This window comes from Helianthus annuus, chromosome 4 (assembly GCF_002127325.2).
Source record: "Helianthus annuus cultivar XRQ/B chromosome 4, HanXRQr2.0-SUNRISE, whole genome shotgun sequence".
NCBI lineage: Eukaryota > Viridiplantae > Streptophyta > Magnoliopsida > Asterales > Asteraceae > Helianthus > Helianthus annuus.
In genome coordinates this window covers 6,562,455-6,634,543 of record NC_035436.2, presented here as the reverse complement: position 1 = coordinate 6,634,543, position 72,089 = coordinate 6,562,455, and the positions used below count along the sequence as shown (strand labels likewise).

General features: G+C 38.1%; 3 protein-coding genes across 3 annotated transcripts; 2 read left to right on the top strand and 1 right to left on the bottom strand.

Moving 5' to 3' along the window:
• Window positions 1–59,065: 59,065 nt before the first annotated feature.
• On the top strand, window positions 59,066–60,193 carry LOC110932847 (probable receptor-like protein kinase At5g38990). Its single transcript, XM_022176102.2, has one exon. It carries the CDS (start codon window positions 59,066–59,068, stop codon window positions 60,191–60,193), a length of 1,128 nt encoding a protein of 375 aa, XP_022031794.2.
• A 581-nt stretch (window positions 60,194–60,774) lies between these two features.
• Window positions 60,775–62,616, top strand: LOC110935673 (probable serine/threonine-protein kinase PIX13). The gene is made up of 4 exons (XM_022178044.2): window positions 60,775–60,905; window positions 60,975–61,108; window positions 61,919–62,018; window positions 62,133–62,616. Exons 1-4 carry the CDS (start codon window positions 60,785–60,787, stop codon window positions 62,462–62,464), a joined length of 687 nt encoding a protein of 228 aa, XP_022033736.1. The 5' UTR covers window positions 60,775–60,784; the 3' UTR covers window positions 62,465–62,616.
• A 671-nt stretch (window positions 62,617–63,287) lies between these two features.
• On the bottom strand, window positions 63,288–71,094 carry LOC110935671 (WD repeat-containing protein 43). Its single transcript, XM_022178042.2, has 11 exons — window positions 70,945–71,094; window positions 69,582–69,686; window positions 69,117–69,232; window positions 68,877–69,031; window positions 68,146–68,234; window positions 66,291–66,768; window positions 64,830–65,128; window positions 64,670–64,752; window positions 64,480–64,591; window positions 63,836–63,910; window positions 63,288–63,751 (listed from the first exon to the last, which is right to left on the bottom strand). The coding sequence occupies exons 1-11, from the start codon at window positions 71,032–71,034 to the stop codon at window positions 63,554–63,556; spliced, it is 1,800 nt and encodes a 599-aa protein (XP_022033734.1). The 5' UTR covers window positions 71,035–71,094; the 3' UTR covers window positions 63,288–63,553.
• Between the last annotated feature and the right edge of the window lie 995 nt (window positions 71,095–72,089).

Sequence of the window (72,089 nt, the reverse complement as noted above, 5' to 3'; positions counted from 1 at the left end):
CCGCTGTCCAAGCCTAAAAAGGACGATGATAATCATTCGTCCAATGAGAACAGTGTCCGTCAAGAAAGAGTATATACTGACGCATCTCGCGCCAGAGGCTGCACCTACAAATACTTTGTATCATGCAAGCCCCGGGACTTCAACGGGGAGAAAGGAGCGGTCGATTGCATGACATGGCTTGACGAGATGGACACCGTGGTGGACATCAGCGGCTGTGCGGAAAGAGACGTGGTAAAGTTTGTGTCTCAATCATTCAAGGGCGAGGCCCTGGCTTGGTGGAGGTCGTTGGTTCAGGCCTCGGGAAAGGCTGTTCTTTACAGCATGACATGGGAGGAATTTGTTTCTCTCAATAAGGAGAATTATTGCCCTCAACATGAGGTGGAAAAGATAGAATCTGATTTTCTATCATTAGTGATGACAAACCTTGACTGCCAAGCTTACCTGACGAGTTTCAACACGATGTCTCGGTTGGTTCCATACCTGGTAACCCCGGAGCCAAAAAGAATCGCTCGTTTCATCGGTGGGTTAGCCCCCGAAATAAAGGCAAGCGTGAAGGCCTCTCGGCCAGCGACCTTTCGATCTGTAGCAGACATATCTTTGTCCCTTACTCTGGATGCTGTCCGACAAAGATCGCTAAGGAACAAAGAAGCTGAAAAGAGAAAGCGTGAAGATGAAACTTCACGGAGGTCGAGCAAGAAACACCGTGGAAACGGTGATAAAAAGAGGGGGTCGGAGTCAAGGAAAGATGGGCAACAGGCTGGTGAGAAGCCCAAGTGTAAGACTTGCAAGAGACATCACTTTGGAAAGTGTAGGCTCGAGTCAAACTCGCAGACCCAGTCGAGGTCGTATGCTTGCGGGTTGTGCAAGTCCAAGGACCACAAAACCGTGGACTGCAAGAAAATAAAAGATGCTACCTGCTATAACTGCAATGAGAAGGGGCACATTAAAAGCAACTGCCCTAAATATACCAAGAAGCCTGAAGAGGCCAAGAAGAACAATGCTAGATTCTTCAGGATGGAGGCGAAAGAAGCAGTGTTGGATGACAACGTAATCACAGGTACTTTTCTCGTAAATGATATCTTTGCAAGAGTACTTTTTGATTCGGGCGCTGATAAGTCTTTCGTGGATCATAAATTTTGCAAATTGCTGAATATGCCTGTCAAAACCTTAAATGTGAATTACGAGGTAGAGCTAGCGGATGGAACCATTGAAACCGTCTCCACTGTGTTAGATGGATGTGTGATATCCATTAGGAACCACTCTTTTCCTCTATCTCTACTTCCCTTTAAATTGGCCGGTTTTGACCTAGTATTGGGTATGGACTGGTTATCTCACAACCAGGCCCAAATCGTCTGCAACAGAAGGCAGATTGTGATAAAGACTCCGGCTGGTGAATCGCTTACCATTCGGGGAGATACCCAGTACGGATTGCCTGAGCAAGTGACTATGCTCAAAGCTTCAAAATGTCTGAAGAAGGGTTGTGTCATCTACATGGCACAGGTGATCATTGAAGAGCCTAAACCAAAGATAGAAGACATTCCTGTCATTTCGGAGTATCCAGAAGTTTTCCCCAAAGATCTACCTGGGTTGCCACCAGATAGACAAGTGGAATTCAGGATCGATATCATCCCTGGAGCAGCACCTATTGCTAGAGCGCCTTACAGGCTAGCACCGACCGAAATGAAGGAGTTAAGGACCCAGCTGGATGAACTGCTAGCTAAAGGTTTCATCAAACCTAGTTCGTCTCCCTGGGGAGCACCTGTCCTGTTTGTGAAGAAGAAGGACGGATCGATGCGTCTGTGCATCGACTATCGCGAACTTAATAAAGTCACGATAAAGAATAGATATCCCTTGCCGAGGATCGATGATTTGTTCGATCAGTTACAAGGGGCAAGTTATTTTTCGAAGATTGACTTGAGGTCAGGCTACCATCAACTGAAAGTCAGAGATGAGGACGTACGTAAAACAACATTTAGGACTCGCTACGGTCACTACGAGTTCCTAGTGATGCCTTTTGGGCTCACTAATGCACCGGCTGCGTTCATGGATCTCATGAATCGCGTCTGCAATCCGTACTTAGATAAATTCGTCATCGTTTTCATCGACGACATTCTTATATACTCGAAGAACCAAGCTGACCATGAGAAACACCTTCGCTGTATTCTCAAGCTGCTACATCAGGAGAAACTCTATGCCAAATTCTCCAAGTGCGAATTCTGGCTACGAGCAGTCCAATTTCTAGGACACGTCGTCAGCGAGCGTGGTGTCCAGGTGGATCCCGCTAAAGTAGAGGCTGTCATGAATTGGCAAGAGCCAAAGACGCCTACTGAGATTCGTAGTTTCCTGGAGTTAGCAGGATACTACAGGCGATTCTTTGAAAATTTTTCAAGGATTGTTGCGCCCTTAACTTCCTTGACCAAGAAGAAGGAAAAATTTGTTTGGGGCCCTAAGCAGAAAGAGTCCTTTGATATTTTAAAGAAAAGCTGAGCAACGCCCCTGTGTTGACACTACCGGAAGGTACCGAGGAGTTCGTAGTTTACTGCGACGCATCACACACTGGCATGGGGTGTGTGCTCATGCAGAAAGGAAAGGTTATTGCCTATGCTTCGAGACAGTTAAAGGTGCACGAGAAGAATTACACCACCCATGACTTGGAGCTGGGTGCCGTTGTGTTCGCACTAAAACTGTGGAGGCATTACCTGTATGGTGTCAAGTTTGTGATCTACTCGGATCACAAGAGCCTGCAACATTTGTTTAATCAGAAGGAGCTAAATATGAGGCAACGCCGTTGGATGGAGACTTTAAATAATTATGATTGTGAAATCAGATATCATCCCGGCAAGGCGAATGTAGTCGCTGATGCCCTGAGTAGAAAGGAAAGGATGAAACCCATCCGAATCAATGCCAAGAGCATTGAAGTAAAGAATAATTTGATTGAAAGGGTGTTAGCTGCACAGAGAGAAGCTGTGTTGGAAGCTAACTATCCTAAGGAGAAGCTAGGAGTAACTGAGGAGCAGTTAACTCTTAGCAAGGATGGAATTTTACGATTGAATGGGCGAATATGGATTCCTATTTATGGAGGACTGCGAGATGTTATCCTCCAAGACGCCCATAGTTCCAAATATTCTGTCCATCCTGGAGCAGATAAAATGTATCAGGATCTAAAGGCAAATTATTGGTGGATAGGCTTGAAAAAGTCTATAGCCGCTTATGTAGCGAAATGCTTAACTTGTGCGCAAGTCAAGGCTGAGCATCAAAAGCCATCTGGCTTGCTACAACAGCCTGAACTTCCTGAATGGAAGTGGGAATGTGTAACTATGGATTTTATTACCAAGTTACCCAAGACGAGGAAAGGAAACGACACAATATGGGTTATCGTTGATAGGCTGACTAAATCAGCGCATTTCTTACCCATCAAGGAGACTTATAGCTCCGATATGTTAGCCCAGTTATACGTTGATAAGATTGTAGCCTTGCATGGCATACCTGTGTCTATTATCTCAGACAGAGATACTAGATACACGTCTCATTTCTGGAAAAGCTTCCAGCAATCTTTGGGCACACGTTTGAATTTCAGTACGGCTTACCATCCTCAGACAGACGGTCAGAGTGAGTGTACTATTCAAACGTTGGAAGACATGCTACGTGCATGTGCTATCGATTTAGGTGGTAGTTGGGATAAGAACCTACCACTAATCGAATTCTCCTACAACAATAGCTACCATACCAGCATTAAGGCTGCGCCTTTCGAGGCATTATACGGTAGAAAGTGTAGATCGCCTGTTTGTTGGGCGGAAGTTGGAGATGTCCAGTTATCAGGACCAGAGATAGTCTTCGAGACGACGGACAAGATTGTCCAGATTCGAGACCGTCTCAAAGCTGCCCGGGATAGGCAGAAGAGTTACGCGGATCCAAAGCGTAAAGATTTTCACTTCGAAGTAGGTGAAAAGGTGCTACTTAAAGTATCACCCTGGAAGGGGGTGATGCGTTTCGGTAAGAAAGGCAAACTAAGCCCGAGATACATAGGACCTTTCGAGGTTATCGAAAGGGTCGGGACGGTTGCCTATAAGTTAAACTTACCGGAGGAGCTCAATGGAATTCACAATGTGTTCCACATCTGCAATCTAAAGAAGTGCTTCGCTGATGAATCATTAGTGATTCCACACACAGATGTGCATATAGATGAGAGCTTGAAATTTGTGGAAAAACCTTTGTCGATTGAAGATCGACAGGTGAAGAAGCTTCGAAGGAAGCATGTACCTATAGTAAGCATGTACCTATAGTAAAGGTAAAGTGGGATGCCCGTAGAGGTCCCAAATTCACGTGGGAAGTTGAAGCCACGATGAAAGAGAAATACCCTTATTTGTTTGAGTAAATCTCGGGTTGAGATTTATTTTAAGGGGGTGAGGATGTAACACCTCGAAATTTTGTGTCCAATAATGTGTTAACACGTGTCATTAGTTTACACGTGGCATTAAATAATAAATAAAGGACTAAAGTTGACAAACCTTGAAAGTATGTAAATTCGAGGGTTATAAATGTCAACAAAGGGTAAATATACTGTATAGTAACCCTAAACGATGCTCGTACCTTCAAACGAATAAATCATGGATCGTACGGAAGCGAAACACGGAGGAAAGTGAGAGATTACAAGCTGCAGGGGTTAACTGTGTCAACATGTTAAATTATACCTCTGAGTGACCCTTTGACAAACCCGAAGCTTTGTAACAGTAAAATATACTCACTAGAATGTACTATATAAATTTCGCGAAGTTCCGTTTTAAAACGAGAAAGTTATGATCAAATTCGTACGAGAAGGGTTAAAAGCGTCAACAATGAAAATTAAGGCTTTCCGGATAGTAATTAAATTAACCAGTGACTTGACAGTGCGGGTAAATGGCACGAGGCCCTTAATTGTAATTAACCGAGGGCCAAATCGCAAAGTTACCCCTTCAAACCCGAAAGGTCAGGTTATTAATTAAAAGATTCGGTTAATCATTACAAAGATTTAAAAATCTTTGAAAACAGGCCTCAGGCGGCCCGCCTGAGTGAAAAACATAAGTTGAAGCGGGCCGCGAGCCATCTGTGGATACGCGTCTGACATGAAGATCCATGCGGCCCGCGTACAAGCTGCATGAAATCTAATGCGGGCCGCGTGAACCACCCAGATGCAGAAACTTTGGACAGACTTGTTGTTTGGAGTTGTGAACGATCAAAAGTGCAATAAATTAAGCATGGGCGCCCTCTACTTGCCTCCTAGCACCAAGGGCCACCTGCTGATCATCCATACTCCCTTGTAGGCTGAGTTGTTGTGATCTTGTGCTTGGAAATCCACTATAAAAGGCACTACATTGCACACTAATGAATCACACCTCAAACCTGCATTCTAACTCACTTCTGGAGCTCCAAAGCTTTCTTCTAGCATCCTAATTCGTGCACCAAGCTTCTGTAAGTTGCCTAACCCTTTGTGGTTTCATTTTTCAATAGTTTTAGCCTAAAAGTCAATCCGTCGTAATTAACGATTGACTTGGTGATAAATCACGAATGGTCCAGTGATTTGTCGGATCAAAGATAGTTATATGATGGTAATCATGAGGGCATTAAACCCCTAAAAGGGCACCCTCTGATTCCCACTCTAACTAGATCAAAAATCGAGTCAAACATGCTTAGAAAAAGTCAACAGAAATGTTATTTTGCGATTTCTTGCATAATCTGTAATGTAGATGATATGTAACCTGTTTGAACACTCATAAAACATAATAATAAGTATATAAACTTGTCTAAGCTTGTTTGGTCCGACTATTTTCTGTTTTGACCCGGTTCGGAGCCGAAAGTCGCAAAAGCTTTGACTTTTGCATTGACTTCAGTTCTAACCCGTTAAAGTTTGATTTAGATATGCCTTAGGACTTTCTTAGGACCAGGTTACATGATGGTATAACCCTCTGTGACCGGTTCAATGTTTGTCCGAGTCTTTTACACATTTCCGTTAAATGCTTAAAGGTTGACCGTAACGCACTTTATAAATTAAAACGGGAATTTCGGACATGTGAAAGGATCATAACCTTGGTTACTGATTTCTAAGCATGTCCCAAAAATTTCACGTCAATCCGAGGTCCAGAATATGAGTTATGCTAAATAGCGCAATTAAAGAAAACTTTTGTAATAAACAGCGCAATTAGCATAACGCCTATCTAAACCCGGATTTCGACACCAAACCTTTTGCTCACTGTTGTAAAATAATATTTTGGGATTTTTAAAGATTTTTAATTATTTTTAACCTGCTCATAACCAACGGTTCGGTAAATACCGAATATACCCTTTTCGGCCATAACTTGGGTTCTACAAGGTCTTTTGACCCGATTCCAGTTGCTACTGATTTTAAATAATAAATAAAGTATTTTAGACTTTATAAACTGTTCGGGAAACTCAGATTTCCTGTAGAACTCTAAAACCTCTTTTATAATCTTTAAAAAGGACCAAAATACCCCTACGGGGCATAATAACAACTTAAACTCGTTACGGGCATTATGGGAGGTATCCTACTGATACCACAACCTCTTTAAGGCATGTTGACTTAGGAAAACAGTGTAGGTCTCTTTCGGTTATCCGTTGCACCTTTCGCGCACACGGTTCGACTTATGTAACTAGTTTACATAAATTAGCCGAAACGGGTCAAACCATATTGTTTGGACCCCAAAATCCAGAGCATGATTATTATACCGATATAAAACAAGTCTTCAAACTTGTTGGGTCAAAATCACACTCCATTCACGGTTTTCGCCTTTCACGCGATTAACCATAACTATACTTTGAAACTGACCGGTCTAAGCTACGGCAAATATAAAGACCCGTTAGGATTCTAATAGGTTATTTTAAAACCTTCGTTCCAGAATAGGAGACCAGTAAAAGCTATATGTGATTTATTCAATTAAGGATTATACTTGCAAAGGTAAATACTTTTAACTTATTTTCCGTTATACGGGCTTGGGTTACGGTATCTAAAATACCGCTTGGTCGGGCAATTGACCCCAACTCATTAGTGGTTGGGTATTATCAATGTGACCCGTTTGAAAACTTGTTTTGTTGGCTTGACGCCTTTGGGGGCTTAATGACCATGTCCCGGATATCCTTGGCAGCATTTACGAATGGCCACGACCTTGACATCCCGGTGTAGGCGTACACCCGGCATTATGTCTATAATTATAAAAGTGTAGCCGTTGGTTACCCGCCACGGTTTTATACTATGTGGTGTGTCTATTAAACTTTAACCCGACACGACTCGGGCGACCGAACGCATAGTAACATGTAATTCTTTACAAGATTTAATTATAAATTATCCCAAGTTATAAAGAGTTTGTGCCTTGATCATTTAAACCAATTTTATTAACATTTTTACAAAAGTGTCAGTTGAATGTATTTACCAGTGTAAACTGACGTATTTTCCCCAAAAAGACTAAATGCAGGTACTAGGCGTAATTGGCTGGGATTTCTCCTTAGCATCAGTAGAAGTCTCGCACGCTTAAGATGCCTAAAGTCTGTTGAACAATACTTTTGTTATTTCTATTTGATCCCCTGTGGATTATTATTTCAACAATGGTGATACATTGATATTACACTTAAAGTTGAAATATATTATTTTTATGCTTCCGCTGTGCATTCATATAATTGTGTGGTTTGACTATATTGTTGCCAACTACGTCACGGTAATCCCCCACCAGGCCCACCGGTGAGACACGTGGAAATCAGGGTGTGACAGGTTGGTATCAGAGCCAACACTGAGCGAATTAAACACTAGCCTTTGTGTTTAATCTCAGTTACACAATTGCACATACTTGAGTCTAGACAAGAACATAGGACAAATTCGAATTTGTTATTCCAGTTTGTCTTTTTATTGTTTATTGTTATTTGAAGTTTTAAAAGCAGGAAATATGCCGCCTGCAATCAGACGAGGAAGAGGAGGAAGAGGCAGAGGAACGATCATTACTCACCATGATCACGAAGCTGGACCTTCGAACACGCGAGCTCCTTCCAGTACAAGGAGTGAAGAACCACAGAGACGAAGAAACCTTTTTGAACCTGCGAGACATTCTACCTCGCATAGCTCAACACCCTCATACCGCCATTCGTTTGGACCAGACTCGGAAAATAATCCCGATAACCCTCAACCATCCTTTTTACCTCTACAGCGATCTGCATCGCACCGTACTTTTGATGATCCCACTCCTTACTTCAGAGGTCAGTTTAACACAGCAGATTACATTCAGGAACCTGCAGGCTTTGTCCCATTAGGACCACAGGATCACTTCTCAGAAGACCATATGGATGAGGACACAGATCCCATAGAACCTGCTCGTGGTACGCCCACACATCCTATCGAGATCTCTGATGGATCTTCTTTTCATGGCACACCTTATCAAGGGCCAGATAGTTTTCAAGCGCTGTTCAACCAGCACGAGTGGTACTTCACACCCTCCCATCAGACATCGCAACACGAGCAGCAACAACAACAACAAGATCCCTCCGAGGATCCATGTTTCGTGGCAGTTACGCCACCACCACCGCCACCGGTTCAACCAGTAGTTCCAGATCCGCCAAGGCGTAGAAGATCAGGCGCACGGATGTCTACCCGAGGAGGGGAATTTCATTTCAGCACCCCTCGCCACTCGAGTGCTAGTCACTATCCGTCAGTACCTGAAGAAGGACCTTCAAGTCCAGTACAGGAGGCGAACTCCGCACCAGTTGCACCATCTTCGCCACCATTTGGGTATGACCACCCAATACCTGCATACACGGGTCCAACGGCATACAACCCGTTCGAACCGTCGTCGCACGCGCATTACAATTACAACTATGATCGCGACCCATATGTGATAGCGGCTAGGTATAATGCACGCTATCCCGACGGAGCTTTTTGAAACCTAGGGATACCGGATTACTCAGCTCATGGGTATCCAGCACCTCCTAGACCTCCAGTTCCACAACCGGCGCCACAACCACGTTTTTCTCCTCCTGAACAAGAAGAAATCCTCCATCGGTTAAGTCGTGTGGAACGGGATTTCGAGGAAGAACGAAAGAACAACAGGGGATTCCTTAAGGGTCTAGCAAACCTGTTGAAGGGCAAGAAGAAGAAACGTGACCATTAGTCCTTATATATGTTCTAATGTAATGTCTATTTTAAATAAGTCCCTGCGTGGACGTTTATCGTATTTCAGTCCCTACGTGGACTTATCCTTTAGTCCCTGCGTGGACACTTATCTTGTATTGGTCCCTGCGTGGACTTGTCTCTTTATTAACCTCTATGTAGGTATGTACTTGTTTAAAAGTCCCGTTTAGGGCAGTGTGTAATCGTATTTGAAGTTTATGGAATGTTATGTTATAGATTTCATTTTGTTATTACTATGTATGAAATAAATCGAAATCATTCCTTTTAAATTTAAATCTACCTAAATAAAGAATCTTAAGAGTGAAACCTAGCCAGGTGTCTTCTTTTAGACCCGGCCAAGATGGTAAGACCTGATTAAAAGATTCAGAATTCCAGTTAACCTCTGTAAACATGTTAACGTTCATGGCAGATGTGATTCGTTAAAATCGCACGCGTCATTCTTATATAAGAATCCTTCTAAGGATTTCAAAGCCCAAATTAATGATATAATAAATCATGGGTTAAATCGTCAATAAAGATGATCAATTATTTAACATCCATCAGTGATCTAGTGCCTACGGGCCGAACTTGTTAAACATCCATTAGCGATGTAGTGCCTACGGGCCGAATTATTAAACATCCATTAGTGATGTAGTGCCTATGGGCCATAATCATTGTCATAATAAGACAAAAGACAGTGGTGGTCTATGACTCCCTGTCATAAAGGGTGAAAGGACTACGGTTCAAACCTTCATACCTTGATTCTCTGTAATCTCGGCTAATATTATAATAACGTCCTCGTGACTAGGCTGTTATGCCACTAGCAATATAGATCGTAATTAGGATAAGTATGTTCAAATCCTAAACAAAAATGAGTAACAAATTAACCTGCTCATAACCAACGGTTATGGAAACGGTTCGGTAAATACCGAATATACCCTTTTCGGCCATAACTTGGGTTCTACAAGGTCTTTTGACCCGATTCCAGTTGCTACTGATTTATACAATAAATAAAGTATTTTACACTTTATAAACTGTTCGGGAAACTCAGATTTCCTGTAGAACTCTAAAACCTCTTTTATAATCTTTAAAAAGGACCAAAATACCCCTACGGGGCATAATAACAACTTAAACTCGTTACGGGCATTATGGGAGGTATCCTACTGATACCACAACCTCTTTAAGGCATGTTGACTTAGGAAAACAGTGTAGGACTCTTTCGGTTATCCGTTGCGCCTTTCGCGCACACGGTTCGACTTATGTAACTAGTTTACATAAATTAGCCGAAACGGGTCAAACCATATTGTTTGGACCCCAAAATCCAGAGCATGATTATTATACCCATATAAAACAAGTCTTCAAACTTGTTGGGTCAAAATCACACTCCATTCACGGTTTTCGCCTTTCACGCGATTAAACCATAACTATACTTTGAAACTGACCGGTCTAAGCTACGGCAAATATAAAGACCCGTTAGGATTCTAATAGGTTATTTTAAAACCTTCGTTACAGAATAGGAGACCAGTAAAAGCTATCTGTGATTTATTCAATTAAGGATTATATTTGCAAAGGTAAATACTTTTAACTTATTTTCCGTTATACGGGCTTGGGTTACGGTATCTAAAATACCGCTTGGTCGGGCAATTGACCCCAACTCATTAGTGGTTGGGTATTATCAATGTGACCCGTTTGAAAACTTGTTTTGTTGGCTTGACGCCTTTGGGGGCTTAATGACCATGTCCCGGATATCCTTGGCAGCATTTACGAATGGCCACGACCTTGACATCCCGGTGTAGGCGTACACCCGGCATTATGTCTATAATTATAAAAGTGTAGCCGTTGGTTACCCGCCACGGTTTTATACTATGTGGTGTGTCTATTAAACTTTAACCCGACACGACTCGGGCGACCGAACGCATAGTAACATGTAATTCTTTACAAGATTTAATTATAAATTATCCCAAGTTATAAAGAGTTTGTGCCTTGAGCATTTAAACCAATTTTATTAACATTTTTACAAAAGTGTCAGTTGAATGTATTTACCAGTGTAAACTGAGGTATTTTCCCCAAAAAGACTAAATGCAGGTACTAGGCGTAATTGGCTGGGATTTCTCCTTAGCATCACTAGAAGTCTCGCACGCTTAAGATGCCTAAAGTCTGTTGAACAATACTTTTGTTATTTCTGTTTGATCCCCTGTGGATTATTATTTCAACAATGGTGATACATTGATATTACACTTTAAGTTGAAATATATTATCTTTATGCTTCCGCTGTGCATTCATATAATTGTGTGGTTTGACTATATTGTTGCCAACTACGTCACGGTAATCCCCTACCAGGCCCACCGGTGAGACACGTGGAAATCGGGGTGTGACACTTTAGCAGCACTTGACTTAGGGCAGTAGATTAAATAGCAGCACTTTGTCTTCAGCAGTTGTTGTACACAAGCAGTACTTAATGCACAACAGTTGTAGTATACAAACAGTGGATGAGGGCCATCAGATGTTATAACCACTTTCATCTAATTCCATTTTCTTGATGGCTTCTTTAAAGTACTCAGCTTCTTTTTGTTTTTCTTCTGCATCAGTCAGCTGTTTCCTCTTCTTTTGGTTTAACACAATGACAGAGGTATCTACTGAGGTGAACAGTGGTTCAGAAGTATGAGCCTGCTTCTTTAGGTTATCAATACTTTTGTTTTCAGGCTTCTTTGGTAAGTTAGGATCTGTCATTCTCCTTCTTTTTAGCCTTTCATAAGCCTCATCTGTATACTGCTTTGTCCATTTTGCTATGGCTTTGGAAGTTCCTACCTTTGCATCAACCAATTCTTGCTTCTTTTGTTTATACTCCAATGTAAGCTCATCAATGGCCTTTTTATATTTGCTCCAGTTTGGTGCTGACCTTTTCATACCTGGATTATTCTTTATCCTCTCAGTTCTGATCACCTCATGCTTTAAGGCAATGAGTGGCCATTACTGTTCTTCTTTGGCTGCATAGAATTTTTCTTTCATGATGAATGCAAGATAATCCTTTCTCATTTCCTTTTGTAGGTCAGCTCCAGGTGGTAGATTAGACATTTCTTTGCTCAGGTCTCTTGCATAATCTTCCATTTGTCTCACTTTAGAATTCAAGAATTGCATTCTTTCAGAAATAGCTTTGTCACCTTGATCTTTACATTCAAGTTTAGCTCTTAAATCAGCTTGCCTGGCTTTGAGTTTTAGATACTCGTCGATATTTGGTGGATCTCTGAAGCCCATGAGAGAAGGAAATCTTCTTTTTGAAGGATCATCTTCTGTATAAAATTGTCTCATTTCATTCTTTACAGCTTCTAGTTCTAGTGGATAATTTGCTGCTATTGGTATAATATCAGCAGGATCAAAGCCTTCAAGAATTTTTGGATCTTTTATTGGCCTGGCTAGAATTGGTGGTATGAAAGGTTGTGGCTTAATGACATTATAGGGAATGGATGAAATAGGATTAGGTGCTGGTATGTCATCATCATGTTTTTAAGGTTTCCTTTTTCTAGAATACACCTTTTTAGGAGAAGGTGTTTCTGAATCGATCTTTGGCACAAAAGGAACCATGGCTTTTGAAGAAGCCTTTGGTGTGATAAGTGATTGACTAACAGTAGTTGAAACAACTGGTGTTTCAACCACTGTTGCCATTACAACAAATGCTGTAACATCTGATGTCTTCTGCTTCTTAGTAGGAGGTGATGATGGTGATGAAGTTATTTTTGGTGGTGAGGTGATTTGTGGTGGTGATGGTGAGGCAGTGGTTGTGGTGTGTGTTGAAGTGGTGGTTTTACTTTTAACAACTGCTGAAACCACTCATGTACCAACAGTTGTTGATACAACAGGAGTTATAACAGCTATTTGGGTAGAGGTTTGATGCTTGGAGCCTTTGGAAGGTGGTTTGGAGGCATGCTTCGTGGGTCTGGATGGTGTGGAAGGTGGTTTGGAGGTATACTTTCTGGGCTTCTTCTTTTCATCCTTAGGATTTTCATCATCATTTAGCCCAGAAGTACCCTGTGCATTCAACTCCATATAAGCTCTTTTCTCATGTTCCCATCTGGCTTTATCCTTAGCCTCTCTATCCTTTTTTACACTTGCTTTTGTATCAGCAAGTGCATTTGTTGTAGTATCAATCTTTTTACTTCCATCTGGCAAGGGAATCTGTTTTGTCATATTTTTCTTTTTCTGGTTCAAGATAGAGACCATCATATATTCCCTTCTTCTTCCAGTGGTTAATTTTCTCCCCCTTTTTGGCATTATCTGGAGGAAGTTTATCAATGAAGAGAACAGTGGGAGGAGCAGTGCCAGTGGTGTTCAAGTTGTGGGCCTTTATAGCCTTGATGTCTGCTTGGGTGTTTCTAAACCTTGACTCCATGTTTCTCAGCTCTTGTACATGTATTGCATGTTGCTGATCAGCCATTTGTCTTTGTTGTTGGAGCAGGGTTGAAATAAATTCCATAACTCATTTGCAGCAGGTGCAGGTTGTGCAGGTGGTTGAGCTGGAACAGTAGTGGTTGAGACCTTTTGAGCATTCAACAACTGTTGCATCATATCTTTTATTTCAGCAACAGATGTCTCAAGATTGTCAATTCTACCCGTCAATTCTTGATATTTTAAATCATCACCCAATTTAATGGGATCATCTGATTCCCCACCGGCAGTGGTTGTATCAATATGTGATTTAGGGAACGAATTCCAAAAATCATCCATAGATGCCCCTTGTTCTTGGTACTGGGGTCTTCCTCCTTTAACACTTGATAGCCTTTTGATGGTACCAGTGGTCATAACAAACTCGCTGGTGGTTATCAGAGGTGCTATAGAAGGAATTGCCTTCAAGGGAGTCTGATTGATGAAACAACTGGCCAAATGTAGATCTGTTGATCCAACACTTGCAGTTGCTGCTCCACTTGAACTACTGACAGGAGTTACTTGTAACTCCTGCAGTGTAACCTCCTCAATTGTTGCTGGGATAGCAGAGGTATAAGCACCAAACCCAGTCACTTGTGGGAGTGTACTCTCAGTGACAGGTAATTGAGAGGAACTGGTTTGTGTCTGAGCTATAGCAATTGCATGCAACAATGGTATTATGGATTGTGGTAATGAGAGGGGTGAAGATATGGGTGTTGAAAGAGACATGTCCTTGGGATCAGGACTGAGGAAGATGGATCCAATTGGATCCAAAGCTTCATAATGTGGGGTCTCTGTGCTTACAACCTGATCCTTTTGTGAGGATGCAGGAGGAGTTTGAGGCAAGGGTGGAGATCTTTCTTCCATCTGCTGTGAGGAAGTAGCAGCAGTGGTTGTTGGTGACTTTTGTGTTGTCACTGGCAGTGGCTCTGGGATCTCATCTTCCAGAGTTGCCTTTGATTTGGGTTTGGGGGCTTTTTGGATGATTTCTTTTTGGTCTTTTTGGTAATGGCAGGTGTGGGTTTCATAGCAGTGGTTGTGCTACTATGATCACCTGGAGCAGTGGACTCAACAGCAGATGTCTGGGGAGCAGTGTTATCAGCTAAAGTCTGCTCAGGCACCTCTACTTTTGTTTTTGTAGGTGTTAACATTCTAGTGAATGTTTCAGGTGTTAAACCATTTATTTGAAAAGAAACACCTTGTTTGAGCAAATTTTCATTTTCCTTTCCGAATTTTTGTTTAAAATAGTAGCTTAGAAACCTTGGAAAAAGTAAAAATGATTTGCTATCAACATTTTTTACCAAGTCATCAAAGATCTCCTGGGAATAGTTAAAATTTTCATTATGTAAAATAGCAAAACCCAGATATTGGATCTTTAATGGTATTTCGTTAAAAGTAGTTGTTTTATTTGAAACACAGTATGGAATAAAAACCTAGGTGCAGAAGGAAAAAATCCTTTTTGTAAGGTATCCCTTTTTGTTTGTTCCGCATACCCCCTTTCAAGGAAATCAGTTTTTAACTCGTTTTTGGGGAAAAAAAGGTTTTACCTTGCTGATCATCGAGTTTAAAGACTTCCGAGATGGATTGTGGAGTAATTTGAACCTTTTTACCCTGTATGGAGGAGTTAATGGCTATAACAGTGTCACCTTGAGATTCAAGTGTGGCATTTTTCCAGAATTCTCTCTGGGTTTGTTGGTAAATTGGTGCATCAGCAGTTAACAAAGTTTTGTACTTTGAGGCTGAAAGAATGTCAATGATAGAATTGAAGGTTCTGGTGGTGGTGGGTTTTGTGAGTAAACCCAAGTAATTGTGAGGGGATTTGTATGGGATTTCAATGGGTTCAGTAGCCTTTTGAGTGACCTTTTTGGAAGATGAAGATGAGGATGATTTTGATTTTGGTTTTGATTTTGTCGTTTTGATGAAGAAGAACGAACAATGATTTGAGACGGAAGGATGGAAACTGCTTTGAGAAAGGAATTTTGGAATTCAATTCGACAGTGTAAAACCCTGTTTGGGGTTTTTGATCAGGGTTTTATAGACTAAAAAGGTGAATGCTGATGTGGCAGCGGTTATAAAGATCTGATGGCTAAGAACTGGCCACATGCCAACCTCTGATTAAAAGATGAATAATGGAGGACAGTTGTTTTAGGGAACCACTGATGAAGCAAATACTAGTAGTTGCAACGGTCAACGTGAGAACAGTGGATGATTTTAACTATCAGTGGATAAAACAGTGATTTTGAACAACAGTGCTTATCAAGAATATGAGAGAACAAGGGTTGACTTTCAGCAGTGGACAGTATTTAAAAAAGAGATGTTTGAGCACAACAGTAGTTAGGGGTAAGGAAATGGTAATGATTTGAAAGACTATTAAATCAGCAACTGCTGTTCTGATGAAAGGAATGATTTTGTCTTGTATAACCACAATATCATGTCCAACATCTGTTGATGGTGATTTATGAAATATCTGCAAGAATGCCATCCTTAACAAAATACATTTTAGACGTAAATTGTCAAGTTTAATATGTCACCAGTTTTTACATTCCACTGATTCATTCCAAGCAGGGCTTTGGTCTTTAGCAGCACTTGACTTAGGGTAGTAGATTAAATAGCAGCACTTTGTCTTCAGCAGTTGTTATACACAAGCAGTACTTAATGGACAGCAGTTGTAGTATACAAATAATGGATGAGGGCCATCAGATGCTATAACCACTTTCAAAGAGAAAGTCTAATGCAAACAGCTGCTTATGATAAATAGTAGTGGACAGTATTTAGAAAACAGATGTTTGAACACAACAGGACTATTAAATCAGCAACTGTTAGTGCAACAGTGAATAAGCTTTTGTCAAATGTTTTGAGCATCTGGTGTTCTGATGAAAGGAATGATTTTGTCTTGTGTAACCACAATATCATGTCCAACATCTGTTGATGGTGATTTATGAAATATCTGCAAGAATGCCATCCTTAACAAAACACATTTTAGATGCAAATTGTCAACTTTAATATGTCAGCAGTTTTTACATTCCACTGCTTCATTACAAGCAGGGCTTTGGTCTTTATCAGCACTTGACTTAGGGCAGTAGATTAAATAGCAGCACTTTGTCTTCAGCAGTTGTTGTACATAAGCAGTACTTAATGGACAGCAGTTGTAGTATACAAACAGTGGACGATGGCCATCAGATGTTATAACCACTTTCAAGGGGAAAGTCTAATGCAAACAGCTGCTTGTGATGAATCCACTGATGTGAACCAGTCTTATTTGGCCCAAACAAAACTTGTTCTTAGTTAAGTGTAACAAACGGGTTTTCTTTAGTGGATGAGATCAAAATACATCTTACATTCTATAAAAAAAACATCATTAACAACGCTATTTCGATGGTTAATAAAAATATTATGATATTGAAAAATAAGATGGTGGTACCTCTTCTTCTAATTTGAAAACAAGAATATTGAAATGTTGATGCAATTGTTCTTTTGCATAATTAATGTAAAACTGCTAAATTAGCCATAACATAAGAGCAAATACATCCCAAATAGAACAAAAACAACAAACAAACTACACAGAAGCCTATACAAAATCCAAGTTTTACAAAATTGTTCCAGCTATCTAAGGTGAGATCCCCAATTTTTCTCCTTTTAACCATCCACCAATATGATTTCATTCTGCCTTAATACTTTCCAGGAGCATGGTTGTATCCGTATACTTTAGTTGAAAAACCCTCTCGTCCCGGTTCTTCCAATAAAGCTCTAAAAACATTTCATAAATTCAGAAAAATTTCATTACATACGAATAGAAAAAAATGTAAATGGAAAGAACTACATTGCTATGAAATCACCAAATCACTAAACCACTTGCTTACCCTTCGCTTCCACACTTGCACACAAGCCAAAGTGCCCGGCACACTCCAGCAGCACCACTTTAACCTGATCAAGATGAACATTTTGCCCCTCTTTGCATTGCTACGAAATGAATCATAAAAAATGAATGAATCTATATTTATTGCAATTTAAATCTAACACTAATGTACAGAATACAAACTACATATGAAGGATTTTATGGTGAAATGTATTGACTTTTTTAGTCAAACCAGTTACCGTTCAAATTCAAATTTGAAATTGAATAAGAAATTCAAATCTTAAATTGAAAAGGAATTAATGGTGAAATGTTGTGAAAATTATATTGAGCAGGTTTGACATGGGTAGTAGTAGTAACGACATACCGTTAACATTCAGAAGCACTAAGATCACGAATGATACCCATAGTACTGGAAAGAAAGTTTTCAAAATTATGAAAAGTTACGGTGATTATAATTCAATGAAAATGTCGGATATGTACCTGACTGCCATAAACATGACAAAATTCTGAGTTTGAAAATTCTAAGTTTACTCAATTTTGGGGTTTTCAATAAACACTTCTTCATTCGATATTAAATAGTATTACAAAATTCTGAGTTTGAAAAATATTAAAAATTAAACATTACAATTAACACTTCCTAGGATATCTATTTCTCTCGCCTTCTTCCATGCAATTTCATTTTTTGTTTTAATTTGCAGATCAGCTAGCATATCACAGGTCTTCTAATTCTGTTTCAACAGATGTGTGATAAACTCTTCTGCTTTTTCTTTAAACTCTGATGGAGGAGAAGAGACAACTTCATCCAGCAGTGCAATGCTACTCCACGTCTGCTTATAATATTTATCACTTACCAACGCAACCTTTTTGTTGAGTTCTTCAGCTTTTCTCTGTTCATGGAGTGACCATCTTGAATATTCAATTTTAAGATCAGTATTATCCGACCAGTGGTAGAAGGTTTTGCTTGCCATTTAGAAAGACTGTGAGTGGTTTTGGATGTTTTGTTTTAGGATGAAGGGTTTTTTTTTAAAATGAAGTCTTGATGTTTTCAAGTAGACTAATCATGATCCTTTATAGTGTTTGAAATATTTGATAGGGTAAACGAAGAGACGTCTGCTAATAAAGATCATCTTTTTTTTTAAAGTTTAAATTTTGTTCTTTGGTTTTCTAGATATTTAATTTTACTTGGTTTGCAATTAAAATTGATTTTTCAAAGGTTTTACATTAAGATGTTTGATAAAGATAAATGAAGAGACATGTTGCCCATATACACGTTTTTCATTATTAAATCGTTAAATGTATCAGGTTTTTAAATATAAATTTTTATTTAATGGTTGCATTTAAATCTGACCTTTGGGCTGTTACATATCCTATATAATACCATTGCAAATTCAAATGTTGTTTCATCATACCCAGATTCATTCAGTGAAATAGAAGAACAACTGTTATTGTTTTGGTTTAGTTCTTATAAATACATTAAAATGGAGTCACATACTTCTGCACAATCTGAGGATTTCAAGCAACGCTTTATTAAACAAATCGAAGAGCAAGTTTTTGCTGATAGGTGTACTCTTCAAGAGTTGAATAGATGTTTTAACGGACTGCAACTTGGTCTGCTGACAAGAGACCAAGTTTTGAGAGACCTGAGGGCGATGCCGACTACTTCCGTTCGTGACCTGTGTGTTGCGAGTAATATAGAGTGTGGAGACAAAGACGTGGACTTCATGAGAAAGATCAATGACATACATCGAGAAGTTCAGTGCTTCATGGAGTTGAAGTTAAAGTTTCTTGATTCTTGCTATTAGAGTTTAAGTGTCTGATTAGTTTTCTTTTTTATATGTAATTGTTACTTTTTTTAATACTTTATATTTTAATCGTATTAATTTTTTATGACATTTTATTTTTGCTTCTGTTTCATTATAATTTTAGGTATGGTTTTAGGCTGACCAATTTTTTTTGGGTTTTGTTTTAAATGCTGAATTTTTGTTTTGTTATAGGTTCTTCACTCGGAAACAATTTTTTTTTTTGTTTTGTTTTAAACGATACAAGTAAAACTCTAAAGCAGGTATGATATCAAACCCATTTTCCTCGATTGTTAAACAGCGAACTAAAACCCTAAACCTCCAATCACTTTATAGTACAAAACGAAATTAAAAATTCAAATAGCAAACACAGTAGAAAGTAGAGATTTTTGTTTTAAGTATCCAGAAAGTAAGTAAAGTATGAAGAACTTACCTGATAATCGGATCAAGAAACAATCAGTGGAGTGCTGCACATATCCAACAGTGACATGGTCACCTTCTTTCACTCGGAAACAATGCGCTTCTCATAACTGCATACAACACATAAATGGTGTTTATCATAATTGCAACAACACATAAATCTTGCAAATTGGATTAGTTATGGATAAGAACACTAGTAAATTGCAGCAAAGGGTTTTTAATTTATTGAGCCTGAATATAGTAAAGTAGTGTTCTGCACAAAACAATATATGTAAATATGCACACACATACTTTCAAAATATATATAATATAACCCTGAATATAGTAAAGGTTAAATCCAACATTTTATGTAAATTCAGCAACAACATATCTATGATAACATATTTATGTAAATCCAACATTTTACATGTATTCAAGTTATGATGGTCCTAATACAACAAAAGTTTTCAAACGGTTCAGGTCACGTATCCTGTTCTTCAAATCAATTCTTAGCTAATCAGGTCAGCAAATCTAATTCTCTTATTCCAACCCTAAGTCACTAACCCTAACCTAACACATAACACATTTTCTGACATCTAATCCAAAAAAATGATAATCGGAAACCTAAACTAACAATAAACAACTTATTCACACATTAACACAAACAAATGAAATGTCTTAACAAAAAAATAAAAAGATAAAAAAAGCTTAGAATGATGTTGTACAAACTTGATTTGTGGAATTCTGTTGATCGCTTGTGCTGCTCCCATATCCAATGTGTACCAATACAAAACCCTATAAACAAAATATAATAACAATTTTGAAAAGGGTTTCGAAAAGGTGAAAACCAAAAGAACTATTAAAAAAGCATCAAAACTAACATAATCGAGTGATATGAATCCCCTTCGTCTCTGACCATTGTCTTCCATACTTCGATAAAAAAGAAACAGACTTTGTTAGTTATAGTTGATTCTTTGTTAGTTATGTAATGATTCAACTATAAAAAAATTTTCCTTTTTGTAATCATTCAGACTGACCTCAACTACTCGAAAAGATTATCCCCATCCAAGATAGCTTGCCGATCTTGATTGAACCAACCCAAGTCACTAACCCACCCTAATAGCACCACAAGTACTGAAACAATACAACAATCAAATCCATAACACCTACCAAAAAACAATGAGCCTGATTGTTACAAAAACAAAACAAAATAATCAACCTTACAACAATGTTCTATCATAAAAAAGAAAATAATTAGGTAACAAAACAAAGCCTCATCAACATCAGGTAACGCTAAATCAGTGTAGTGAAAATGAAAAGGAAATAATACCTGATGAAGGAACTGGACGGTCCGATTATAAACCACTGATTAACCTAAACATAAACCACATACCAACAAACAATCACAAAACAAAACAAAACAAAACAAAACAAAACAAATTCAAGAATCAACTCTGTAAATATAATCATGTAGTATGGATTTTACCTGGCTAGACAGTGTATCAAAAAGTGCCATAAGACCGTTTTGTCGAACAGCCACACATGCCTTACCGTCAAGCTGTGCTTTTTGATGATCCACAAAGCTTTAAGAAAAGAATAACTATAAGTCATTGATATAATAACAATCTCACCTCAAATACTTAATGAAAATGTAAATTACAATACTTGTGAATAGTCTCTTCTAGAAGCATGATGGTGTTACCAAGTTCTCGCTCGGTTTGGCCTTTCTTACCGCAACCATTTTTCACGCTCTTGGGCTTCAATGCTTTGCAAACACAACAGTTGAAGCCTCATCAACCTTTCTTCTATAACTTCGAGTCACTCTCTTTCTAATTCCATACACATATTGTCTTTCTCTGCTTCATTTTCACATATGTCCATCCATATTTGCTGCACACATGCCAGAATCCAAAAGGAAGAAAACATCAACAAAAATAGCAAAAGCTTGTCAAAGATTTCGGTTCTCAACTCGGCTTATTGAATGAGGAAAATGAAACCAAATGTTCAATTCAATTGAATAACTGTGATTTGATAACTATATAGCAGTTAAAATAATTAAATGTTTATGAACAACTCGAGTAAAAAATATAAAACTTGTTATTAACTAATCTTCAAATTTCAATCCATTGAATTGAAGTTCATGTACTGCTTGTGTGCTCCTGGCATAAAAAAACCTGCAATTTTTTGCAATTTCATTCTCAAATCTCAGTGAAGTAATTCAAACTTACTGACAATTACACATTCAAATCATGGACTGTAAAACAATATCACTACTATAAAATAATGTCGAAGCTGCATAAGAGTTGTTCAAGAAATCGACAGCTCAACTGGATTGATTCAACAGTCTAGGTGTAATATCCGGAAATTTTACTAATAATTTAATTAGATGTTACATATATATATTTACTAATCAATTATATTTTGTTATTATGTAATTATATTAATCATGTATACTATTAATTGATCCTAATGCTAATAATTCATTTTAATTTTTATCTTCTGCACACTAACGATTGTGTTCTTTTTTTAGAGAAAGAAATAAAATAATATATATAATAACAATAATCCGTTATTGACTTTCATTCCAGTTGTCAAAACTTCGAATCCCGCAACCGTTTATTGTTCATCATTATCCAGACTCCATTCAAATTAAATGGTTATCTTCGTCAAACGATACGGGCGAAGATTGAGGTATTACTCCTCTTAACTAACCGTAATAACTTTGACCCCGAATTCGAACTCCTCACGTCAATTTCTACCTTATTTCTCCGCGATAAACCGTCGCACCACCGTTGGCCGCGCAACCACCGGGATACCCGCTACACCTAGTTTGAAGCTTTTGATTAGCGTCTCCAACTCACGATCTGCGACCATCTCTATTCATTTTCTGATATAATCGTTGACTCCGTGACTACGTATCACACCCCTAATTTCCACGTGTCACCGGTGGGGAGTATCGTGACGTAATTGATATCATCAGAGTCAAACAACACAACATATAAATGCACAGCGGAAACAAAAGATATAGATTTATTTCAACTGAATAAATTGTAATGTTTAGGTATCACAAAACAGGCGAAACAGATCCACAGGCGGATCAAATAAAAAGGAAAATTGTTCAACAGACTTTGACATCTAAAGCTTGCGAGACTTGAGTAATGATGCCTGGAGTAGCCAGCCTATTTCGTCTAGTACCTGCACTTAGTCTTTTTGGAAAATACGTCAGTTTACACTGGTAAATACAACTTAACTGACTCATTTTGAAAAGAGTTTGAAAATTGATTTGAATGCATTTCGGCAAAAATATTTTTATAACTTGGGACAATTAAAATAATCTTGTATACAGTTTTACTCATTTGTCGTCCATTAGGGCCGGTTTGTAAGGCCGGACTTAAGTTAACTGACACGCCACATGTATAATGCCTACAAGGTAGATTCCTTTAAGTGGGATACCAGTTTTTACATAATGCATCTGTCAGGTGTACGCCTACACCCCGTGCCTAGGTCGTGGCCATTTCTTTGAATGATGCCAAGGATATCCGGGAGATGGTCATTTAACCCCCAAGGGCCATACACCAAATAATACATATTAAACGGGTCATGCAAATACATTAATCACAATCCAATTTAAATGACTACACAAACCCAACCAAGCGGTACTTTTATAGTACCGTATCCCAAGCCCGTATAGGGAAAATAAGTTAAGGGTATTTACCTGAGCAAAGTATAAATCAAATACAGCAAGTGCACATAGCCTTTACTGGGCTCCTAATCTGGAACGAAGGTTTTTAATAACCTATTAGAATCCTAGCGGGTCTTTAATTAAGCTTAGACTTAGACCGGTTAGTTTTCAAAAGGAAAACACGGTTCAAACACATGATAAAGCGAAGACCGGTTTAGAATGTGGTTTTGACCCGACAAGCTTGTATGCTTGTTTAATATGGGTAACTTAAACACATTCTGGATTTTGAGATAAAAACGATATGGTTTGTCCCGTTTCGGCTAATAGATGCAAACTAGTTACATAGACCGATCCGAACGCGAAACATGCGTAACGGGTAACCATAAGAGTCGTGAACATGCTCCATAAGTTAATATGCCTTTTATATGTTGTGATATCAGTAGGATATCTTCCATTATGCCCAAAACAAGTTTAAAACCAATTTATGCCCCGTAGGGGTATTTTGGTCATTTTAAAGGTTATAAAAGAGGTTAAATAGTAATCTGAGTTATAGGTCTGATTAAATCAGTAAAAATACTTAATTTACTAAGTTATATCAGTAGGGTATAACTTATATGTGAAATTTATCACTTATAACCAAACTATGCATCTTAAGGACATTTTGGTAATTTCACATAGGCTTAAAAGGTCAAAACTAGAATTCTGAGTTTAAGACTTTTTCCTACTGTTAAAATATAAAAATTTATTAAAAATAACAGTAAGCATCAAACCTTATATTTATAAAATGGTTTTAACACATACCATGCGTTAAAACGCTTAAAAAGGCGATTTGGAGCCATTTCCGGGTTTTTAAAGGAAAGCTGATATTTTTATTATTCCAGACGGCTCAAAATACTTTATTTATCATATAAGATTTGTAGAAAAAGGTTTGGGGTCAAAAGGATTTGTAAAACTTATTTTATAGCCCGAAAGGGCAAAACCGGCAATTACCGAATCAACTTAGAATCCTATGTTATGCTCAGCCTAAAAATAAATAAAAATCTTCAAAAATCCCAAAATATTATATAACATCAGTGGGTAAAAAGTTTGGTATTGAAAATTGTCACACCCCGACCGCGTTAAAACAACAAAACCGCGGCGGAAACGTCGGGGAGTGTTGCAACAGGATTATTGTTTCACAACCATGGATACACAAAGAGTTTCGTTTTATTGAAAATATTAACATTACATTGTCTTGACACATAACAAACACGTTAAATATCGACTATCATTGTTATTATGTCACTAGGCCTTGTCCAGATCCTATGTGACGCATGCATCCTAGAAACCACATCAAGCAACAACACCTGAAACATATGTAAAAACTTAGTCAGCAAGGAAATGCTGGCGAGTACATAGGTTTTATAGGAGTGTCGGATTCATGGCTAGTTTAAATGTTGCAATACTTCATTTAAAAACTTTGTTTTGAAAAGAGTGTAATATTGCAACTTAATTAACCAACTCAAATCAAGCGGGTTATAGTTTATAAAATCTCGTAGCCATGATTCTTAACCCAAAAACATTTGTTTTAGTAAAGCAATTTGTAAAACATCTCGTATTAAATCGTTAATAAAATCTCGTTAATAAAACTCGTATTATTTCGAAAACCTCGTTTGTGTGATATCATTCCAAAATCGTTTACCCAAGTGAACTAAATAACGCCACGGTATATAATATGTTGAAAACACTAATATATAAGAAGTACCAGCGGCGTATCTACCATGTTTTCACCACATTACACCCGTCCCGTTATCTAAACACTAGCCAAAAACCAATCGTTTACCCAGATTGTTTAACATCGTTTCCAAATCGTTTCTAAATCGTTTAAATCGTCCTCGTTTTAATTGTGATAACTTATATATGGTCGTCTCGTTAATAACATTCAAACCTTCGTGACTCGATCACCTCGTTTATCGCTTCTCGAGTTAACAAACCACCAAAGGGTAAGTTAACAAACATCAGATTCAGTCGCTACCCACAACCCCCACACATAACCATGGGTGTAGTAAAGTAACGGGATTTGTCATATCCTATGGTACCATAACCTAATACTGGTCGGTTGGGCCAAAATTAATGAATGTCATTTGTTATGTAACTACAACCATCAAGTTTTGTTCACATTATTGAAATCGTTATTAGTTTAGTAAAAATCGTTTTAATCATTTTTGAAATCATCGTTTAAACCTTGAAAACATTTCGTACATATGAATCACCCCAAAACAATTGAAAACAGTCAAATAGGGGAACTATGTACTCACATGGAGCGCAAAGTATCCTTGATCAAATAGAACTTCAACAAACTCGAGCAAACCAGAGAAATCAAACAACACCTAGTAATCGAATCACTAGTCAAACAATAGACGCCTAAATTGGAAGATCGGATAGAATGAGGTCTTGTAAACCAAATGAGTGTTGGAACTCATGTGATATGGTTTAACAAAGCCTACATTCTAAATCGGAACCTAACCTAAGTGCTTTCGACCCATTGCAACCCATTAAGGTAGCTCACACTACTTTAACGCGTCGTGCGCCCAAAAGCGCGTTCGAGACGTCTAACTAGTCCTATGACAAGTATTATATGCCCATACATGTTTAAATATGTTGCATAACCAGTTATGTGACAAAAATTTAGGTTATATATGCTTAATTACCAATTATGTATGAAAAGGGCATTTTGGTAATTTACCAAAGGCATATGAACTACTTATCATGCGACTAATTAAGCCTAAGTGACCATAAGGTATAACCTTGAAAGGTTATTCCCTATGCTACTATGGTCACTAAACATGTTTGGTCGGATCCTAACGATCGACCAAACGAGTCGTGTTCGAAAGTCTAAGCGGGTGTTTAGTCCGCTTGACTTACGACTCTACACAAGCACCAAACTAAAAGTGACGAGCTAAACATGCTAGAACATGTTTAGTTAAGTTAGAAAACAGGTTTTGATATCAAAACAAACGGTTTTGATACCCTAGAGTAGTTTGGTTACAAAATACGCATAAACACGCATTTTGGCCGAAACTACGACTCGTCACTACGCCTAGTCAACGTGGTAATCAGTAGGTATAGTCACAAGGGACTATAACCATCGTGATTACGCTCACGTTGCAAAGTTCAACGGAACTTTGTGTTGACCATTGACTTGGTCAAAGCTGAAAGTCAAACTTGTTTGACCTTCATGCTTGAAATACAAGAACAAGCAAGAAGAGGACTTACAAGGGTCCAAGAAGGATGTTTGATCTAAAATAGCTCAGGTATGAAGTGTAAACACCCCAACTTAGAGCTGAATTCAGATCAAGTGTGAAGAACCCAAATGAGGAAGCTTGCTATTTATAGGAAGTTAGGATCAATAGGATGATTCCAAGTGTTTAGAGGGTGTAATCTTGGCCATACATGTGGGTTAATGGTATTAGAATACAATGGGAGTCAAAAACCAGCTCCAGGTATTGCAAATATTACATTAAAACCCCTGAATTCAGCCCAGATTGCTGATTCTGAACATTCTGTCTGGCAAAGCCACGCGGCCCGCGTAACCTACATGCATATCTTACGCGGCCCGTGTAAGAAAGTTTCACAGAATGTCAAAACAGGTCCCTGCACTTCAGAATCATGCAATTTGGCTCATTTTTGACACGTTTAAGCCCTGTTAACCTCATTTCAAGGCTCTAAAATGAAGTTAAAGTATAAGGAACTCCAAACATGCTCAAAAATATCTCGGATGTCGGTTCGTTTGGTCGTATGGTTGCGTAGGCTTAATTACGAAGGAAGTCGTAACGGACGCAAAAACGATCCAAATTAAGCGACGAAAGGAATTTTATCATGCCAAACACTAAAATAAAATATTTTAATGCTTACATAAATTTTTGGATGTCCGGATATATTCAGAACGTAAAATATGCGCGAAAATGCAAACTTGTGCACTTTTTGACGCTTTTAGTCCCTATTGATCAATAAAGTTTATTTTAGCATACCGAACCCCTCAAAGCCTATTTCTAAGCTATGTAAAGGATATTTAGGGTATGTTTAACTTATGATCAAGTTCCGGAATGTTCGTTACTATACAAATCGGTATAGTTTCGCAGTTTGACACAAATAGTCCCTACGATCGAACAAAGTTGATTTTAACACACCAAACCATCCAGAACTTATTTCTAAGTTATGTTTAGCCTATTTCACTATTCCGGAGTGTTTGTTCGTTAAACTGGTTATATTTATGCATCAGTGCGCGTATAACCTTCCAGAAAGCGATTTAAAGCTTGAAATTGGAATTGAATCGAATTGTAAAATCATCAAACACAAATACACACAAAATAACACCAAAACACATATAATAACACCAAAGCACATTGTTTTATTAATAATTAATATTGTTTTATAGGGCTGGCAATTGGGTACCTGTTAAGACACGATTAAACCTGTTTGACTGAAAAATACACCTTTTGACTTTTTTAATTTTTAAAATAATTAAAATTACAATGTTAGGATCTATCATTTATTCATCTTTGTACATAAAACATAAAACTGTTTTATAAACATGAGGTAGAAAGTAGTTAAACGAGTCGTAATCATGTTTGAAACTTATGTTGTGCGCGGCGTCAGAAACCTGTTAAACCTGTTAAGATACGATTTGCCAGCCTTATTGTTTTACATCGTACAACGATTACAGAGCACAGTTGTCACGGTCTCCCCTACTTCAGGAAATTTCGTCCCGAAATTTTAACTAGAGGAAGCTTGTGAAAACAAATGCGGATATTTGGTCATTATTTGGTCCTTACATTCCCAAGTAAATTCTGGGCCACGTTTGGACTCCCAACGAACTTTAACCAAATGAATACGTTTGTTCTTCAACTGTTTGAATGTACGGTCCACTATCTCCACGGGTTTCTCGACAAAGTGCATCGTTTCGTCGATTCGGATCTCGTCGAGAGGAATGTGAAGATCAGCGTCAGCTAAACACTTTCGCAAATTGGACACGTGAAAAGTCGGATGAATATTTCCAAGCTCTGGAGGTAGCTCTAGTCGATAGGCAACTTTCCCAATTCTTTCCACAATCTTGAATGGTCCCACACATCGAGGTGTAAGTTTTCCTTTCTTTCCAAATCTCACGACTCATTTCCAAGGTGAAACCTTGAGCAGGACACGATCTCCGACTTGAAATTCTAAGGGCTTGCGTCGCATATCCGCATAACTCTTTTGACGGCTTCGAGCTGTCACAAGATTATCGCGGATTTTCTTGATTTTGTCTGTTGTTTCCAGAACGAGCTCAGGTCCAGTAAGCTAAGCTTCACCGGTCTCGTTCCAGCAGACAGGTGAACGACATTTTTGACCGTAGAGAGCTTTGAATGGTGCCATATTGATGCTAGCATGATAACTATTGTTGTAAGAGAACTCGATCATTGGCAGATGAGAATCCCAATTACCACCAAAGTCTATCACGTTTTTATCGAAACCTTGTGAAATTTTTATCACACATTCTCGTGAGTATAATTAACCATTACAAATCTTCAGGTTTGCTAAAAGGTCACTCAGAGGTAAACTTTAAACATGTTGACACGTTTAACCCTTGTAGTTTGTAATTCCTTACTTTCTTTCACAATTAGCTTCGTATGATCCATGATTTATTCGTTTAAAGGTATAAACATCATGTAGGGCTCTATAAGGATACATTTATCCATTGTTGACACTTTGAATCCTTTTACACACGTAGATTCTTTGTTTGTCAACTTTAGTCCCTCTAAAGTAATCTCTTACACGTTTAAAGTCCATGACACGTGTCAATATAATATTGGACATGAATTTTCGAGGTGTTACATCCTCACCCCCTTAAAAGAAATCTCGTCCTCGAGATTTGCTAAAATGCTGGAAGTTCTTTTTGTCGCATAATGGACTTAACTTCTATAGCATATCTGGAGCCTCTCCAAGCTCCCAAGTTGACCTCTATAATAGGTACAAGTATCCTCTTTGGAGCTTCTTAACCTGTCGATCCTTAATCGATGCAGGTTTCCCATCATATCATAAATCTGCATATCATTATGTGATAATGCTTCTTGACTTATTGGGAGACATATCCTTAAACTATTAGTGTGGGTCTCATTGCGAGTTCCACCAAGCTCCTTAAATGGGTTTTAGCTCACAAGCTATTTGATCTTGATACATTCGATTCCTTCTAATGATTTTATATATTTAGAGCTTAACTAGTATGATAATTACAAATTGGCACACCCTTCCAGGGTGATATCTTTTGTTGAACCTTATTCCTTTACAAGAACTCAGGAGGTTCGCGGCTTTCATTAGACCTTGATTTTTCTGTCGAATACTGGCAAATTTGCAGATGATTATGGATTTGTTTGATCTTATTCGTTGTTTCCAAGGCAACTTTCAGATCCTGATAATTGGACTTACCAATCTTTTGTCTAACAATAGATGTTTAACATTCCATCTACGCAAGGTCTTCAAATGAGCAGCCTTGATACTTATATAACAACTATTATAGAAAAGCTTATCTTAAGGTGAGATGGTTATTCCAACCACTGCTTAAACTACTTTTAAGGAATAGCTAATCCTTGCCGTTAGTCAAACCAATCGACGATCCTGAGCAACTGATGGCAAATTCTTAATTGTTGCCTAATTAGGGTTGCGGTAATCAAATGCATAAGCAAAATGAACCATCTTTCTTATTTAACTATACCAAATTCTCAGAATATTGAGTTAGGCTATATGAATCCTCTATTTTAAAACTTACTTAATCAGGGTTTCGATTCTTCCAATGATGGCACTAGCCGTTTTGGAGATTTCATAATAATACATCCCTAAATGGGATATAATCTTAACTCTACTTACCTTACAAGAGGTAGACAGGGTAGTCTTAGGAGAAGATAATCAAGATACAAGGAGGTTACAGAGATTTTCCAATTCTCAGGCTCCAGTTCATCTATCATATTCTGTGTCGGATAAGTAACACATTTATGTTACAAGTCCACGAGTTCCTCAATCGAAGACATTTTCTTGGACAATTCCATTCTGGATATCTTCTTTGAATACCATTAGTTGACTTTAGTACCATATGACCATCGAAATATCTTTGTGGTTCCATGCATTAAACCTTCATACTGGTCAGGCATGGAAGCAATCTATGGAAGCCATTAAGATACACCAATCCTCATGAGGCGCTTTTATCATACCTTCCAGTATTCGCAATCGATAGATATCAAAGAGATATCAATTATATGCTGACGTACTTCTTCTAGAGAGAGGATACTTCTAGAATTCTTACGATTGGAGGTTTCTGACAGGAACAGAAGAGATGGTTCTTATGATTTGCCTGTAAGTTTTACCTTACACTTAATATCTAAGGTTCTTACGGGAAATATTTCTAAAAGTTTGTTAAGCTTATGGTCTTATGAGAGACTTAGCAGCTCCTGAAACCAAACGTAACTCCTAGCAATAAAGTTACAATAAAGGGTGTATATGGTGTCATTATTAATGAGAACTGTCTCTAATCATACATCAGGAGGGTTATTTAAACTTAGCTGCAAAATCCTTGACAAATTTTAGGGCAGTCTCAGCTTTGACTGGTTATTTCTTAATGTATATAACGTGAGTAGCTGAGGTAGATCCATAATGGGTTTATAATAAGCAGGCTTTGAAACCTTAATGTGCCCTCTAATTGTCGTTACTAACCACCAATAGTTATTGCATTAAGCTTAGATTTATGGGTAAACTGAATAGAGCACTATTTCCGCCAAGGAATTAAAATTTGCGCATACTGTCGACAGTCTAGAACTTTTATGGTGAGAGTCAGAAAACTCTTATTCCATCTTTTTCCATCTTGTGATGCGGATAATAGGTCTTCCTAATAAGGTCCTTAGAACTTGGACCATTCCATATTGTATAAGAGGATCTTTCTTGTGGACTTCATTAATGTCCTCACTAATTAAGGGTATTGTCATCGAACAACTGTGATGCATACCTCACCGTGTCCTTTCCAGCATACCGTTGATACACCTAATGGTTTCTACTTCTCCTAACGATTTCCTGTAATCGATGGCCCTTTTTTTTACTATTGAAGTCTCTTGACTTCCAAGAGACGAAGTACTTTTAAGTACATCCAAAAAAAATGGGGTTCCTTGCCATTTATGATTTCGTTTGGTCTATTCTTCGCATTTGAAGTATGAATATAGCTCTTCTCATGAGCAGCGACATGCGTTTTAAAGCGAGCAGCATTAGGCTTCTTGAACCTTTTCATGACTTTCCTCATAGCCTTTCTAACAGCTGCATTAATTACCGTTTTGGAGTTTAACTCCATTAACATTGAGGTTCACATTTGATGCACCATTAACATTTGTCGCATTTCTAGCATCGCGACTATTGTTTGTCTCTTCTGAGTTTTCCATACTCGAAGCTTTGGTGCTAAATACCAAATTCAGCAAGTGCTTAGGCAATCCATACCCAGTGTCTCCTTGAATTGCCAAAGGCTCACCATAAGGAGTCTTAATAACTACTTGCTCCATATCACACACAATATGGGCTTGGTTTTAAGACGACCAATCCATTCCTACCACTATATCGAGTCCCCCTATATTAATGGAAACAAGGACAACGGAAAGGAATGATTTCCTAATGGATATAAAACATCCATTTAATATTGTTGAAGCAGTCTCTGAGGTACTATCGGCCAATTCTACTTTATACTTAACGCTTAGAGTCTTAACAGGCAGATTTTATAATTTACAAAATCCATTGTCTACAAAAGACTTATCTGAACCTAATTCAAATAATACTCTAGCATGAGCGTTACTGATAAAGGAAGTAACTGTTGTGACATTGTCATCCTGAATAGCCTCTTGAGCATCTATTTGAGAGCCTCCAGCTTTGGTCTTCTTAGCCTCCCCAGGCTTCTTGGTTTTATTTGGGCAATTAGTTTTGATGTTCCCTATTTCATTACAACCATAGCAGGTTGCGTCCTTTATGTCTTGGCACTCCAAAGTCTTGTGCCTTTCCTTATTACAAATTCCACAAGGCTTAGCTTGTGACTCCAAAGTGCATTTCCCTTTAGTTGCCTCCTTTGGGCAGCGGGTCTTTATGTGACCCTTCTCGCCACAGCCATAGCATGTGGCGTCCTTCAAGTCCTTGCATTCATGGGTCTTGTGATCCATCTCTTTACAGATGACACATCCCCTGGTCTGTTCATAGAAATATTTTCCGAAGTGCTTCTTCCCGCAGGTTTTATATTTGGGTTTTGCCTCTTTCGGCTTGGACCGATTTGATTCGGCCTTCCCCTTTTTGTAACCTTTATTTGGGGTATTATCGCACTTTCGCTTATGATCCTTTGATACACGGTCCACGGTGTTGTTTACGGCTGTATCTATCATAGCCTGCAACTCGGTGCCCGTTAAATTCAGTCTTGCATCATTATTCTGATCAACTGGATGATTGTGAGCTTCAGATGAGTCAGCCATGGTGAGGCTTTTAAGGCTACAAACCGAGTAATAATAATTTACTGAATTGTCGAACTTGATGATTAAATAGCCATGGTGTAAATCAACCATATAGGCCAATAGATAGTATTTAATTTATTTGATTATGTTTTGCCTAGGGTTTTTTTTTAAATAAACCATCTTTGGCGTTTAAACGGAATATAATCCTTCATATTTATTAGACAGGGGACATATGTAACACCTCGAAATTTTGTGTCCAATAATGTATTGACACGTGTCTTGAGTTTACACGTGGCATTTAATATTTAATAAAAGACTTATGATGACAAACCTTGAAAGTATGTAAATTCGAGGGTTATAAATGTCAAACAAGGGTAAGTATACTGTATAGTAACCCTAAACGATGCTCGTACCTTCAAACGAATGAATCATGGATCGTACGGAAGCGAAACACGGAAGAAAGTGAGAGATTACAAGCTGCGGGGGTTAACTGTGTTAACATGTTTAATTATACCTCTGAGTGACCCTTTGACAAACCCAAGGCTTTGTAACAGTAAAATACGCTCACTAGAATGCACTATATAAATTCCGCAAAGTTCCGTTTTAAAACGAGAAAGGTATGATCAAATTTGTATGAGAAGGGTTAAAAGCGTCAACAATATAAATTAAGACTTTTCGGATAATAAGTAAACTACCCGGGGGCTTAACAATGCGGGTAAATAACGCGAGGTCCTTAATTGTAATTAACCGAGGGCCAAATCGCAAAGTTACCCCTTCAAACCCGAAAGGTCAGGTTATTAATTACCAAGATTTTGGTAATCATTGTAAAAAGATTTAAAAAGATTGTTTCTTAACCCCTTACAGACCGTAAAGGTCATGCCTTACGGACCGTAAGGGAGCGCATGATTGATTTAGATCCGCCACAGGCTTACGGACCGCAAGGCCTAAGCCATACGGTCCGTAAGCGACGCCCAGCGACAGAAATATGGCTGTTGGCTCTTTTAAGCGGCAAGACAATTATGGATGGGTTTTCCAGAGGCATGGGCGCCCCCTACTCGACCCATAGCACCTTGGGACACCTGCCCATCATCCATGAGCACTTATAGGCCAATGTGGGATGATCTTGAAGCCTTGCTTGCACTATAAATAGACCTCATTGTCCATAACTTAGAACACACCTCAAACACACTTCTCTGATCATTTCTAAAGCTCCAAAGTGTTCTTCTCTAGTTCTAAGTCTTACATCAAGCCTCTGTAAGTATGCCATACCTTCTATAGCTTTGTTTTTGCTTAGTTTAGCCTAAAAGTCAATCCGTCGTAACTAACGATTGACTTTGCGATAAATCACAAATGGTCCAGTGAATTGTCGGATCAAAAGTAGTTATGTGTTGGTATTTATGTGGGTAATAAACTCCAAAAAGGGTTTCCCCTGATCACCACTCTAACTAATTCAAATGTCGAGTCAAACATATGCTTAAAAAGTCAACAGAAAATCATTTTGCGATTTCTTGCATAATCTGTAATGTAGATGATATGAAACCTGTTTGAACACTTATAAAACATGATATTAAGTATATAAACTTGTCTAAACTTGTTTGATTCGACCATTTGCTATATTGACCCGGTTCGGAACCGAATGTCGCAAAAGTTGACTTTTGCTTTGACCTCAGTTCTGACCCATTTTAGTGCAATGTAGATATGCCTTAGGACTCTCTTAGGACCAGGTTACATGATGGTATAAACCTCTGTGACCGGTTTGTTGTTGTCCGAGTCTTTTACGCATTTCCGTTAATTTCTTAAAAGTTGACCGTAACGCCCTTTTTAAAATAAAACGAGTATTTCGGACACATGAAGGGACCATAACCTTGCTTACTAAATTCTAAGCATGTCCCTAAGGTTTCACGCCAATCCGAGGTCTAGAATGGGAGTTATGCTAAATAGCGCATTTATAAGAAACTTTTGTAATAAACGGCGCAATTAGCATAACACCTACCTAAACCAAGATTTCGTCACCAAAACTTTTACCCACTGTAGTTAAATAATATTTTGGGATTTTTAAAGATTTTTAATCAATTTTAACCTGCTCATAACCTGCGGTTATGGCTACGGTTCGGTAAATACCGAATATGCCCTTTTCGGCCAAAACTTGAGTTCTACAAGGTCTTTTGACCCGATTCCAGTTGCTACTGATTTTAAATAATAAATAAGATATTTTAGATTTATTAAACTGATCGGGAACCTCAGGTTTCCTGTAGAACTCAGAAAGCCCTTTTAAAAGTCTTTAAAATGACCGGAAAACCCCTACGGGGCGTATAATAAACTAAAACTCGTTACGGGCATTATGGAAGGTATCCTACTGATACCACAACCTCTTTAAGGTATATTGACTTAGGAAAACAGTGTAGGACTCCTACGGTTACCCGTTGCGCCTATCACGCGCACGGTTCGGCTTATGTAACTAGTTTACATAAATTAGCCGATACGGGTCAAACCATATCAATTTGACCCCAAAATCCAGAGTGTGAATATTGAACCCATATAAAACAAGTCTCCGAACTTGTTGGGTCAGAATCACATTCCATTCTCGGTTTTCGCCTTTCACGCGATTAAACCGTATCTATCCCTCGAAACTGACCGGTCTAGGCTACGGCTAATAGAAAGACCCGTTAGGACTCTAATAGGTTATTTTAACCTTCGTTCCAGAATAGGAGCCCCAGTAAAAGATATTTGTGATTTAATCGAATAAGGACAATACTTGCAAAGGTAAATACTTTTAACTTATTTTCTCTTATACGGGCTTGGGTTACGGTATATAAAATAACGCTTGATTGAGCATCAAATAATTCCATCGCTTAGGTGGTTAATTGAATGGTTTGATCGGCTCATTTAAACAGTCTTGTTACTTAAAAGCCTTTGGGGGGTTAATGACCATGTCCCGGATATCTTTGGCATCATTTTACGAAATGGCCACGACCTCGACACCCGGGTGTAGGCGTACACCCGGTTGATGTCTATACTATTAAAAGACGTAGCCGATGGTTTTCCCACCTCGGTTTTACGCAATGTGGTGTGTCTATTGATCTTTAACCCGGCACGATCCGGGCTACTGAACGCATAGAAGGAACATGTAATTCGTTCACAAGATTATAATTTTAAATAATTCTCCCAAGTTAAACAAACATGTTTATGCCACGTGCATCCAAACCAATTTTCAACCATTTTACAAAATGAGTCAGTTGATTGTATTTACCAGTGTAAACTGACATATTTTCCCAAAAAGATTAAGTGCAGGTACTACACATAATTGGCTGGTAATAGCTCCCTAGCATCCAAACAAGTCTCGCAAGCTTGATGTCTTATCTGTTGAACAATATTTTTACCTACTTTGATCCCTCCTGTGGATACTATTCAACTACTTGTGATACATTTGATATTACAGTAAATGGTTGAATTATATTTATCTTTATGCTTCCGCTGTGCAATTATATATTGTGGTTTGACTATATTGTTGCCAACTACGTCACGGTAATCCCCCACCGGGCCCACCGGTGATACACGTGGAAATCGGGGTGTGACAGGTTGGTATCAGAGCCAACATTGAGTGAATTAAACACTATCCTAATGTGTTTAATCTCAGTGACACAATTGCACATACTTAAGTCTAGACAAGAACATAGGACAAATTCGAATTGTTATTCCAAATTTGTCTTTTTCCTTTTATTATGGTATTTAAAGTTTTAAAAAGCAGGAAATATGCCGCCAGTGATTTTCCGAGGTAGAGGAAGGGGAAGAAGAGGCAGAGGAGAAATCGTTACTCATCACGATCACGAAGCCGGACCTTCAAATACAAGAGCTCCTTCGACCACAAGGAGTGAAGAACCGCAAAGGTGAAGAGACCTTTATGAACCTGCGAGGCATTCCACCTCGCATAGCTCAACGCCATCATACCGGCACTCATTTGGGCCAAATTCCGAGAATGATCCCAACAACCCGCAACCCTCCTTCATACCTCTACAGCGTTCGGTATCGCACCGAAATTTTGACGACCCTACTCCATACTTCCGAGGTCAGTTTAATCCAGCTGACTACATCCAGGAACCTTCAGGCTTTGTTCCGTTAGGGCCACAAGATCACTTCTCCGAAGATCATATGGACGAGGATACTGATCCGACAGAACCTGCTCGTGGTACGCCCACGCATCCAATAGAAATCTCTGATGGGTCATCCTTTCATGGTACACCCTATCAGGGACCAGATAGTTTCATGGCGTTGTTTAATCAACACGAGTGGTACCACACGCCACAGACGTCACAACAACCGCAACATCCGCGAGATCCCTCCGAGGATCCACATTTCGTGGCAGTTACGCCACCACCTCTGCCACCGGTACAGCCAGTAATGCCTGATCCGCCAAGGCGTAGGAGGACAAATGCCCGTATGTCCACACGAGGAGGAGGGGATTTCCACTTCAGCACCCCTCGACACTCTAGTAGTAGCCACTACCTGCCACTACAAGAAGAAGGACCTTCAAGTCCTGTACAGGAGGCGAACTCCGCACCAGCTGCACCAACTTCGCCACCATTTGGGTATGACCACCCAATACCTACTTACACGGGTCCAACGGCTTACAACCCGTTCGAACCGTCATCTCAAGCACATTACAACTACAACTATGAGCGCGACCCATATGTGGTGTCGGCCAGGTATAATGCACGCTATCCCGACGGAGCTCATGGGAACATGGGAGTACCGGACTACTCAGCTCATGGGTATCCAGCACCTCCCAGACCTCCAATTCCGCAACAGGCGCCACAACCACATTTCTCTCCTCCCGAACAAGAAGAAATACTCCACCGTTTGAGCCGTGTGGAGAGAGAATTCGAGGAAGAACGCAAGAGCCACCGAGGATTCCTCAAGGGCTTAGCGAACCTACTGAAGGGCAAGAAGAAGAAACGTGACCATTAGTCTTTATGTATGTTCTAATGTAATGTTCATTTTAAATAAGTCCCTGCGTGGACGTTTACCGTATTTCAGTCCCTATGTGGACACTTATCTTGTATTAGTCCCTGCGTGGACTTATCTCTTATTTTAACCTCTATGTAGGTATGTACTATTCAAAAGTCCCGTTTAGGGCGGTGTGTAATCGTATTAAAATTTTGGAATGTTATATTATGAATTTCATTTTGTTATTACTATATATGAAATAAATCAAAATCATTCCTTTTAATTTGATCTGCCTAAATAAAGAATCTTAAGAGTGAAACCTAGCCAAGTGTCTTTTAAGATCCGGCCAAGATGGTAAGACCAGATTAAAAGATTCAAATCCCCTGTTAACCTCTGTAAGCACGTTAACAATCATGGCAGATGTGATTCGTTAAAATTACACACGCCATTCTTATACAAGAATCCTTAAAGGATTCCAAAGCCCAAATTAATGATATAATAAATCATGGGTTAAATCATCAATAAAGATGATCACTTGTTAAAACTTCCATAAGCGATGTAGTGCCTACGGGCCATACATATTGTCATAATAAGGCAAAGGACAGTGGTAGTTTAGGGCTCCCTGTCAGAAGGAGTAAAAGGACTACGGTTCAAACCTTCATACCTTGATTCTCTGTAATCTCGGCTAATATTATAACGTCCTCGTGACTAGGCTTTTATGCCACTAGCAATATTAATTGTGATTAGGATAAGTATGTTTAAATCCTAAATATAAAGTGAGTAGCAAATTAACCAAATATGGTCTTTGTTACCATGGTTAATGAATTGCCATAAAAGACAATTCAATAAAACTCCTAAATAAAATTTTCATTATCTTCTGTAGCAGATACAAGCTACTATGGCAAACCCAAATGGAGGAAGTAATCATACAAATGAAGATGATTATGATAATGCCCAAATAAATCTAACGGGCGCTCAACTCAAGGCTCTTGTCGACAACGCTGTGCAAGCAGCTCTGGATCGACAATATACAGAATCCCGAAGCAGAACAGTTTCCAAACCACCATCAAAGCCAAAGATACACTCAAAAACCCACAGCAAACCACTATCCAAACCTAAGAAGGACGACGATAACCACTCGTCCAAGCCCAAGAAAGACGACGACAATCACTCGTCGAATGAAAATAGTGTTCGTCGCGAACGGGAGTATACTGATGCTTCCCGTGCCAGGGGCTGCACATACAAGTACTTCGTATCTTGTAAACCCCGAGACTTTACAGGGGAGAAGGGTGCTGTCGAATGTATGACATGGTTGGATGAGATGGACACAGTAGTGGACATCAGTGGTTGCGCTGAAAGGGATGTAGTGAAGTTTGTGTCACAGTCATTTAAGGGCGAGGCCCTAGCTTGGTGGAGGGCGCTGGTTCAGGCCTCAGGAAAAGCTGTGCTTTACAGCATGACGTGGGAGGAATTCGTTTCTCTCATTAAGGAAAATTACTGCCCTCAGCATGAGGTGGAAAAGATAGAGTCCGATTTTGTGTCATTGGTAATGACAAATCTGGACTGCCAGGCCTATTTGACGAGCTTCAACACGATGTCTCGCTTGGTTCCTTATCTAGTCACCCCGGAACCAAGGAGGATTGCTCGTTTTATCGGGGAGTTAGAACCCGCGATAAAGGCTAGTGTGAAGGCCTCTCGGCCAACGACCTTCAGGTCTGTGACTGACCTCTCTTTGTCCCTCACGATGGACGCGGTCCGACTGAGATCGCAGAGGAACAAAGAGGCCGAAAAGAGGAAGCGTGAGGATGATACCTCGCGAAGGTCGGGAAAGAAGCACCGTGGGAACGGTGATGGCAAGAGAGGAACGGAGGCGAGAAAAGAAGGGCAACAAACCGGAGAGAAGCCCAAGTGCAAGAACTGCCAAATATTTCACTTTGGGAAGTGCAAGTTCGGGCCGAACTCGCATTCCCAGTCAAAGACGCATACTTGTGGACTGTGCAAGTCCAAAGATCACAAGACTGTGGACTGTAAGAAAATTAAAGACGCAACCTGCTACAACTGTAGTGAGAAGGGGCACATCAGGAGCAACTGCCCCAAGCTCGCCAAGAAGACTGAAGAAACCAAAAAGAATAACGCTAGAGTCTTCAAAATGGATGTGAAGGAAGCCCTGCAAGACGACAACGTAATAACAGGTACTTTTCTCGTGAATAATATATTTGCAAGAGTACTTTTTGATTCAGGCGCTGACAAATCCTTCGTAGACCAAAAATTTTGCAAACTGTTGAACATGCCTATCAAAACCCTAAATGTGAAATACGAAGTAGAGTTAGCAGACGGCACTGTAGAAACCGTCTCCACTATATTAAAGGGATGTATGATATCCATTAAGAACCATTCTTTTCCTCTATCTCTGCTTCCCTTTAATCTAGCTGGTTTTGACATCGTTCTGGGCATGGACTGGTTAGCGCACAACCAGGCACAGATAGTCTGCAATAGAAAACAAATTGTGCTAAAGACCCCGACTGGTGAATCACTCACCATTCGAGGGGATACGCAGTATGGGTTGCCCGAGAACGTAACCATGCTCAAAGCTTCAAGATGCTTAAAAAGAGGCTGTGTCATCTACATGGCACAAGTGATTATTGAAGAACCCAAATCAAGGATAGAAGACATTCCTGTCATTTCGGAGTATCCAGAAGTTTTCCCTGAAGACCTACCTGGGTTGCCACCAGATAGGCAAGTGGAATTCAGGATAGATATCATCCCTGGAGCAGCTCCCATTGCTAGAGCACCCTACAAGCTAGCACCGACTAAAATGAAGGAATTGAGAACCCAGCTGGATGAACTGTTAGCAAAAGGATTCATCAAGCCTAGTTCGTCTCCCTGGGGAGCACCTGTCCTGTTTGTGAAGAAAAAGGACGGATCGATGCGTCTGTGCATCGATTATCTTGAACTCAATAAAGTCACGATAAAGAATAGGTACCCATTGCCAAGGATCGACGATTTGTTTGATCAATTGCAAGGGGCTAGCTATTTCTCAAAGATCGACTTGAGGTCGGGCTACCATCAGCTGAAGGTCAGAGATGAAGACGTGCACAAAACAGCATTTAGGACTCGCTACGGTCACTACGAGTTCCTAGGGATGCCTTTTGGGCTCACAAATGCACCGGCTGCGTTCATGGATCTCATGAATCGCGTCTGCAAGTCGTACTTGGACAAATTTGTCATCGTGTTCATCGACAACATTCTTATCTATTCAAGGAATAAAGCCGACCATGAGAAACACCTACGATGTATTCTCGAATTACTGCATCGCGAGAAACTCTATGCCAAATTCTCTAAATGTGAATTCTGGCTACGAGAAGTCCAATTTCTTGGACATGTCGTAAGTGAGCGTGGTATCCAGGTGGATCCTGCTAAGGTAGAGGCGGTCATGAATTGGCAAGAGCCAAAGACGCCCACAGAGATCCGTAGTTTCCTGGGATTTGCAGGATACTACCGAAGATTCATTGAGAATTTCTCAAGGATTGCTGCGCCCTTAACTTCTCTAACCAAGAAGAAGGAAAAGTTTATTTGGGGCCCCAAGCAGCAAGAATCCTTTAATATTTTGAAACAAAGGCTGAGCAACGCTCCTGTGTTGACGCTACCGGAAGGTACCGAAGAGTTCGTAGTTTACTGCGACGCGTCACACACAGGCATGGGGTGTGTGCTCATGCAGAAAGGTAAAGTGATTGCCTATGCTTCACGACAGTTAAAGGTGCACGAAAAGAATTACACCACCCATGACTTGGAGCTGGGTGCCGTTGTATTCGCACTAAAACTGAGGAGGCATTATTTATATGGAATCAAGTTTGTGATCTATTCAGATCACAAAAGCCTTCAGCATTTATTCAATCAGAAGGAGCTAAACATGAGGCAACGTCGTTGGATGGAAACCTTGAATGATTATGACTGTGAGATCAAATACCATCCCGGCAAGGCGAATGTAGTCGCTGATGCCCTGAGCCGGAAAGAAAGGATGAAAGCCATCTGAATCAATGCTAGGAGAATGGAAGTAAAGAATAACTTGATTGAAAGGATATTAGCTGCACAGCGAGAGGCTGTGTTGGAAGCTAATTATCATAAGGAAAAGTTAGGAGTAACTGAGGAGCAGTTAACTCTTCACAAGGATGGACTTTTGAGATTGAATGGGCGGATATGGGTTCCTATTTATGGAGGACTACGAGATATTATCCTCCAGGAAGCCCATAGCTCCAAATATTCTGTCCATCCTGGAGCAGATAAAATGTATCAAGATTTAAAGGCAAATTATTGGTGGATAGGCTTGAAAAAGTCTGTAGCCGCTTATGTAGCCAAATGCTTGACTTGTGCGCAAGTCAAGGCTGAGCATCAAAAGCCGTCTGGCTTGCTACAACAACCTGAACTTCCTGAATGGAAATGGGAGTGTGTAACTATGGATTTTATCACCAAGTTACCAAAAACGAGCAAAGGAAACGACACAATATGGGTTATAGTCGATCGACTGACTAAGTCAGCTCATTTCTTACCCATCAAGGAGACTTATAGCTCCGATACATTGGCCCAGTTATATGTTGATAAGATTGTCGCCCTACATGGCATACCTGTGTCTATTATCTCTGATCGAGATACGAGATACACGTCTCACTTCTGGAAGAGTTTTCAACAATCTTTGGGCACACGTTTGAACTTTAGTACGGCTTACCATCCTCAGACAGACGGTCAGAGTGAGCGTACTATTCAAACATTAGAAGACATGCTACGAGCATGTGCTATCGATTTAGGTGGTAGTTGGGATAAGAACTTACCCCTAATCGAATTCTCCTACAACAATAGCTACCATACCAGCATAAAGGCCGCGCCTTTCGAGGCATTATACGGTAGGAAATGTAGATCGCCTGTTTGTTGGGCGGAAGTGGGAGAGGTCCAATTATCAGGACCAGAGATAGTTTTCGAGACAACGGACAAGATTGTCCAGATCTGGGAACGTCTCAAGGCTGCCCGTGATAGGCAGAAAAGTTACGCTGATCCGAAGCGTAAAGATTTTCACTTCGAGGTAGGTGAAAAAGTGTTACTAAAGGTATCACCCTGGAAGGGGGTGATGCGATTCGGTAAGAAGGGTAAACTGAGCCCGCGGTACATAGGACCTTTTGAGGTTATCGAACGTGTCGGGTCAGTTGCCTATAAGTTGAACTTACCGGAAGAGCTCAATGGAATCCACAACGTGTTCCACATCTGCAATCTAAAGAAATGCTTCGCTGATGAATCATTAGTGATTCCACACACAGATGTGCATATAGATGAAAGCTTGAAGTTTGTGGAGAAGCCTTTGTCGATTGAAGACCGACAAGTGAAAAAGCTCCGAAGAAAACATGTACCGATAGTTAAGGTTAAATGGGATGCCCGGAGAGGTCCCGAATTCACGTGGGAAGTTGAATCCACGATGAAGGAGAAATATCCCTATTTGTTCGAGTAAATCTCGGGTCGAGATTTATTTTAAGGGGGTGAGGATGTAACACCTCGAAATTTTGTGTCCAATAATGTATTGACACGTGTCTTGAGTTTACACGTGGCATTTAATATTTAATAAAGGACTAATGATAACAAACCTTGAAAGTATGTAAATTCGAGGGTTATAAATGTCAAACAAGGGTAAGTATACTGTATAGTAACCCTAAACGATGCCCGTACCTTCAAACGAATGAATCATGGATCGTACGGAAGCGAAACACGGAAGAAAGTGAGAGATTACAAGCTGCGGGGGTTAACTGTGTTAACATGTTTAATTATACCTCTGAGTGACCCTTTGACAAACCCAAGGCTTTGTAACAGTAAAATACGCTCACTAGAATGCACTATATAAATTCCGCAAAGTTCCGTTTTAAAACGAGAAAGTTATGATCAAATTTGTATGAGAAGGGTTAAAAGCGTCAACAATATAAATTAAGACTTTTCGGATAATAAGTAAACTACCCGGGGGCTTAACAATGCGGGTAAATAACGCGGGGTCCTTAATTGTAATTAACCGAGGGCCAAATCGCAAAGTTACCCCTTCAAACCCGAAAGGTCAGGTTATTAATTACCAAGATTTTGGTAATCATTGTAAAAAGATTTAAAAAGATTGTTTCTTAACCCCTTACGGACCGTAAAGGTCATGCCTTACGGACCGTAAGGGAGCGCATGATTGATTTAGATCCGCCACAGGCTTACGGACCGCAAGGCCTAAGCCATACGGTCCGTAAGCGACGCCCAGCGACAGAAATATGGCTGTTGGCTCTTTTAAGCGGCAAGACAATTATGGATGGGTTTTCCAGAGGCATGGGCGCCCCCTACTCGACCCATAGCACCTTGGGACACCTGCCCATCATCCATGAGCACTTATAGGCCAATGTGGGATGATCTTGAAGCCTTGCTTGCACTATAAATAGACCTCATTGTCCACAACTTAGAACACACCTCAAACACACTTCTCTGATCATTTCTAAAGCTCCAAAGTGTTCTTCTCTAGTTCTAAGTCTTACATCAAGCCTCTGTAAGTATGTCATACCTTCTATAGCTTTGTTTTTGCTTAGTTTAGCCTAAAAGTCAATCTGTCGTAACTAACTATTGACTTTGCGATAAATCACAAATGGTCCAGTGAATTGTCGGATCAAAAGTAGTTATGTGTTGGTATTTATGTGGGTAATAAACTCCAAAAAGGGTTTCCCCTGATCACCACTCTAACTAATTCAAATGTCGAGTCAAACATATGCTTAAAAAGTCAACAGAAAATCATTTTGCGATTTCTTGCATGATCTGTAATGTAGATGATATGAAACCTGTTTGAACACTTATAAAACATGATATTAAGTATATAAACTTGTCTAAACTTGTTTGATTCGACCATTTGCTATATTGACCCGGTTCGGAACCGAATGTCGCAAAAGTTGACTTTTGCTTTGACCTCAGTTCTGACCCGTTTTAGTGCAATGTAGATATGCCTTAGGACTCTCTTAGGACCAGGTTACATGATGGTATAAACCTCTGTGACCGGTTTGTTGTTGTCCGAGTCTTTTACGCATTTCCGTTAATTTCTTAAAAGTTGACCGTAACGCCCTTTTTAAAATAAAACGAGTATTTCAGACACGTGAAGGGACCATAACCTTGCTTACTAAATTCTAAGCATGTCCCTAAGGTTTCACGCCAATCCGAGGTCTAGAATGGGAGTTATGCTAAATAGCGCATTTATAAGAAACTTTTGTAATAAATGGCGCAATTAGCATAACACCTACCTAAACCAAGATTTCGTCACCAAAACTTTTACCCACTGTAGTTAAATAATATTTTGGGATTTTTAAAGATTTTTAATCAATTTTAACCTGCTCATAACCTGCGGTTATGGCTACGGTTCGGTAAATACCGAATATGCCCTTTTCGGCCAAAACTTGAGTTCTACAAGGTCTTTTGACCCGATTCCAGTTGCTACTGATTTTAAATAATAAATAAGATATTTTAGACTTATTAAACTGATCGGGAACCTCAGGTTTCCTGTAGAACTCAGAAAGCCCTTTTAAAAGTCTTTAAAATGACCGGAAAACCCCTACGGGGCGTATAATAAACTAAAACTCGTTACGGGCATTATGGAAGGTATCCTACTGATACCACAACCTCTTTAAGGTATATTGACTTAGGAAAACAGTGTAGGACTCCTACAGTTACCCGTTGCGCCTATCACGCGCACGGTTCGGCTTATGTAACTAGTTTACATAAATTAGCCGATACGGGTCAAACCATATCAATTTGACCCCAAAATCCAGAGTGTGAATATTGAACCCATATAAAACAAGTCTCCGAACTTGTTGGGTGAGAATCACATTCCATTCTCGGTTTTCGCCTTTCACGCGATTAAACCGTATCTATCCCTCGAAACTAACCGGTCTAGGCTACGGCTAATATAAAGACCCGTTAGGACTCTAATAGGTTATTTTAACCTTCGTTCCAGAATAGGAGCCCCAGTAAAAGATATTTGTGATTTAATCGAATAAGGACAATACTTGCAAAGGTAAATACTTTTAACTTATTTTCCCTTATACGGGCTTGGGTTACGGTATATAAAATACCGCTTGATTGAGCATCAAATAATTCCATCGCTTAGGTGGTTAATTGAATGGTTTGATCGGCTCATTTAAACAGTCTTGTTACTTAAAAGCCTTTGGGGGGTTAATGACCATGTCCCGGATATCTTTGGCATCATTTTACGAAATGGCCACGACCTCGACACCCGGGTGTAGGCGTACACCCGGTTGATGTCTATACTATTAAAAGACGTAGCCGATGGTTTTCCCACCTCGGTTTTACGCAATGTGGTGTGTCTATTGATCTTTAACCCGGCACGATCCGGGCTACTGAACGCATAGAAGGAACATGTAATTCGTTCACAAGATTATAATTTTAAATAATTCTCCCAAGTTAAACAAACATGTTTATGCCACGTGCATCCAAACCAATTTTCAACCATTTTACAAAATGAGTCTGTTGATTGTATTTACCAGTGTAAACTGACGTATTTTCCCAAAAAGATTAAGTGCAGGTACTACACGTAATTGGCTGGTAATAGCTCCCTAGCATCCAAACAAGTCTCGCAAGCTTGATGTCTTATCTGTTGAACAATATTTTTACCTACTTTGATCCCTCCTGTGGATACTATTCAACTACTTGTGATACATTTGATATTACAGTAAATGGTTGAATTATATTTATCTTTATGCTTCCGCTGTGCAATTATATATTGTGGTTTGACTATATTGTTGCCAACTACGTCACGGTAATCCCCCACCGGGCCCACCGGTGATACACGTGGAAATCGGGGTGTGACAACATAAGTCACGACGGTCAATGTTGTACCGACATTTTATATAGCACCAGGGCTTGTTCCGAAGGACCTTTCGATGGCACAGATGCCTTGTCACTAGGGAAATTTTAAAACATAATCAATGATTCCTTTGGATCGGAAAATTTCATAGTTCATTGTCTTGACAAGAAGTTATGAAATAAAACTATCTTTTTCATGTATACATCCTTGCCCGTAGGTATACATCCCACATAGATGTTTAGATGTGTACATCATGTTCGACATTTATTAGCCATGATTCCTATTGATCATTTAGGCTAAATAAGGGGTTTGAAAGTTCCTAATATAAAGATGACAAGTGTGATTTTATCGCATCACTGTTGTCGGGAGTGTTAACACGTTTTCAGGTGTTAACAATGATCTGAATCTCTTTTAAACAGGTTTTACCATATTAGCCAGGTCTTTAATGACATTCAAGCTAGGTTATACCTTTTAAGATTCTTTTTAATACATATACTGGCAGAAAAGGAATAATATTTATTTTATTCAGGATTTTCATTATAATCCCAAAATTTATAAGTTAATAATGGCACAAAAAGGCCTAGTCACGTAGACAAGTTTAGTTTATAAGCCTAGATTTTTATGGAATCGAGGCATTAAGGTTTGAATCAAAGTTCATTAACTTTTCTTGACAGGGAGTTGTAGGCTACCACTATCTTTAGTCCCATAGGACATTATTTATAGCCCGTGGGCACTTCATCCTTAAGGGATGATTATTTAAATAAGGGAATTTAGAATAACCCATTTTAATAATGACTTATGTGATCTTATCGAATCACATTTTGTCAAGCACGTTAATATGCTTTCAGATGTTAACAAGGTTTTGAATCTTTTGAATAGGTTATACTATCTTGGCCATGTCTGCAAATGACATTTAGGCTAAGTTTTACCATCTTGACCATGTCTGCAATGACATTTAGGCTAGGTTCTACCATCTTGGCCATGTCTACAAATGACATTTAGGCTAGGTTTTACCATCTTGACCATGTCTGCAATGACATTTAGGCTAGGTTTTACCATCTTGGCCATGTCTGCAATGATATTTAGGCTAAGTTTTACCTTTAAGATTCTTTTAATATTAAACGCAGAGAAATCCTAATTTGAGATGTTAACAAGGATCTGAATCTAATTGAGGAACTACCATCTTGGCCCTATCTTAGAACGTCACTTGAGCTAGGTCTTGTCCTTTTTAGATTTTGCCGTTTTATCACAATGGTAGATCTTATAATAGGAATGTTATTTTAAATCTAACCATTCCTTTAAAATTTTAAACAAGTACATGGTTGCCCTAAACGGGACTTCTAACTGAAATGATTTACCCATGTAAGGGTCAATCAGAAAATAACAAGAAAATAAATAAAGGACAAAATAAAACAAATTAGAATTTGTCCTAAGTTCTTGTCTAGACTCGAGAATGTGCAATTGTGTAACTGAGACTAAACATAGAAGGCTAGTGTTTAATTCACTCAGTGTTGGCTCTGATACCAACCTGTCACACCCCTAATTTCCACGTGTCACCGGTGGGCCCGGTGGGGAGTATCATAACGTAATTGATATCATCATAGTCAAACAACACAACATATAAATGCACAGCGGAAGCAAAAGATATAGATTTATTTCAACTGAATAAATTGTAATGTTGCGGTATCACAAAACAGTCGAAACAGATCCACAGCCGGATCAAATAAAAAGGAAATCTATTCAACAGACTTTGACATCTAAAGCTTGCGAGACTTGAGTAATGATGCCTAGAGTAGCCAGCCTATTTCGTCTAGTACCTGCACTTAGCCGTTTTGGAAAATACGTCAGTTTACACTGGTAAATACAACTTAACTGACTCATTTTGAAAAGAGTTTGAAAATTGATTTGAATGCACTTCGGCAAAAACATTTTTATAACTTGGGACAATTAAAATAATCTTGTATACAGTTTTACTCATTTGTCGTCCATTAGGGCCGGTTTGTAAGGCCGGACTTAAGTTAACTGACACGCCACAGGTATAATGCCCACAAGGTAGATTCCTTTAAGTGGGATACCAGTTTTTACATAATGCATCTGTCAGGTGTACGCCTACACCCCGTGCTTAGGTCGTGGCCATTTCTTTGAATGATGCCAAGGATATCCGGAACATGGTCATTTAACCCCCAAGGGCCATACACCAAATAATACATATTAAACGGGTCATGCAAATACATTAATCACAATCCGATTTAAATGACTACACAAACCCGACCAAGCGGTACTTTTATAGTACCGTATCCCAAGCCCGTATAGGGAAAATAAGTTAAGGGTATTTACCTGAGCAAAGTATAAATCAAATACAGCAAGTGCACGTAGCTTTTACTGGGCTCCTAATCTGGAACGAAGGTTTTAATAACCTATTAGAATCCTAACGGGTCTTTAATTAAGCTTAGACTTAGACCGGTTAGTTTTCAAAAGGAAAACACGGTTCAAACGCATGATAAAGCGAAGACCGGTTTAGAATGTGGTTTTGACCCGATAAGCTTGTATGCTTGTTTAATATGGGTAACTTAAACACATGCTGGATTTTGAGATAAAAAGCGATATGGTTTGACCCGTTTCGGCTAATAGATGCAAACTAGTTACATAGACCGATCCGAACGCGAAACATGCGTAACGGGTAACCATAAGAGTCGTGAACATGCTCCATAAGTTAATATGCCTTTGATATGTTGTGATATCAGTAGGATATCTTCCATTATGCCCAAAACGAGTTTAAAACCAATTTATGCCCCGTAGGGGTTATTTGGTCATTTTAAAGGTTATAAAAGAGGTTAAATAGTAATCTGAGTTATAGGTCTGATTAAATCAGTAAAAATACTTAATTTACTAAGTTATATCAGTAGGGTATAACTTATATGTGAAATTTATCACTTATAACCAAACTATGCATCTTAAGGGCATTTTGATAATTTCACATAGGCTTAAAAGATCAAAACTGGAATTCTGAGTTTAAGACTTTTGCCTACTGTTAAAATATAAAAATTTATTAAAAATATCAGTAAGCATCAAACCTTATATTTATGAAATGGTTTTAACACATACCATGCGTTAAAACGCTTAAAAAGGCGATTTGGAGCCATTTCTGGGTTTTTAAAGGAAAGCTGATATTTTATTATTCCAGAAGGCTCAAATAACTTTATTTATCATATAAGATCAGTAGAAAAAGGTTTGGGGTCAAAAGGATTTGTAAAATTCATTTTATAGCCCGAAAGGGCAAAATCAGCAATTACCGAATCAACTTAGAATCCTATGTTATGCTTAGCCTAAAAATAAATAAAATCTTCAAAAATCCCAAAATATTATATAACATCAGTGGGTAAAAAGTTTGGTATCGAAAATTGGGTTTAGATAGGCTATATGTTAATTATTCGGTTTAATTACTAAAAAGCTTTCTAATTACGCTAATGAGCATAACTCCTAATCTAGACCTCAAACTGATGTCAAATTTTAGGGACAAGTCTATAAATCAGTAATGAAGGTCTCTATTCTTTCACTTTATCAAAAAATCACATTTTAAGATGATAAGGGCATAATAGTCAACATTTAAGCATTTAACGGAATCATGCATATGAATCGGATAACTAATGAACCAAGTTGTATAATCTCAGGGCGTTATACTTATAGGTAACTTGGTCCTAATAAGGCTCTAAGGCATTCCTAAATCATGCTCAAATGGGTCAAAACTGAAAGTCAAAACATAAGTCAAACTATGCGACTTTCGGTCCCGAACCGAGCCTAAACTGAAAATTGTCGAGTTGAACCTGTTTAGACATGTTCTTACATTAATTACCAGGTTATATTAATGTCAAAACAGGTTGCATAGCTTCTACGTTGCTAATTATGCATTTATTTAAAAATTAGCTTTCTGTTGACTTTTTATAATCAAGTTTGACTCGACAATTGACCTAATTAGAGTGGGAATCAGAGGGTGACCTTTTAAGGGTTTATTACCCACATAATTACCAACTCATAGGTACTTTTAAATTAAAATTTGACTGGAGAAATTAAGAGTAATGACAAAGTCAAATCTTAATTACGACGGTTTGACTTTACGCTAATTAACTAAGCAAAACTGAATTAAAGGAGGTTAAGCATACTTACAATAGTCCTAAGCACGACTAATGATCACTAGGAAAGGTGCTTGAGCTCCAGTAACCTCCAAGAAGTGAGTTATGAACTTTCAAGTGAATGAGCAAATAAAGAACCCAATTCATGACCCTTATATAGGTTTCTTGATGTAATTTGATCATGCCAAACAAGTCTAGGATTGATTTCAGATGATTACAAGTGTCCCTAGACCCTTTAAAACCATCAAACAAGCCCCAGGTATTGAATACAAGGCTTCTAAGTCGGTTTAACCTGCTGAACTTGTAGTTGTCCATGAAATCTGACCAGCTAAGGCCGTCGCGCTACGCGACGGCAGAAGAGGATGTTGGTGGCGTAGCGCCACCATGTAGCTGATCAGGTCAACAAGTTTCAGAATTTACATTTTGGTCCCTGGTCCTTTTTAAAGTGGTTTTAAGCTTCCATATTGCACTTTTAACCTTCAAAAATGATTTCTAAGGACCTCAAGGCACAACCAAACTTTGTTAAGTCCTTGATTAACTTTGTGATCACCCGAAAAGCCTTAAATTCCAACATTGATGCTTTTAACCCTTCATATACGAATATTGTCATAACTTTCTCATACTTTATCGAAACCTTGTGAAATTTTTATCACACATTCTCGTGAGTATAATTAACCATTACAAATCTTCGGGTTTGGCTAAAAGGTCACTCATAGGTAAACTTTAAACATGTTGACACATTTAACCCCTGTAGTTTGTAATTCCTCACTTTCTTTCACAATTAGCTTCGCATGATCCATGATTTATTCGTTTAAAGGTATAAACATCATGTAGGGCTCTATAAGGATACATTTATCCATTTTTGACACTTTGAATCCTTTTACACACGTAGATTCTTTGTTTGTCAACTTTAGTCCCTCTAAAGTAATCTCTTACACGTTTAAAGTCCATGACACGTGTCGATATAATATTGGACATGAATTTTCGATGTGTGACACTACGCGTAAACCGGCTATTCCTTCGTTTGGCTCGGTTTCTGTCCAATCAGAAGTGGAAGGTGAGTTGTATATTCCGTTTTTATGTTCTAGTAATTTCGCATAGTATGGGGTTAGGCTCTCGGATTCCCGGCACGACACGTTATTGTATATGAGTAAGACTTGTGCTTATATGTGTGTGTTATCTTGTGTATATTGAGTGTGTGTTGTATGTGCTTGTTTGTGTGCGTACGTGATGTTTGTGAGTGGTGTGTGGGATGCGTGTGTTTGAAAGTATAAATGTGTGTATTGTGTGTGAGCAAAAGTGTTGTGTGTGAGTTTTTGTTTGATTGGTGTGTATGTGTTGGAATTGTGTTTGTGTGCATGTTTGAAAGAATGAGTAAATATGTTATATGTATGCAGCTGGTGATGTGTTTGTGGGTGGTGCATGTGTGTGCAATATCAACATTAACTTCATTTTATTTTTTTTATTATTTAAAACTTTCACTTTAACTTTTACATATAGTAATATACTTGGTACAACAAGGAATCCATGGAACCTAAAGTTTAAAATAAAATGATTATTAGTATTTAGACTTTGTTTGTAAATTTATATAAAAATATAGGTGTTTTATAAAACAGAATTCTGTTATATCTTTTAAAAATTTGTGCATCTTGTTAACTTGTATCATGTGATTTAGATAACCTTATAATTATAAATTTTCTTAAATTATAATTGGATAAAGGTTTAAAAGTGGTCTCCTTGTCGCCGGGAATCTCTTAACGAACGAGTTAGTACAATTAATATGTCACAAAACTGATGTGGGTTATAACGGGATTATAGGTTATTGATTTTTCAAGGTCGACTCGATTTTGTTTTGGCTTGCTTATAAGGTACGGATTCTGTTCCGTTTGCATCATAGTATTTTATTCATTCCGTTACTTTGTAGTGCAGATGTTTTCGTTATATTTTTCTATTTCGTATCGTTATACGACTAGTATATATAGTAGCATGCAATAGACTTTAGATCTTGTACTCGTTATTGCATGTTCCCGTGTGATACATTTATTTCTGATACGACTTTGTACTCTGTCACCCGAGCAATTATAAGACTTGTCGTTGGGGCGTCAACGGCATGGCACTCATCGTGACGGTGCGTAACTAAAGTTCACGGCGTTTCTAGTTTGTGCTTGTGTAGCACATGGCCCCTAGAGGCGAATAGATCGATCTTAGCTCTGACTCCTGACTCCTGTTGAGATGGAATAATGTTTGTATGTCTACATGCACCATCTCGGCGCATGGACTATTGCCATGCATGCCTCTGTTTAGGCTCGTGGGTGCTTCTATATTACGTGACTTGTTTTACTGTTATATGTTGTCACGTATGTCTTGTCTCTGTTATGATATGTTTGATATGATTATATGCATCTGATTATGTTCAGTATCTATTATCTATTCAGTATAAGTTTTGGGATTCGAGTTATAAAAGTACATGTTTCAGTGCCATCTTTTGGGATTTGTTAGTGTCAGTACTGATCCGTTTTGCTTCCGTATGCCTGCCTTACTTTACTGTTGATTTCTCCGTTACTGGGCAACTTTTTGGCTCAGCCGTAGTTTCTTTCTTGTGTTTGTCTTATTTGTTTGATAGGTAATTTAAGAAACTTGGGTAAATAAGTGAAGAGTGTCGTGAAGATAAAGATTTATTTTTATTTCGATAATGTAATGAAAACGTAATTAGGATCTTTTGTTTTCAACATTATAGATTAGTTTTAGTTTTGATATCTATATGAGTGACACGTCAGCCTGTCCAGGTTGGGGTGTTACACTTGGTTCTTAGAAAATTTACATAACCAAATCAGAAGCTACCATTTATTCAAAACTACAATATTCCAACAAAAGCACAAATATTACAAAAGCACAAACAAAACTATTGAACCAAAAATTACATACCCTAGGCTGTATAAAATGGATAAGAAAGTAAAAATTACATACCACACAGTCATCATCATCCAAGTCAACTCTCGACGACTTCAATCCACCGTTAGTCTCCTTGTCATCATCATCCGAACTTATTTCCAGCACCACTGCGTTCGGATCCATCGCAAAAGTTCATCAAATTAGGGCTAAATGTGTCGATTGATGTTTAAATTGTTGGTCAGTTGTTACTCACTCTGTTGTGGAATTCCTTTCTTTCTTCAATCGACACATTGTTTAGGAAGATTCTAGAGGAAGAACTAAAGAGGAGATAAGACGATTGTGAGGATGATGGAAGAGAAAGTTGGTTTTAGAAAAGAGAATGATGGAAGAGAGAGAAGATGTTTATATGATATGTGGTTTTAGTTTTATGTTTAGGGCTTTCAAATTTGAAATGTTTTAAATTATCCCGCCTAAAAATACCACTAATTAATTCTATTAAAAATCAATGACATCTTTTAAAGATTATATTATAAACTGGAATTATGGCATCATCATTGACATGTGGCATACCTTAGAAGTTGACATGTAGGCAGTTTTATATCAGCTCATCTTCTCTTATTATAGATAGTATAGATATTTGTTTCTCTATACAATCAAATAACTTCCTGTTATAGTTGTGTTGGATTTTTGTTTAGTTTCAAACACGGATAAAGGAGTATCATTTATAATAATCAAAGAAGAAAAATGAGCCTTAAAATTTCATTTCGTATTAATCCTCCAAAAAAATTAGAATGGCCCTGCTTTAACTTGTCTATTTTTTGAGAGATTAGCCTCCTCTAACCGACTTCTATCAAGGGTAGAGGAATTCTTTTTTTTTTCTACTTTTACATGGTCATCATTCGAATTTGGAAGACAATTTACATGAGCAGTTGTTAAAGCTTGGTGGCATACTTGTTAACAAAGAGTTTTTGGTAAATAAATGGATTTTTTTAAGATGTATAGCTTTTGGTAAATAAATAAACTAGGTTAACACCCCGTGTATCACACGGATTGCATAAATAATTTCTATACTAAATAATAAGAAAATACATCTTTAAATAAAAACAACATTACAATTATTAATTAACCAACTAGGGTAGCCCAGTTGGCCACCGACACCCACCCCTTCTCAGAGGTACCGGGTTCGAGTCTTGGGAGTGGCATATGTCGCCCAGGGTAAGAACTCGGCAAGAGGGATTCACCGCGGAGCTAGCTTGGTCGGGTAGCGGCCCCCGAAGTGGGATCACTCCGGCGGTTGGGAGGACCGTGTACTACCCCCCCCCCCCCCAACATTACAATTATTAAGTATATATCACATGGGAACGTTTGATTCCTAATTTTCCATAATTTAAATCACCGAACTCCAAAGTATATATATCTACTCATAATATTCGAGATATAATTTTATGATTATATAAAAAACAAACGTTTATTCTTATCTAAATTTTTGTTTAAAATTATTTATTGAAAAACAAATATGTATTCTTATCTAATTTTCTATTTAAAATTATTATTTACTTTTATCTAATTTTCTATTAAAATTATTATTATTATTTAATATAAGAGTAAATAGGAAAATAAGGTGAGAAAGCACCAGAAAGTGACACGTGTCAAAAAAGATTTTTGTTTATTTGTATATATACGATTATTATATTTTAAATTTCTTATATTCATTCATCTCTCCACAATTGTTTTGTAATATATGCTCCACAATTAACCAACAAAAAAAACATTAACAATTACCGTTTCAATATCACTAACCTAATTATAATCTTAATCCACGATCTCCTTCCTCAATCCTCAAAGCTCTATGAAGCGATCTGAGCACCAATCCGATTCAGGCAAGTTCATAACCCTGATCTACTTAAGGTGTTTCAATTTCCACTTGCAATTATATTTCAACAAGAATGAGAAGAAGAATTCTGAATCCTCCACTTCCTCTAAACAACCATCCCTTCACGTTCTGAAAATTCCTGAAATTATGAAAGCAACCAAAAACTTAAATGAATCGTTACTGATGCGGAAATGATGGTTCGGGGATGTTTACTATGGTGAAATTTTGCATGGATCAATTCTTATCCCAACTGCAATCAAACGATATACGAGAGGCGGACCAACAGATTCTTGGCCGGATGTTGAAAAGCAAAAGCTTTACGCTTTGCGACACCCGAATCTGGTGTCCTTGATTGGTTATTGTGATGATGACCGCTATGAGAAAGAAACCATTCTTGTGTATGAGTATATTTCGAGTAGAAAATCTCTTAGTGATCATCTACATGTGCTTAGTACCCTTCTTCCCTGGATTCGTCGACTGGAAATATGCATTGGTGTTGCTCATGGGTTGGAATACCTACATTCTGCTGGTGTTACGCATGGCGACATTAGGAGCTCTAATATCATGATGACTAAAAGTTTGGTACCCAAAATTACATATTACGGCTTGTCGGGACTATCTCAAACTTATCGTCCAACTGTCGTCAGCATTCCTCTTAGAGCTTGTGGCTATGTTGATGCATGTGCATTTGACCTTCATGGAGGCTTAACAATGAAGTCTGATGTGTTTTCACTTGGCGTGCTTTTGCTGGAATTGCTTTGTCGGAGGCCTGTACTGGATTACAATCGTCCTAGAGAAGACCCACAGCGGTATCTGGCTAACTGTGTCTGATCTTTAATGCTGTTAGAGGATGTGATCGATTCGAATGTGAAGGATGAGATATCCAAAGATTGTTTGGTGGACTTTTTTGAGTTCGCAAAGAGATGCGTGAATGAATCTCAACAACAGCGATCTGACATGGCTGAGGTCGTGACCCGCCTTGAATGAATCATCAACCGTGGCACCAACGTTCTCGAAACCACTGTAACGTTTCCTCATTATATGGAAAGCTTTGACAGGGCCAAGGTTTAAAGTGCCTAGTTCCCATATCATCTCCTCCTGGACATCTGACAATTCTCTGTACGTTGGCAGCATATGAATATCATGTGGACATACAAACTTATGATTATGGCCATCAACAAATCTCTTTACTGTATATAATCTACCATCGACCATGCAAATCATAAGTTGAGCTTTGCACCCAGTTCTAATGGTCCCCCCTGTTCCTTGATTTGAATGGCTTTTTTGACTTCGAATAACCATCGTCAATACACAATGGCTTATGTCCCTCTTTAGAACAAACAAAATACTTAGTTTTGATTATACCACCACTGTGTACTTCACCACCTTTCCGAGTGGAAAAACCAGCTAATTTAGCATATGATTGGTAAAACGCATATGCCTGTTCAATAGAGGTAAATTGCATTCCAACCACAGGTGTAGCTGATGCTTCAACCTCCGGAGTGTAAACCCTTTCATCTACATAAATCAAATCAAAAAAAGAAAAACACATGCGAATTATTGGACTCCTTACATGCGATATATTAATAACTGCATAATTTCATCATAAGAACAACAACACGTGCGAATTGTATTAACCATAACATGCGAAAATGATGATTTTGATAAATATGTTTGACACATGCGATTTATTATATCATAACATGCGAAATCAGTATTTAGAATAAACATCACATGCGAATTGCAAGACTCATAACATGCGAACTTATACATGTTGCTTTCATATCAAATATACTCAACATTCAAACTTCAAAACAGTTACAACAATGCAAAATCATTGATACGATTAAACAAAACAAGTCTATGAACAATTAAAAGATCTGAATTAACATAATTACCATTATAACACTCATTTACACCGCTTGTACTTGCATTTCGATTTGGATTTCAATTTGCAGGTTCGGGATTTAAAACATCCTCAATTGAAACTCTCTGATACGTAGATAATTGAACATGATCACCGATCGATCGAGCTTCTTCAAAATCAACATCTGTGTTTCGTCCGGTGCTGCTCTGTGGATCCATCGAAAAAAAACAATTTATCAAAACCTATGGCAGAAGAACGCAAACTGCAATTTGAGAATTATGAAAAATTTGAAACTAATTCGAAAAATAATTACCGGGATATTAGTGTAATGAACTTCTCGCTGATTGAATAAAGAGACGAATTTGCCCTCAGATGATTGAATTAATTGTCTGATTTAACCTTATCAGAGAAAAACGAATCAGGACACGTGTACGACCAATAAAGTCGCGTATGTAATGTACGATTAGAGGATTTGTATCTTACACTTTGCCTATATATATATATATATATATAGGGGATGGTTCAAATGAAAACCACTTTTAACGCGAAAACTCGAAAACTAACTAAAAAAAGCCTAAAAAACACACAAAAAAATTTTTTTTTTTTTTTCAATTTTTTTAATAAAAATCGCTAGTTTTTATATATAAAAAAAACTTTTTTTCAAAAAAAAAAAAAAAAAAAAAAAAATTTGTGTAGTGCACATGTGTAATAATACACATGTGTAGTACACAGACACATGTGCAGTATTACACATGTGCACTACACAAAAAATTTTTTTTTTTTTTTTTTTTTTGAAATTTTTTTTTTTTAATAAAAAAACCTGCGAAAATTTGATTGAAAAAAAAAATTTTAAAAAAAAAAATTTTTTGCATGTTTTTTTGGCTTTTTTTAATTAGTTTTCGAGTTTTCGCGTTAACTAGTGGTTTTCATTTGAACCTTCCCCTATATATATATATATATATATATATATATGAACCTGTATAACCATGCGAGCACTCGAACAATATATATACAAGCTCGTATAACCATACAAACACCCGAAAAATATATATACGAACTCGTATAACCATCCGCGAAATATATATACATAATTCGTATAACCATACGAACACCCAAAAAATATATCTGAACCCGTATAACCATACGAACACCCGAACAATATGTATACGAACCCGTATAACCATACAAACACCTGAACAATATATATACGAACCCGGATAATCATACGAACAACCGAAAAATATATATATACGAACTCGTATAACCATATGAACACCCGAACACCTGAAAATATATATGTACAAACTTGTATAACCATATGAACACCCGGACACTATATATACGGACCCGTATAATCATAAACAAATTATATTTTAAATATTCTTATATTCATTCATATCTCCATTCTCCACATGTATAATTTGTTTTATAATATACTCTCCACGATTAACCAACAAAAACATTAACAATTACCGTTTCAAAACCACTAACCTAATTATAATCCAAATCCACGATCTCCTTCCTCAATCCTCAAAGCCCTATGAAGCGATCTGAGCACCAATCCGATTCAGGTAAGTTCATAACCCTGATCTACCTAAGGTGTTTCAATCTCCACTTGCAATTATATTTCAACAAAAATGAGAAGAAGAACAAGAAGTCTGAATCTTCCACCACCTCTAAACAACCATCCCTTCACGTTCTGAAAATTCCTGAAATTATGAAAGCAACGAAAAACTTAAACGAATCGTTCCTGATGCGGAGGGGATGGTTCGGGGATGTTTACTATGGTGAACTTTTGCATGGATCAGTTCTTGTCCCTACTGCCATCAAACGATATACGAGACGACGCGGGCCGACGGATTCTTGGCCGGACGTTGAAAAGCAAAAGCTTTACGCTTTGCGACACCCGAATCTTGTGTCCATGATTGGTTATTGTGATGATGATCGGTATGAGAAAGAAATCATTCTTGTGTACGAGTATATTTCGAGTAGAAAATCTCTTAATGATCATCTTCATGTGCTTAGTACCCCGCTTCCCTGGATTCGCCGATTGGAAATATGCATTGGTGTTGCTCATGGGTTGGAATACCTACATTCTGCTGGCGTTATGCATGGCGACATTAGGAGCCATAATATCATGATGACTGAAAGTTTGGTACCCAAAATTACAGATTACGGCTTGTCCGAACTATCTCTAGCTTATCGTCCAACTGCCGTCAGCATTCCTCTTAGAGCTTGTGGCTATGTGGATGCCGCTACAATTAACCATCATGGAGGCTTAACAATGAAATCTGACGTGTTTTCACTTGGCGTGCTTTTGTTGGAGTTGCTTTGTGGGAGGCCTGTACTGGATTACAGTTGTCATGGCGATGACCCACAGCGGTATCTGGTTTATTGTGCCGTATCTTTAACGATGTTAGAGGATGTGATCGATTCCAATGTGAAGGATGAGATATCCAAAGATTGTTTGGAGGACTTTTTCGAGATTGCAAAGAGATGCGTGAATGAATCTCAACAACAGCGACCTGACATGGCTGAGGTCGTGACCCGCCTTGAGTCTATATTGACGTTACAAAAGGGTCACACGAATCCTTTGCAGGATGCGCTAAGTGTGAAGATGCTTACTTATGATGATTTGAAAAAAGCTACAAGTGACTTTAGTCGAAATCCGCCTTTTGGTGAGACAAAGGTCTTTCTAGGTTGGGTTGAGCTTGAGCAGGAGAAGTTAGCCCCTTCGAAAGAAGGTGTTGGAATTGTTGTTGCCGTTGCTTCCAAATCGATGGCTCATGATGACTGGCTGGTAAGTCTCACCAAATGTACACATTGCATATATTCATGGTTGTAAAACAAGGTTTCCAAGGCCGAGTACTCCCTGAGTAGTCGCTACAAGGTAGGTTGCCGAGTCGACTTTCTTTGACTCCGCCTAATTACTCGAGATCGGTCAAACGCGGTCAACCTCAGCCAAAATCGTATCTAGTAGGTCAACTTGGGCTGAGTTTGACTTAAAAAATAATAAAACATAATTTCTATGCTTATCATATTAAAGAATTAATATCATTTTCACGTATTTTGTTCTCGATATTACTAAATTTATGTTATTTCACATATATATAATTTCCAAAAACTAATTTCCTTATAATTTAACATGTCCGAGTACTCCTCGAGTACTCTCCGCCTAGGCCGAGTACTCTCAACTCTCTAGTCGACCGACTAGGGAGCGCCTAGCGACTTATTATGTAACAGCTTACTTCCCTATAAGGGGTTGAGCTTATTGGACGAAAATGTAACCCAAAAACAACTAGCTTTCGAAATTATCTAGTAATGGTTTTGTAAATCGTCAAATCTGTGTTTTCGTTCCTTTATTATAATTCCGGTACAATTAGTTAACTAACCCATAAGCAACTGACTTTCGTTCGATTAGGAAGAGGTGAACTTCATGGGACAGCTGGATCATCCTAATATCATTAAACTCTTGGGATGCTGCAGGAGTGATGGAGACGGAAACTATCTTGTTTACGAGCACATGCAGAGATCTCTCCGTCACTTTATTCAAGGAGGTAGGATCTCATCTCTCTTTTTCCGTTTTCTCAATTACTGCAGCTATGTAAGATGAATAAATTTTGCAGATGATGGTTTGGAACCACTTTCATGGGGGGCACGGCTTAACATCCTGATAGGAGTTGCTCGTGGAATGGCGTATTTGTATACGGATAAAGGCGTACGTTGTAATTTCCGATTCGATGATATATTGTTGGATGAGGTAGGTACTCATTTGATTTATGGTAGGGGTGTTCTTAATTCGGGCTAGTTTTACGATATGGGCTATTGCTGCTACATACATAAAACCATATTGGGCCGCAACTAATAAAATGGATCTAAAGACATGATGAATGTCACAATGCAAGGATTAGCTAAATGTCTATTGTCTTAGCTTCACAACCTGATCTTCCAAATAGATTTCATATGGAAGTTGACTTTTTTGAAAAGTCAAACTGACTTGGTGGAACCTAAATTGAGAGGTTTATGTTGTACCAAGGATTGGAATGAAAGAATATTCTTATAAAACATAGAGTAAATTGCACGGATAGTCCCTGTGGTTTGGTGGAATTTCACCTTTAGTCCCCGACTTTTCAGAATTACACTCTTAGTCCCTGTGGTTTGACAAGTTGTTACTCGGATAGTCCCTAAAGCGGATGAAGGTTACTCGGATAGTCCCTGTGGTTTGACAAGTTGTTACTCGGATAGTCCCTGTGGTTTGATAAGTTGTTACTCGGATAGTCCTTGTCATTTTACACCCACTTATCCGAGTAACAACTTGTCAAACCACAGGGACTAAGAGTGTAATTTTGAAAAGTTGGGGCCTAAAGATGAAATTTCACCAAACCACAAGGACTATCCGTGCATTTTACTCTAAAACATAATATGACATATTTTCAAAGAACACCGAACCAATTAATAATAGAGATCGTCACTCGTTCAAGTTTGGGTTGATTATGTCGGGTCAGGTTTCGGTTAAAAAACCCTCCCTTAGAGCAAAGTCTCATCTTATCTGTACTCTTTCTTATTGCAGGCTTTAAATGCGAAACTAGGGGGGTTTGGGTGGGTGCATGATTGGAAAGAGAGAAAAGGAGTTTTCGGTTATTTAAAGGCAGTCTATGACCCAAAAACTGGTATGTTAGTATATATAAACCGAATATGCACTTTTAGATTAAGATAAAAAAAACTTATCTGTATTTTTACAAGAATAGTGGTTCGTTATAAGCCATGATTTTGTGATCTGACAGGTTTTTTGCCGATGAATGATGTAGTAAGTTTCGGGTTTGTGGTGTTAGAAACTATTGCAGCCAAACGCCCTGCAGACGTCTTGGTGGACTTGGTAGACTTGGAGAGTATGGGGACGGGGGCTCCTAAGATCAAAGCAAACAAAAGAAAGATTAAGAAAAAATTAGACCCGCGTCTTCAAGGCAAATACTCCTCAAAAGCTGCTTACGATTGCATTGCGCTCGCGTTAAAATGTATTGCTGGACAACGTCCCACGTGCGAGCCTTCATGGGAAGAAATTGTGTGGAGTTTGGAACAAATTAAAGCGCGTAACAAGTATACAAAAAAATTCTAGAGTAAACTGCAATTTGTCTCCCTGTGGTTTGGTGGTGGGAGCAACATGCCTTCCCAATTTATTATTTTTTATTTTATTGCAATTTGTCTCCCTGTGGTTTTAAAACATCACACTTTGACATCTGTCAAACGAAACTTGATACAATAAGGGTGGTGGTGGGCGGTGGTAGTGGTGGTGGTGGAGGTAAGGTGGTGATGAGAGTGTCACATAACTACATAAGCACCCACCTCATCACACAACAAAGGTTTGTGCTACATCAGCGTCCACATCACCAAAAAAACCTAAGTGGGTTAGACCTCGGTTAGAAAAAGTTCGTTGGTGTCATAGGTGAAAAGGCGGGACCATCGGTGGTTATTTTTGTACTTGTGATTGTTGCTTACTTGCCGGCCAATTGAGATTATTAAAATTCATTATTTCTTTTTTAGTTACTTTTTAATTTTTAATGCAATAACAAATAGCTAAATCATTTGATAAAGATAAGTCAAAATGTAAGTCATCATCTTCTTCACTTGCTAGGTTTTTACAATACCACTAACCTCACCAAGAATTTTATTTGGTTTTTGTATATTTTAAGTGAAAAACTAAGTTGGAAAACAAAGACCTTGCAATCATGTGGTGTTACAAGTGAATTAATAATTGGGGGTGTTTGATTTATGTAAAAATGGGCTCCTTTTTGCTATTTTCTTATGTTGTATATTGTTTCATATGCTCACTTTTGTTTTTGACCGGAAGCAAGCGTATCCAGTAAAATCTCATAGCATATTATAGTTTCATCGTATCGCATCTTCAACATCATGAAAACAAACCACCTTTTTGGTCAATCTTCAAAAAAAACTTAACAATTAAATATATAATTGCAAACATTACATTACTACAAAACTTCTATGTATCGGTAAATAAAACACTTTCGTATGTTATAAATCAATCAAATAAACTCATTCGACATTGACCACCACGAAAGATTTCCCTAACTCATAACTTGGGCTCGGAACCATACGTAACAGTCTGATTTCAACTTGGGTTCCATTTAGGGTCGGGCATAGGCCCGTGACAAAAATGAAGTCAAAGGTCAAACCCTTTGACCTGACACTAATAGTCAACCATACCATCGATTGCTTGAGGATCGTCATCACTAACATTACTGACTGCTTCAAGTTGTTCATTGTCTTCCTCATCGGTTTCCATGGCATCACCGTCTTCTTCAGACTGGTCTTCATCGTCACTAAAGTCTTCAAAAATGATAGGCTCCAATGGCTCTTCTGCTTCATCCACTCCATCTTCAATAGTCTGCACAGAAAAATATTAAAAAAAGTAATGACGAGATTCATGCGTTTATATTTTATAAGCTCATGTTACAGATTGTTCGCTTACCTTGGTATATAACAAGTCCAGAGAACTTGACAGTTGAACCGCAGAATCGAAAGTTGAAATCCGAGATTCGATAAGCTACAAAAATTAAATAGAAAATGATCAACACTAGCTGATTACTTAAAATGCTATTTTGTCAACATCAACCAACTTTGACCCCTCAACTTTGGTAATGACATATTTAGCCCCTAAACTTTGGTAATGACATACTTAGCCCCTCAACTTTAATGATGATATGTTTAGCCCCTCAACTTTAATAATGATATGTTTAGCCCTCAACTTTTGACAACAACCAACTTTGTTCACTCAACTTTGGTAATGACATATTTGGCCCCTCAACTTTGATAATGACACACTTAGCCCCTCAACTTTAATTAAGAGATGTTTAGCCCCTCAAGTTTTGTCAGGCCAACCAACTATGGCCCCTCAACATTAATAATGTTTCCTTTTTTAATTTTCATTATTTACCCTTGCACTTTATCATAGTTACTATTTGAACCTTTGCTTATTTTTATCTACCTTTCAAACCCGTTGCGGAGCACGGGTGGTAACCCACTAGTTAAGTATACAAAACCTATATATGGAGTTTGTAAAGGATGGCATTGACTTCGCTTTCAAAAAGTCAACAAGGTTAAAACGGATGTTACCTGATATAACGAGTTGAGAGCAATGAGAGATGATTCCTGAGACATAATACTGCTTGCATGTTGAAGAAGTAAGCTTTTAAGCCATGGGAGAGTACAAGCTACTATCGCACCCCTGTTGTCACGGTTAACATATACAATCAATAACTCGTAAGATTAAATATCTTTAATCAATTAAAATGCATTTGCCTACCTGGATTGGATCATAGATATGAGACACTCAAGAAGCTTGAACACATCAGACGGATTCAATACAGAAACCGAGTTTGTTATAACCTGCAAACGCAAAAAACTTGTAAATATACATTTTCGAATCGGAAATGATATTTGCAACTTTACGCTTTTAATATGACCTTTTCATTTTGTCTAAATAAGCAATCAAGCAGAAGGGAACGATCGTCTGCATGAAGAGCTTGTTTAAGAAGTACGTGAACTGAGTCGGCACTGGGAGGCTTTGCAGGAGACGTTTCTGCTTTTTCCTCGATTTCTTCTTTATTGTTGATTATATTTAAGCTAGCCAGTTTCTCACCAATTGTTGGTTCATGATCATCCATTTGAATCCCGATGTTTGGATCTCCATTGTCATGATTTACTACTGCAGTTTCAGAGTCTGCATCAGATGCGGCTCGCTTCTTGCCCCGCGCTTTTTGGTCTGTGAAGACGTTAGCATTGTTAGACCATAAGAGAATATAAGTTATAACTAAGAAGTGAAAACAAAGTAACTAGTAACAAAATCAAACTCATTACCACACATTTTGGCAACTCTAGGTTATAAAAAGAATAAAATACCATTTTTCGTCCCTAAGGTTTGGTCAGTTTTGCAACTTTTGTCCAAAAGTTTGTTTTTCCGCATTTGCATCCAAAAGTAGGCGCCTATAAACGAACCGAACGTTCATGAACTTGTTTGGCGGGAAGTTCGTTTATGTTCGTTTATTTAATAAATGAACAAACACGAACAAAAAAATTTGTTCGTTTAATTAAATGAACGAACATGAACACACCTTATGTTCGCTCATTCATGTTCGCGAGCGTTCGTTTATGTTCGTTTAAATCTTAATAAATACACAAATAGTTATATTTATATAAATATTAGGTTTTCTAACTACTTATATAAATATAACTAATTAGTATATCTATGAACACTTATTTAGATGTGTTTTCGGATTAAATGTAATATATTAGACTTGTTTCTTCAATCATGTTAATTTATGTTTATTCAAATATGTTCAGTTAATTTTTTTATGTTCGTTTGTGTTTGTTTATGTTCGTGAACTGTTTGTTTAGGCTTTAAACGAACATAAACGAACACGAACATGCCCGATTTCTTAATGAATGAACACGAACCAAAAAAATGTGTTCGATTATATGTTCGTGTTCGTGTTCGGTTAAAGTTAAATGAACGAACATGAACATGCCTATGTCCGTGTTTGTTCGGTTCGTTTACAGGCCTATCTAAAAGGTTTGGTATCTATCTTGCCATTTGTATCCGACTCGTTATCTATTTTCTCCGTTAAGTCGGGGGTATTTTCACATTTTTTAATTAAACTAAAAAATACTATAAGAAATAAAGATCCACCTGTGTTGACTTTTAATATAAAAAATGTCTAAAAAGGCGGAAATACCCCTGACTTAACGGAGAAAAATAGATGGAGTTAACGAGTCGGATGAAAATGGCAAGATTTCAAACCTTTTGGATCCAGATGCAGAAAAACAAACCTTTGAACAAAGGTCGCAAAACTGACCAAACCTCAGGGACGAAAATGTCATTTTACTCCTAGAAAAATGACATGAGACACTTCAAAGTTGCTACATACCTTTTTCATCATTTACTCTATTTTCTTGAATACCGCCACTTGAATCTACAACAATATCCTCCCCAAGAGTAGCAACATCCACTAACGCAAATCTCGGTGAACTTAACGAACCATAAACAATATGAATTACAGCTTGATCATCGCCGTTGATTGAGATCAATCTAGCAGCTAGTATAGAATTGTGAGCTTCAACTTTAACCTTAGTTGGACTTATATTTACTTGTGATTTCGTCTTCATGTTCCAAACGTAGGCTATACCCGAATCTGAAACCGATAGTACGAATAAATTCTCTCCATTGGAGCCACTCGACCCACTCTTGCAGTCGATAGTTAAAGGACGATCTTTCATAAGTAAAACGGGCCCATCGGTTGCTTTTTTGTTGCCGGATTCGTTCATCTGCACGCTTAGATTTTCGGAAGAAGTGGATGTGATGATGATGTTTGTATCCTCCAAACTAGACAAGTGAAGCACTGGGCCCTGAAAGATCGAGAAAATATGAATTGCAGTTGAACTTGTAAGTGCTTCAATGTGCATTTAAATAGATTATTGTAATTTAAATAAAGATCACTCGGATGTGCACTTTGAAAGTGTATATGTGATTCTGAATCATCAGAATAAGATAACCGACTGTAATAGAGCAGTTGTGTGTGTCTTTGGTAGATTCTAATCATTTAAGCAACAAATAGATAAAATAACATAAGCATACATTTTTATATATTGGTGAAGCATCTGAATTTAATATATGACAAATTACTTTTTATTAACTAATAAAAACATTTTATTAATTAGTTGTTAAATAAACCTTTTTTAAAGTTCAAAATATAATTAAAATAGGGGTGCAAACGAGTGGGGCTACTCGCGAGCTACTCGAGCTCGGCTCGAAATAAGCTTGAACGAGAATGAGCCCGAGCCTAAAAACAAGCTCGTTTAGCAAACGAGCTCGAGCCGGCCCGCGAGCCTAAACGGGCCTACTGTTTATACATTTTTTATTAATATATTAAATATATGTGTATAATTATAATTACTATTTATATAATTAAAAAATAACCAACTTATATATAATCATAATTAACATAAATTAACATAAATTAATTAGTAAATAATAAACGAGCAGAGCTCGAGCCAGAAATCTACCTACAAGCCGAACTCGAGTTTTAGAAACGAAGCTTGAATCGAGCCGAGCTCGAGCTTTCATAAGTTAAACGGGCTCGGCTCAGCGCGTTTGCAACCCTATTTTCAAACAATTTTACCCATATATATATAAGTATCTATCTGGTTTCATTTTATACCAGTTCTAACCAAAATCATGTCAAAAACCAAAATAATGAATTTGCCCTAAATAGTTTTAAGACAAGAATTGCTTTAAGTGGTCAAGATGTTATAAGTTAAAACTGTTGCTTCTTCAAAAATTTAACAGGGTTTTCATCATCCGGTATGTTTCTGGCTAGAATTTGTATATATATAAATTTGAATAGCCTATAAAGTAGCTTAAAAAGATACATAACCTATACATACATTATCCCTGCTACTAAGTATTAACCATGGGCATAAGGAGGACAAATGAGTAATTTAAATACTTATTAAATTAGTTTTTCTGCGGCTACTATAAACTGATTACCAAAAACTAATCAGAATCACTGTATCCATACACTAAAAACTAACTATTACAACTTCAAATCATGATAATTAGACAATCAGCTTTATAAAGCAACCAAAGCACCCGGAGAGACTTGTCAGATTAGAATAATCAGGTAACAAATTGTTATAAAGAAAATCAAGTAGTTAATGAAGAATTACATAATCACCCATAAAAAACTTTTGGTGATAGTAAAAGAGTAGTAACATATTACATACCACAGCGGAAGAAAACTTCGCTAATACGTCGCCGTCTTCTAAACTGAGGACTCTAATATGGCCATCCGATGCAGCTAATATCTTATCATCTACCATACAAGAAAACAAGCGTTAAATGAAATAACAAAAGAAAACATTATGATGTTAAGATGCAGTGTTTAAAAAAGCGCGCTTAAAGCGAACTTTAAGCGTGAAGCGCTGGAAACATGACTTTTTTTGGTCTGAAGCGTTACATTACATGAAGCGCTGTGAAGCGAGCTTTAAGCGCGAAGCGATGATGGTTTGAAGCGACGCTTCAGCCCAATCAGGTCACATTTGGGCCATTTTCTAAGCCCAACAGTCTTTAAATAGGGTTAAATGAGGCCTGTTTCTTTACCCTAATATCAGCAGCCGCTGTCTTTTGGGCCATTCGACTTTAATTTATGTTTTATGTTTATGTTTTAAGTGTGTTTCGACTTTAATTTATGTTTTAACTATGTTTTTTATGTGTTAAGTGTGTTTTTTAATCATGTTTTTGTGTTTGTTATTGATTAACAAGTAGAATAGGTCATATTGATGTGTACAATATATTTTGTTATTTTTTTAATTTTGAGCGCTTCGTATACGTGAAGCTCTCGCTTCGCGCTTGAAGCTTCGCTTAAAGCTTTTGGAACCAAAACGCTTCGGAGCGCTTCGCGCTTTTTTAAACCAAGTTAAGATGTTACTGACACCAAGATGTTTTGAACACTCACCGAATATATATGCCAAAGTAGAAATATACTTCTTCGGAATAGATATTTCTTTTAGAATTTCTCCGGTTTCTGAGTTCATTTCACATAATGTGCCATCAGTGCTGATAACACAAAGTTTACGCCCTTTGTTTGTAAATGAGAGAGTAGCAATTTCACTGTATAAAGAGAAATCCAAATATTAAGATATAACTCATAAAGAGAAATGGTAGTATTAAAAAATAAAGTTAATTAACAGCATACCCAAACTCAGTTCTAGATAATTTCCACTTCATCGTAGCATCAGTAGCGCTGATAGTGTATATATCACTTTCGTTTGTTGCATATGCCACCAAACAAGTACTGTTTTCTTTTCTTCGCTGAGAATTAGAAGAATTATACACACAGATAAGCTACAAATCTGGTTGGGTGACAAAAAAACATGCAATTTTGGTTTGACCCAGAAAACACTTTTCGCCTAAAGATCAATTTTTTAACAAACAATAGTGTGTTAAATGGGAAAACATAGATCGACAAAAAGAAATGTGATAACCCCAATTTTACTTTTGTGCCATTCAAACCAATTCCTATTGAGCTTTTTAAATTTTACTTGTTTGACCCGTAGAGATAACCCAAATCAACCGATTAATAGATATACGGGTCGAAAACTCAAAATTGCCACCTCTTGAAATATAGATCGACGAAAAGAAATGTGATACACTGTGTTACCTTTTTTCCAACAAAGCTACATGTGATACGAGTATACTGAACACCGTCATGTTTGCTTGGATGTTTCCATTCAGATAATAAAGTTCCATCACTTGTGTTCCAAACCTTCAAGATTCAAGATATCATTATTAGTTCTAAAAGTCTATAAAATAGTACATATATATTGAGCTCCTAAAACAAATTCATAAAGGCTACAGCTATGTAAATAACATAGTAACATATAATATAACAAGTAACCTAAGAGTTCATACCCCAAAAAATAGTTGTAAACTTGGTTTAAAAAAGCGGCAAGCGCACAAAAGCGATAAGGTCTAAAACCGATTTTTAAAAAGCGAAGCGCAAAAGCGGTGAGCTTTTCGTACGCAAAGCGCAAAGTGATTATATAATTTATTTTATATATCCCATAAGTGTTTAACAACCAATACCTATGATTTAGCTATAATTAGGCTTTATATATGTTTTAAAATGAAAACAACATACTTGTACAGCATAAAAAGCCTGTTGTACAACACTCAGAAGCATAGAAACACCACATGTACAAAAAGCATGTGCCTCAGCTGCGCCTTAGGTCGATTCTCACCCTAAAAAGCGCACCTCACCTGCGCTTCTTGTACATCGTGCGCCTTATGTCACACAAGGCGATGGGGTTTGCACCTAGATGAACTTTGCGCTTAAGCGTGCTTAAGGCGCGCTTTTTTAAACCAAGGTTGTAAAGCAGAAGCAAAGAAGATAAACATTATACACTTTCAGGTGTTTAGATGTGAATTTCCAGAAAATGATTGCTGTGACTTAAAGTAACCAGAACTGGTAACTAAATAGTTAGGTTAACATAAAGTTATCTCAATAATGATCAGTTTTCCTCTAATGCAACTCCTAACCTGAATGTCTACATAAATCTGAAATGATGATCAATTGCCTAAACGCAACAAATCGAATTAACCAAAAACCTAATCAAACCGTGACTGAAAAAAAAAACTTACCGAACTTTTGTGCGTTTCAGTTTGTAACCATAACCGATTAACCAACTCAGTTTTCGGTTATGCAAATTCTGAATTCAGTTATAATCACTTTTACTTATGCTAAACACTTCATCTCTCAATACAAGTTTATAAACAACATACAATTATACAAACACTACTCCTAACAAATGATAATTACATCAATTCAAATCAAATTCTAGGTTTTCAAAGCTGAAACAACACGAAACTCAAAAACTCGAAGCAATTAACATTCATTACGACTCTGAGCGTACAATCTATACAGTAGCGTGAGCTTCAAGTAAATTTCATACGATAAACAGTAATAAAATCCCTAAAAATGATACAGAAGAAATTAGGGTAAATAACGGACACATATGACTTACTTTGAGGACGCCTTTAGGGTTTAGATGAGCGAATACTTCACCGTTTGAAGTGAAAGCAGACATTGAAGCTTCTGCTTTGTTATTCGCCATTTGCAGAAAAACCCTAGAATACCGTTGCGACAATAAAATGATGAAGAAGAAGAAGAAGGGTTTAAGCTCGAGGGTTTAATTTGTAAAAAGTATTTGGGCCAGACACCAATATACTTTATTGTGGGCCGGATAATTAATAAACTAGCCCAGGTACTATATCGTTCGGTAAAAGAAGCTTTTTAGCGTTTTTAATGAGACTGTTTGCTTCAGTTCTTAATGAGTTTTAAATGGTTCAGACTTATTACTGATTCAGCACTTAACGGTTCAGATATCAGACTGTTTGTTTAGCGAGCAGATGTTTGAATGGTTAAAAGCTCTTATCTGAATTGGTCAAGACATTTGTCTATGAATGGTTAAGGATTATACTGTCTCTTAATGGTTCAGACTTCTTACTGGTTCAGCACTTAATGGTTCAGACATCTTACTGGTTCAGCACTTACCCATTCAGAAATTGCCAAGCAGCCTCTTAGACTGATATGGTCTGCTACATCTAACCCTCCCAGACTCTATCAATAGTTTGGTTATTTGTGAAATCTAGTAGGCATGGTTGTTGTCGTAGTGTTTTAGACCAATCTAAAACCAGAAAAGCAAAGATCGATAAAAACGTGGCGGGAGTTTGATCATTTTTCCCTGTGGTGCGACGTGGCGGGAGTTTGATCATTTTTCCCTGTGGTGCGAGGCATGACTTTGGTCTTTCTAAATTCGACTCATCGGAAACCATAAAAGCAAAGATCGATAAAAACGAATATCGATACCGGTTCCGATAATACCAATAAAAAAAGTTTTTACCATCGCACTACACGGCGGGAGTTTGATTGTTTTTTTCCCGTGCTACGTGGCGCGACTTTGGTCGCTATCAACTCGACTCATCGAAAACCATAAAAGTGAATATCGATACCGGGTTTTTCATCCGCGCTACGTGCCGAGAGTATGATCGGTTTTCCCTGTTGTTACGCGACTTGACTTTGGTCGTTATCGGCTCAACTCATCGGAAAACAATAAGAACGAATATCAATAAAAAGCAAATATATATATCGTTTCCGATAATACCAATT

What these genes read in the sequence shown, in the direction of transcription:
- LOC110935671 (XM_022178042.2), bottom strand. Translation starts at nt 71,034, where the DNA reads ATGGCGAATAACAAAGCAGAAGCTTCAATGTCTGCTTTCACTTCAAAC. An exon ending in ATATCTATGATCCAATCCAG is followed by an intron (nt 64,592 to 64,669) that starts GTAGGCAAATGC and finishes CCGTGACAACAG; the next exon opens with GGGTGCGATAGTAGCTTGTA. An exon ending in TGGACTTGTTATATACCAAG is followed by an intron (nt 63,752 to 63,835) that starts GTAAGCGAACAA and finishes TTTTCTGTGCAG; the next exon opens with ACTATTGAAGATGGAGTGGA.
- LOC110935673 (XM_022178044.2), top strand. Translation starts at nt 60,785, where the DNA reads ATGGGACAGCTGGATCATCCTAATATCATTAAACTCTTGGGATGCTGC. An exon ending in ATGATATATTGTTGGATGAG is followed by an intron (nt 61,109 to 61,918) that starts GTAGGTACTCAT and finishes TTCTTATTGCAG; the next exon opens with GCTTTAAATGCGAAACTAGG. An exon ending in AGTCTATGACCCAAAAACTG is followed by an intron (nt 62,019 to 62,132) that starts GTATGTTAGTAT and finishes GTGATCTGACAG; the next exon opens with GTTTTTTGCCGATGAATGAT.
- LOC110932847 (XM_022176102.2), top strand. Translation starts at nt 59,066, where the DNA reads ATGAAAGCAACGAAAAACTTAAACGAATCGTTCCTGATGCGGAGGGGA.